Source organism: Hypanus sabinus, chromosome 6, assembly GCF_030144855.1.
Source record: "Hypanus sabinus isolate sHypSab1 chromosome 6, sHypSab1.hap1, whole genome shotgun sequence".
In the NCBI taxonomy this organism is placed as follows: Eukaryota; Metazoa; Chordata; class Chondrichthyes; order Myliobatiformes; family Dasyatidae; genus Hypanus; species Hypanus sabinus.
The window spans coordinates 44,707,727-44,779,815 of record NC_082711.1 but is presented as its reverse complement, the minus strand read 5'-3'; the positions used below and the strand labels follow the sequence as shown (position 1 = coordinate 44,779,815).

At 39.8% G+C, this 72,089-nt stretch overlaps 1 protein-coding gene across 2 annotated transcripts; it reads left to right on the top strand.

The window, feature by feature from the left end:
• Window positions 1-13,498: 13,498 nt before the first annotated feature.
• LOC132395430 (patched domain-containing protein 3-like) lies at window positions 13,499-43,451 on the top strand. Of its 2 annotated transcripts, XM_059972030.1 has the most exons (5): window positions 13,499-14,402; window positions 28,035-28,156; window positions 28,258-28,403; window positions 36,076-37,076; window positions 40,360-43,451. In XM_059972030.1, the coding sequence occupies exons 1-5, from the start codon at window positions 13,689-13,691 to the stop codon at window positions 40,378-40,380; spliced, it is 2,004 nt and encodes a 667-aa protein (XP_059828013.1). In that variant the 5' UTR covers window positions 13,499-13,688; the 3' UTR covers window positions 40,381-43,451. The 2 variants fall into 2 exon arrangements, with proteins under 2 accessions (XP_059828013.1, XP_059828012.1); XM_059972029.1 differs by having other exon boundaries at window positions 13,505-14,402; window positions 36,076-43,448.
• The last annotated feature ends 28,638 nt before the right edge of the window (window positions 43,452-72,089 follow it).

Below are 72,089 nucleotides of genomic sequence, written 5' to 3'. Positions count from 1 at the left end.
ATTGTCTATAACTCCTCTTTGAGTACTTGTGAATGAGAAAAGTGAATACCAGAATATGATATTATTCAAATTAAATATTAAGCACTGAATTATCACTTCTTGGAAAGGTTTGCGAACTCAAGTAATTGCATATGTTAGTTTGTCAAGTTACCATTGTTTGAATCAAATATTTCCTTACCTGCAGCAATAACTTAGTGAATGGCTATTGTGATTTATACTTCAGTGGTTTCTGGAAATCCTAGACTGGCACTGATCATTGGGGTTATGCAGGAATTTTTCTGGGAATTGTTTTATTTGGTGGAAGGACAAAAATCAAACGTGGGCTTCATTATATGGTCTGGTTGAAAGGTGAGTGAATTCCACATTGTATCCCCAGCAGTAAATGCAACTATGTGCATTGCTCTTCTGACACTGGATGCATCTTCCCTTTCCTATTCCACTTCCACCTCCCAATGCATTTTGCTGTATGTGCAACACGTAAGATGCGTACAAGTTAATGAAGAGACCAGAGCTGTTGCTGTCAAGTAAAGTGAGAACAAAGCTTTCTGCAAAATTTATTGGGGAAAGAACCAACAAAGTTCCCATAAAGGAAACTATTTACAAAGTCCCTCAAGCGCAGGATTAATTGCTTTAAACCAGGGATGGCCAACCTATGGCACATGAGCCAAAAGTGGTGCATTACACCCCAGTGATAATAATAAAAAAGTAAGCTTACTCATGCAAAGAGTATTAACCAAAAACTGATTTGTAGAAAAAAAATCTGTAACAGTAATTCAAGTACCTTAGTGCTAGAAATGGGTTTTACTGAAAAGAAATCCAAAACTTAGCAATTATTTTTTAGTGATTTTATTACTTCGTGCACATCTCTAAGTGAATGTTATCTTCTTTCACATTAATCTGTTTTCAATTTTTAAAAAGATGTTCAATGAGTCAAACTAGATAAGAAGGACTTCTGTTCCGCAGTCGTTCCATAACTGTTCAATACACGTTTGATACTTGTTTGATCCAGGCATCTGCGCCAGTGGTGTGTCGCAGGTTTTTGCCAGTCAGTTTACAATTGGCACTCATGTGCTATGGAGTTGTGCTTTGTTCGTCCTTTGTGAACATTTGCAGTTTTGTACTTCTTCGAAAATTACACTTTGTTTTTACATTCAGTTACCCATCACAGTGCAAAAGAAAATGAGCAAAAGAAAAGCAGAGTGATAGTAAGCATGAATTCAATGAACAGAGGGAAAATGAGTTCTTATTTATAGCGGGTCCATCAAGAAAACCATTGTACATGATTTGTGAAAACACTTTCTCACATAATAGAAGATATGATCTTATTGATTATTGATTGATGGCATGTGTTAGTCTCGCGAGACCATGGATCTGCACCTGGAAAGTCTTGTTTCAGTCTGTGTTGGTAGAGCAGTGTCTGTTGTGGCTGTAGAGGCCCACACGGGAGTGACAGTTTTCGGATGCAGCAACTGCACTTGAAGGCGCTGTCCTCCGGTGTTGGCTTGGTGCTGTTTTTTTCAGCCGAGAAAACAGGCAAGAAAAGCATGATCTTAATACTCACTATAAAACACAACAAGCAACTGAAATAGAAGGAAAACTGAAGCTAGTGCTTGGGGCTGAGTTAAGGAAAGAATATGTGATTAAGAAAAAGGAAGAAATCAAAAGAAGACAAAATATATTTGTTAAAAATCTCATTAAGGTAAGTAATGTTTATCTTGTTTTTATATTAAATTAATATATCATGTAAAAATGCTAAATATGTCTATATTAACATATCTTTACAAGAATTGAAAGGGGGTACAAGAGTTGTATGGCACATCTGAACTCGTGCGTGAAAAAATTGATGCATGGAACGTAAAAGGTTGTCCACCTCTGCTTTAGACAATCAAACTTTCAGCTCCAGATAATAACAATACTCAGTTCCTAGTATCATTGGCAGGTTTGAGGGAGCCCTGAAAATCAATGTTCCCACAGTTGAATTAAAAACCTGCAGCTGAACTCATTCTTTCTTAAATCAAAGCAAGAGGCTGAGAGTGAAGGACTAAAGACATCTCGGAGAGAAGCCTTTTTTACTGATCGGGGTAAAGAGGGTAGACTGCGCAGGCTTGTGACATAGTGTGCCAAAGGTTTAAAAAAAGACCGTCATATACAGCGGCCATCGTCGGAGTGGACTTAGTCAGAGTGGGACAGCTTTGGCTCAACAGGCTTTGGCGTGAACAGGCAGAGGCAAGGGTAGGTTCTGGTAAATTTTGTTTTGCTCATTTAGAGCAGAGAGAATGCCAGACAATATGTTGGACTGCTCCTCTAGCAGGATGTGGGAAGTCAGGGAAACCACTGGTGTCCCTGACAACGACACCTGCAAGAAGTGCATCCAGCTGCAGCTCCTAACTAACCACATTACAGAACTGGAGCAGGAGCTGGATGACCTCTGGATCATTCGGGAGAATGAGGAGTTTATAGATAGTAGCTTTGGGGAGGTAGTTACACCAAAGGAGCAGCGCACAAGTAATTGGGTCTTTTTTTTTTACAGCTGAAGTACTGATAAGTGGCACTTCTTTGGAATAAGAGATCTGAAAAGCCAGTTCCACCATTGAATCTTGGTTGAAATGAATAGTGACAAACTGACAAACCAACATGAAAAAAAATATATACTTCAGGGAAAAAGTTAGACAAATGGTGTCACAATGACCCTCCACAGTCATTAGCTGCAAATTACTTTACAGCACTAGTGATCAGTAATCAGTAATTTGACAATTGCTCTGCACGTGACAACAATTCCTGCTTCCATCTATAAAGAGTATGTTTGTTCTCCCATAATCGCGTGGGTTTCCTCACACATTCCAAAGATGTACATATTAGGATTAGTAAATCATGGGCATGTCATATTGGCAATGGAAGCATGTTGACACCTGAGGCTGCCCCCAGCACATCCTCAGACTGTGTTGACCATTGATGCAAAACAATGAATTTGACTGTATGATTGACTACTAAAGCCAACCTTTATCTTCAAATATAATCATGGCACTCAATTCAGGTATTGGTCTGTTGCTTACAAGGCTGGCATGATAATAGAGAAACTTCTACCAGCTCCATACCACCTTGGGGCTGAACGTGGGACATAGGTGCTCTACATTACAGCATTTGGGAAGTGAATGACCAATTGCATCATCCTGGTTGGTGATCATATTTGTTTGAAATAATGGATACTCTGGAAGTTGACAAACTGATTTTATAGTTAGCATCCTTAATACCATTTGGAGAATTCTGTCTTTTTCATTCTGACTCATACTGTTCACAGTTCATGAAGAATTCCAAAGAAACGTATTATTAAATTTTTAAAGTTGTGAACATTTTCTTCAGGAAGAGGTGCAGCACACATGCTTCTGGTATATTGACAGTGTCAATGTTGAGTGGGCTGAGAGCTCCAAGTTCCTAAAAATGAACATCTCCAATAGCCCGTCCTGGTCCAAGCATGTCGATGACACAGATAAGAAACCTCCCCAATGTCTCTACTTCCACAGGAAGCTAAAAGAATTTGGCGCGTCCCCTTTAACTCTAACCAATTTTTATTGATACACCTTAGAAAGCATTCTGTCGGGATGTATAACAGCTTGGTTTGACAATTGCTCTGTACATGACCACAAGAAACTGCAGAAAGTTGTGGACGAGCTTAGCACATCACAGGATTCTGTCTACACTTCTCACTGCCTCAGTAAAGCAGCCAGCATACTCAAAGCTTCACACACCCCAGACACGTCCTCATCTGAAGGAAGACAAATGCGATATCAGCATTCCTTTTAAGAGGACTAGAATATAAAAGCAAGGATGTAATGTCGAGGCTTTATGAAGCACTGGTGATGCCTCACTTGGAGTATTCTGAGCAGTTTTAGGCCCTTTATCTTAGAAAGGATGTGCTGACACTGGAGGGGGTTTAAAGGATGTTCACGCAAAAGATTCCATGATTGAATGGCTTGTCCCATGAAGAGTGTTTCAGGCTATGCCTGTGTTCACTAGAATTCAGAAGAATGAGCGGTGATTTAATTGAAACCTATCAAGTGTTGAAAGGCCTTCATAGAGTAGATCTGGAAAGGATGTTTCCTATTATAGGAAAGTCTAGGACCAGAGGACATAGCTTCAGAATAGAGATCCTTTTAGAACCAAGATGAAGAAGAATTTCTTTAGCTAATGAATCTGTGGAATTCGTTGCCACAGGCAGCTGTGGAGGCCAAGTCTTTACATATATTTAAGGCAGAGGCTGATACATTTTTGATTGGTTAGGGCATGAAGGAGGATATAGAAGCTGAGAGGGAAAATAGGATAGCTATGATAAAATGGCAGAGCCGATATGATTGGCCAAATGGCCTAATTCTGCTCCTATATCATATGGTCTTATATTATCTCCCCCTCTCAACAGGCAGAAGAAATTAAAGCCTGAAAGCACATAGCACCGAGTTCAAAGACAGCTTCTGTTTCCCTGTTATCAGACATCTTTAATGTGTCTTTTGTATGATTAGATGGATGCTTGGCCTCACTATCTACTTCATTATTAGTAATCACTTTATCATTTATCTACACAGCACTCTTTTGATAGCTTTTACACTTCATTCTGCATTGTTAATTTTTCACCTTATACAAGCTCAATGCTCTGTGTAATGATTTGATCTCTATAAACCATATGCAAGCCAATCTTTTCTCTGTATCGGTGCATGATACAATAATAAGTCAATAAACCATTAATTTCTGTGGGAATTGAGTTATGCAGCTAAAACAACATGAGGTCAGTGAGATGCAGCAGAGTTAGGAACTGAGAAAACAATGGTTGTCACCGCCACAGCAATTGGCAGCACGGTAGCCTAGTGGTTAGCACAATGTTTTACAGTATCAGAGACCTGGGTTCAATTCCCGGCATCGCCTGTAAACTCTCTGTAAAAAGTTTGTATGTTCTCCCCATGTCCACATTTGTTTCCTCCCACAGTCCAAAGATGCACCGGTTGGTAGGTTAGCAGGTCATTGTCAATTGCCCCATGATTAGGCTAGAATTAAATCAGGGGATTGCTGGGTGGTGGGGCTTGAAAGGCCAGGAGGGCCTTCTCCATGCTGTATTGTATTAAATAAATTAATTAAATTACAGTGGGGTTCAGGTTTGCGGACAAGAAGTATCCACCAGTTTTGGACTTTCGCTTTTTTTGTCTCTGCGAGATTAGATCATGGATGGAAATTTACAACAGGCTTGTAAACGTTCAGGTGCTAATCCAGAGCATCCATCATCAAGGAACCCCACCAACCAGACCATGATCTCTTCTCACTGCTGCCATCAAGAAGAAGCCTCAGGACCCACACCACAAGGTTCAGATGCAAACCAACAGATTCTTGAACCAAAGGGGATAATTTCACTCACCCCATCAATGAAACTGTACCCACAACCCATGGATTCACTTTCAAAGACTACTCATCTCATGTTTTTGATATTCATTACTTATTAATATGATATTATTTTTATTTTTTCTCTACTCAACCTGGCAAAACTAAAGGTACAGACATAGCTAAGCACACTCATTTCTCAATTGCTAGGAACTTTCGGACTATTCTGGTGGTGTTTAGCTTTCTCGAGGTAAACATAAATCTGGCTGATTAGACATAATTATTTAATGCTATCATGTAGTGACTTTGGGATGACATCAGTTGTTGATATTACTACTGGGACAATGTATATACCATGTTCATGTTCCATAGTCTTTCAATTTCCTCTTTTAATTTGGCATTTTTCTGGAGTTTTTCACTTACGGATTTTTGTATGAAATGTCTGTTTGGAATGACTATATCTATTAAGTAATTTGTTCTTACTTCCCAGCATGTAATGTTCCATCTTGACAGTTATTATTGACAGTCCTCTCTGTAATAATGGATCAGTCATAATATAATTTGTTGGACTCCAACTCTAAAACTGGATACTTTTATAATAAGATATCAAGTTTTTTAAGAGTTTGTATTTTAAAGCAAGATTTTGGTAAATAATGTTTGCCATTAGATTGTGCCTGTGTAAGTAATCAGATTGAGTTAAACTGCTGCAGGATCTTGAAATATGTTGGATTACTTCTGGTTTCCCGTGCCATTTTCTGCATCAATTGTCTTGAATTTGATGGTCTTTTATTATGTAATTTTGATATTTTTTGTGTGCTAACCACCTGGTCCTGTATTGCCAGAAGGAACCCTTCTGTTTTTTGGAAAAGTTCTCCAACTCTGAGCCAGGCATTCGATGCTTCTTTGTTGACGACCTAATCTGCTCAGACTGTGGGGATGTCTTCCATGGAGGGTCATGCTCTTTGATTAGTTTACTGTTTTCTTCTATAGTGATAATTTCTTAATTTTTCTTGGTTGTGTTTTCATTTAAGTTACTGATGTGTATTTCTTATTAGAATTGCAAATATTTGTGTGAAGTTCTGAATCCAGATTTCATTGATGTAAGTATATCCTAAGAAGTTTTATCTGACCGTTGTGTAAATTTTTTTATATCTGTTCTTCTTGTCCTTCTTCTGATCTAGATAATGTTAATTAAGTGTGTTCAAGTGTACATACTGTTCTTTTAAAATTTGTCATTTCAAATCTTTTTTTTTTTGTAAATTTTCCAGATTGGTTTCAGACCAAGATATTAAGCCAAAAGAATACATTAATATTGGTATAGCGAATGTGTTTATTGGCTTTTTAATATTTTTACAATTGAGATCTGTTTGGTAGATTTTCTTAAACTGTGAAGTAAGTTCAGTCAAAGTTTTCCTTTTATTGCACTATGATATATTTTCATTTGCTTGTTGATATACCAGATACTTAATATGTTTCAGATTCATCTATCGGTTGTATTGTATATCCTGCTGTTCTTTTTTGTATTCTGCTAGCTCTATTGTATCTGTCTTTATATTTAATATTCTGCATTTATCCCAGTTCAAAATTAATACTTACATCTTTTGAAAATAGTTCTACTATTTGAATTAATTGCTTTAACTTTACTGAATAAGGAGCATATAATTTCAAATCATCCACATTTAGAAAGTGTGTTCAGGTATATCTTGTTTGGCTGTTTCTGATTTGATACCCTATTTTAGTTCAATTCAGTAGAAAAATGTTTAGAGCAAGACAAAATCATAGTGGGCTTAAAGACCCACCCTGGAAAATGCCTCACTTTATTTTGATAACAATGTTTGTTCTTCTTTGGTTGTTAATAGATAGCGTGCTTAATATACTGTACACCAATGTTTCATCAGATGTAGGAATCTCAAATGTATTGGGTGTAGTTAATATATGTTAAGAACTTCTATTAACCACGTATGTGGGACAGAATCAAATGCTCTTGGTAGTCAATATAACAATATGAAAGGTTTCTGCTTTTCTGCCAGATTTGATTTAGAATTAGAGAATCTATAATCAGTTGTTTTTTACATGCTTTCATACCCTCACGGCATCCTTTCTGCTCTTCCATAAGTATATTGTAGTTATCTGAATGAGTGGTGATTAGTTGCAAGATGTTACAATTTTATATATAGTTTGTAAACAAGTAACAAAACAATGTTTTGATTGGTCATTCATGTTCCTCCCTAAGGCAAGAGATATATTTTAAAAATTTGGGCACATTTCAGGATTTTTAATAAAATTGTTGATATGTATTAATAGGTACAGTTGAAGGCAAATAACTTTTTATACTAAAAATTATGAATATTATCATTCCTGGTACTTCTCCAGTTGTAGGTATATTTTTATAACCACTTTTGCAATATCCATTCTAACTTCAAGCATTTACATGTGTTCAAATATATGAGTTATATTTCTTCCCTAATCTAGTTTGCTTCTTGATTGTGCATTATCCTATTTAACCAGATATTAAGAAAAGTTCATAATCTCTGTGTTTGTTGGTAGTTCTGTGCTAGGGATGGTGACATTTAGGTGTGTGGAATTTAGTTTCAATATTCTATATACACCACATTGTCCCAGAACTGATGATTCGGTTTTCTTCATCTGGCACATATCATATATCTATTTAGTCTGGCTTTATATTCACCAAGCTTTTGTCTTAATGTATCTATAAATTGTAAAATGTTTTTGTTAGGTTGATCATATCTTCTATTGGCCTTGTATTTCCTTGCTATTCCTTAGCTTCTCTCATAACTTTTTTGCTTGTGTTATCCATTTTATACTCCATCATGCAGGCTGCTTCTGCTCTTAAGGTTTCAATTTTGTTTCTTAATCTCTTCTTCCATTTCAGTGTTCTCATTTCACTGCTCAGTTTTGGATTCTATCAATGAGTGCCTCTATTTTATTGTGTGTAGTTCTTCAAATGTTTCAAGCTTTCCTAAATAATGTGGTAATATAATATTGTTGACAGTATTAACATTTTTTGTTCAAATTTTGGTCATGTTTTGCATTGGTATGCAGAGTCTTTTTGTGCCCATGTATTCTGACACTGGGATCTTAAATGTTGGGATAATTTGGTCTGTAAGTTCAGTTGTGGCATCAGTAATCTGTGGAGGCTCTAAAGTACATCTATGTTGCTGCTATTACTGTCAGGTTCTGGAGTAGATTTTGAAGTGATTCTGTTCTTATTAGCACTTTGGAGGGTGGCATTGTCCTTAGTTTATTGTATAGCATTGTTGTAGTTTTCAGGATGGTTTCTTTCTAGCTCTTGTGCAACTTCATATTTTATTTGGTTTAACATGTCTATAGGGATTACATTTTTTATTAATATTCATTTTTTTCTTTTTGTACTTGCACAGTTTGTTGTCTGCTCATTGGTTGTTTGTCCATCTTCTGTGCAGTTTTTCATTGATTTTATTGTGTTTCTTTCTATTTAGTGTGAATGTCTGCAAATTGAATCTCAAGGTTGTATCTGGTGATGTATACTGTAGGTACTTTGATAATAAATTTACTTTGAACTTTGAACAGTAGTGAGTCTAAGCTGCCATGTCAGAGGTGCAAAACCTTTCATGAATGCTCAAGATAATTATCTTCTTATGCTCAGCTGAATTTAAATGATAGTTTTGAAAAATATCAGGGAGATTTCCCAGTTTCCTGAATAAAACGTCCTTTGTCCATCACCAAATCATGTTTTGCATGAACAGCTTACAAGTAAGAATAATTAATTCATCCTGAGTATGTGAAAAAGGACTGAAATAAATATTTCTGGGCTACGCAAACAAGCAGAGAGGGAAGCAGCAGCTTTATCAAACAGATGATGATGACTGACGGTAATAATGGAAATTGTACCAGCTATCCGTACGTGCAGAAGTTGCTGCTGTTCCCACAGTGACCTGAACTCACTGTTACAGCCCTGATTCCTGACATCTTAGCCACAGCACCACAGACCTGCTCCAGCCTGGTTAAAACCATTGGTCAGGAGCAGAGTCTCCACAGAGGGTGATTCTTTGGCGGGGGAGCTCTTGCAGAGTGCAAGGATTGTCCTGGATTTTGGATACCCAAGATCTCAAAACCTCATCATATAGCCTCAAAAGATGTTTGTTTTAATACACATCTCTAGATGTGCAGACCAAGAATCCTATGGGGTAGTACTAAGTGTAATATAGTGCAAGTAAAATTAGGCACATTTCTGTAGAAATACTCACTTCTACTAACTTAGTAAAATATGTGTGAGCAAACACGAGGAAATCTGCAGATGCTGGAAATTCAAGCAACACACACAAAATGCTGGTGGAACACAGCAGGCTAGGCAGCATCTATAGGGAGAAGCAATGTCGACGTTTTGGGCAGAGACCCTTCGTCAGGGCTAACCGAAAGGAAAGATAGTAAGAGATTTGAAAGTAGAGGGGGGAGGGGGAAATGCGAAATGATAGGAGTAGACCGGAGGGGGTAGGATGAAGCTAAGAGCTGGAAAGGTGATTGGCAAAAGTGATACAGAGCTGGAGAAGGAAAAGGATCATGGGACGGGGGGCCTCAGGAGAAAGAAAGGGGGGGGGGGGGAAGCACCAGAGGGAGATGGAGAACAGGCAAACAACTAAATATGTCAGGGATGGGGTAAGAAGGGGAGGAGGGGCATTAACGGAAGTTAGAGAGTCAATATTCATGCCATCAGGTTGGAGGCTACCCAGCCGGTATATAAGGTGTTGTTCCTCCAACCTGAGTTTGGATTCATTTTGACAACAGAGGAGGCCATGGATAGACATATCAGAATGGGAATGGGACGTGGAACTAAAATGTGTGGCCACTGGGAGATCCTGCTTTTTCTGGCGCACCGAGCGGAGGTGTTCCACGAAACGGTCTCCCAGTCTTCGTCGGGTCTCGCCAATATATAAAAGGCCACACCGGGAGCACCGGCTCGCCAATATATAAAAGGCCACACTGGAAGTGTGAGTTAGGCTTTCAGGCTTTCCACAAGTCCCTTATTTTTTTAGAAATTACCATTTTTTTGGTAATCTCCTAATCTTTAGCCCCACTAACCCCTTAGCTTCTGATTTGCAAACTGGAAGGTCTAATATCCACAGATGAACTTTTAAAAACCTTTTTGGCCAAACAATCAACCCACTCATTCCCCTCAACACTTCTATTTGCAGAGACCTATAAGAAAGCCAATACTTTGAATATGAAATAAAGTTTGAAGAGCTTCCAGTAGCAAATCTGACCTATTGCAAAAATTACCCATTTTAAGATTAGTCAAAGCTGAAAAAGAATCTGAACAAATTATAGCTTTGCAAGGACAAATGAGCTCTGTCCACTGTAAGCCCAAAATGATGGCAACCAATTCTGCTGTATGTATAGTACTGATAAATGGTTAGTAAGATGTTTCTTTATTGTTTTCTATAACAGACAGACAGACAGACATACTTTATTGATCCCAAGGGAAATTGGGTTTTGTTACAGCTGCGCCAACCAAGTATAATGTAGAAATATAGCAATATCAAACCATAAATAATTAAATAATAATATCACGCCAAGCGGAAATAAGTCCAGGACCAGCCTATTGGCTCGGAGTGTCTGACACTCCGAGGGAGGAGTTGTAAAGTTTGATGGCCACAGGCAGGAATGACTTCCTATGACGCTCAGTGTTGCATCTCAGTGGAATGAGTCTCTGGCTGAATGTACTCCTGTGCCTAACCAGTACATTATGGAGTGGATGGGAGTCATTGTCCAAGATGGCATGCAACTTGGACAGCATCCTCTTTTCAGACACCACCATCAGAGAGTCCAGTTCCACCCCCACAACAACACTGGCCTTACGAATGAGTTTGTTGATTCTGTTGGTGTCTGCTACCCTCAGCCTGCTGCGCCAGCACACAACAGCAAACATGACAGCACTGGCCACCACAGACTCGTAGAACATCCTCAGCATCGTCCAGTAGATGTTAAAGGACCTCAGTCTCCTCAGGAAATAGAGAAGGCTCTGACTCTTCTTGTAGACAGCCTCAGTGTTCTTTGACCAGTCCAGTTTATTGTCAATTCGTATCCCCAGGTATTTGTAATCCTCCACCATGTCCACACTGACCCCTTGGATGGAATCAGGGGTCTTAGCCCTCCTCAGGTCCACCACCAGCTCCTTAGTCTTATTCACACTAAGCTGCAGATGATTCTGCTCACACCATGTGACAAAGTTTCCCACTGTAGCCCTGTACTCAGCCTCATCTCCCTTGCTGATGCATCCAACTATGGCAGAGTCATCAGAAAACTTCTGAAGATGGCAAGACTCTGTGTTGTAGTTGGTCGGAGGTGTAGATGGTGAAGAGAAAGGGAGACAGGACAGTCCCCTGTGGAGCCCCAGTGCTGCTGACCACTCTGTCTGACACACAGTGTTGCAAGCGCACGTACTGTGGTCTGCCAGTCAGGTAATCAATTATTAATCCAGGCACAGAAGCAGCCACACCAACATTCCCAGTTAAAATATCTTTTGATCCATCAGCAAAAATAGTTAACATATCACAATATTTTCCTTTAACATGACTTCAGACCTGTTGCTTTGACGTCGCACGTGATGAAGACCATGGAGCGGCTGATAATACGGAATCTGAGGCCACAAACCAGGCATGCCCAGGATCCTCTTCAGTTTGCGTATCAGGAGAAGGTGGGAGTGGAGGATGCTATCACGTACTTGCTGCACAAATCCCTCTCTCACCTAGACAGGGTCAGTGGTGCTGTGAGGATTACATTCCTGGACTTCTCTAGTGCCTTTAACACCATCCAGCCCAGGATCTTAAGGCACAAACTAACGGAGATGGGAGTAGACTCACACATGGTGGCTTGGATAACGGACTACTTGACAGACAGACCTCAGTATGTGCGGTTGGGAGACTGTAGGTCTGACATGGTGGTCAGCAGCACAGGAGCGCCGCAGGGGACCGTGCTCTCTCCGGTCCTGTTCACCCTGTACACATCAGACTTCCAATATAACTCGGAGTCCTGCCATGTGCAGAAGTTCGCTGATGACACGGCCATAGTGGGGTGTGTCAGGAATGGTCAGGAGGAAGAGTATAGGAAACTGATACAGGACTTTGTGATATGGTGCAACTCAAACTACCTGCGTCTCAATATCACCAAGACCAAGGAGATGGTGGTGGACTTTAGGAGACCTAGGCCTCATATGGAGCCAGTGATCATTAAAGGAGAATGTGTGGAGCAGGTTAAGACATACAAGTATCTGGGAGTGCAGTTAGACGAGAAGCTAGACTGGACTGCCAACACAGATGCCCTGTGCAGGAAAGCACAGAGTCGACTGTACTTCCTCAGAAGCCTGGCGTCATTCAATGTTTGTAGTGAGATGCTGAAGATGTTCTATCGGTCAGTTGTGGAGAGCGCCCTCTTCTTTGTGGTGGCGTGCTGGGGAGGCAGCATTAAGAAGAGGGACGCCTCACGTCTTAATAAGCTGGTAAGGAAGGCGGGCTCTGTCATGGGCACAGAACTGGAGAGTATGACATCAGTGTCAGAGAGGAGGGCGCTGAGTAGGCTACGGTTAATCATGGAAAACCCTGAACATCCTCTGCACAGCACCATCCAGAGACAGAGAAGCAGCTTCAGCGGCAGGTTGCTGTCAATGCAATGCTCCTCAGACAGGATGAAGAGATCATTACTCCCCAACGCCATTCGGCTCTACAATTCAACCACCAGGGGCAAGACATGTTAAGTGCCGGGGTTAGGACTGAGCTTAAGTTACCACTCAATGCACTTTAGTAAACTATTTAAGAACTTTTTAAAAGCTATTTATTAATGCTTTTTGGGAGGGTGATTTTAGATGCATATCATATTTATACTGAGTTAAATACTGTATGTAATTAGTTTTGCTACAATAAGTGTATGGGACACTGGAAAAATGTTGTATTTCCCCTGGGGGATGAATAAAGTATCTATCTATCTATCTATGGTGATAAACCAACAGCCTCAGCGCGCAGTGAGTCGAATCATTGTCTGACAAGACTCCACCCATCCCATCCAGCACGCATTCACGTACGGAAGTACGCACGCATAAACATAACCCCACACACACCCTACACTGCAGTAGAATCGGAATCGAAACTGTCTCCAAACCGGTTGACGGGAAGTCTGTTTTCGAATACGCCTCATTGCAGTCACCGATGGCGTTATTTTAATAGCCATGCGAATGAATACACATGCGCAGTGATCTCCAGATTGTTGCTTCTTCCTGATTTTGAACGCGACATTTTGAAGAGATAAAGGTTTTGCTGTTCTGTTGAACTTTCATCATGACCTGTTCTAAGACAGACTGTGTTGAGAAAGTTTTCAGCACAGCTTTTCAGAAGCTCGGGAAGATTGTTGGCACACATCCCTGGTGGTTCTTCACAATTCCTCTACTTATTTCTGCGGGACTGGGTGCAGGTTTTTATTTTTTACCGGTACTTGAGGCCAATGATTTGGAAGAGCAATTTACACCTATCGGAGGGCCAGCAAAGTCCGAGAGAGATTTTATTAAGCAACATTTTCCAACCAATGATTCTGAATCCTTCTCTGCACAGAGGCTGTACACAGAGGGGACGTTTGCTTCCTTTATTGCTGTATCGAAAGGTAAAAACATTCTTAACATAGATGCGTTTAAAGAGATCATATCACTTGATGAAAAGGTGAAGCAGTTTAGTATCTCTGATAATGACCATACCATGAGAAACTATTCTTCTCTTTGTGCATTGAGATCAGGCTCTTGCTTTTCAAATGCTATTTTAAACTACAGTCCGGGGAGCACCCAGTTTACTTATCCAACAATGAAGAGAATTTTTATTGGTTCAACAATTGGAGGTGTAAAATTAAAACCAAAAAGCAGTATCATAGAAACAGCAAAAGCAATTAAAATTGACTATTATTTACAAGAAGATAGAGAAGAAATGAAAGAGAGAAGTTTGCTGTGGTTGCAAAATTTCCTTTTTGCTTTTCCTAAGGAACTGATGAACCTGACGGAAATTGAGGTTAGTATTTATTGTTTACATTTTTGTAAGTGCTGGATAAATGGAAACGTGCCACTTATGAGAAACTGTTGCGGTGGATGTTTGCAGTTTATACTGAACTTTGATAATGAACAGAGCATCTTTCACTCGTACCAACTTATTTATATCTGTACGTGATTACACAAGAGGAAATCTCTTTCTGTAACCTGGCTATTTTTGGGGGGTTTTTAGTAATCTGCCAGATCATGATTGAGCAGGTGAACACCAACAATAATTCACAGATCATTGAGTTCTTTGCCACTCCTGCAATTTTCACTTTCTTTCTAAGAGCAGAAATAATTGTCGAATTGGGTAGGATATTGGATAATTGTGCCTTTCTGTTGCCCTATATTGAAAAACTGTTTGGAGTTAGATGTTCTTCACTTTGAGGAATATGGAAACATAAAAAATGCCACACATCCTCTTGAGTTCATTCTGTATTTAGTTCGTTCAACTTCAACAGCTTGGGATTCTGCAGTGTTTTAAACTCAGTTAAATGTCCAAAAGGACTGCATACTGTCACCAAAGTGGCAAAAAAAATGACATAAACTACAGGAAGAGATAGCAGAGGGGGGAAACATTTTAAGGAATATTTTACAGAGAGGTAAGAAAATAGATAAGCGGTAAGTCACAGGCATCTGAATGTTGCTGTGATTAAAACAAATGAATATGTAGTATTTACAGAGCATAGAGATCTGGCTTTGATATTGAAGGAGACAAAGGGACGACCATAGTGTGATTTGAATGTAAGTCGGAGAATTTTAATTGGAGACACTTGCTTTTTTGCAGTTCTCAGACCATTCATTCATATCCCTAAAAATTAAACAATTGTCACCAGGGAGTCTGCAATTATATTATTTTCCTTAGGTACCTAGCTTTTCACCATTTAGAATGCAATCTGTTCAGCTCTTGTTGATCCAAATTTGTAAACCTCACAACTGGCCTGAACAATTTTGGTCATAGATAATATTGCTTTAGTTTCAGCCCAATATGAAACAGTCACTTATTAATACACTCTTGCAATGCTGGCTTGCATTTTTGCCACCATCTGGTTGAATGGGCCCTAGACTTGTCTTTTCTAATCCTGACAACACTGTTATAGCTAAAGAATGGTTTCTTGTTCTTCCCTCAGAATACTGGGAACTTTGCCTTCCTTCAAATATGCGTGCTCAGTGATATTTAATATGAACAAAGTGTTTTGTTTTACATCCACCAGTTGACATCTAGAAGATGCATCACTTCGTGTCTCTCTTGCCCTCTTTGTTTCCTTTAGTTTGTCATTATTTCTGTCTAACTTAAACCTAATCCTTGATGAGCACAAGTTTCCTCCAATTCATGTCATGCTAAAAATTCTGTTTGCTATTTCTTTTTATTCAGAATCAGATTTATTATCACCGGCATGTGACGTGACATTTGTTAACTTAGGGTTAGGTGCAGCAGCAGTACAATGCAATACGTAATATAGAAGAAGAAAATAATAAATAAAATAAAATAAATAATAAATAAATCAATTACTGTAAACATATATTGAATAGATTTTAAAAACGTGTTTTTTTTAAAAAAACAAAAAAACCAAATACTGCATATTTTAAAAAAGTGAGGTGGTGTCCAAGGGTTTAAGAATCACTGAGTGTGTGCCTTCAGGCTTCTGTACCTCCTACATGATGATAACAGTGAGAAAAGGGAATGCCCTGGGCGTTGGAGGTCCTTAATAATGGACGTTGCCTTTCTGAGACACTACTCCCTGAAGATGTCCTGGGTACTTTGTAGGCTATTGCCCAAGATGGAGCTGACTAGATTTACAACCCTCTGCAGCTTCTTTCGCTCCTGTGCAGTAGCAACCCCCCCCCCCCCCTTTACCAGACAGTGATGCAGCTTGTCAGAATGCTCTCCATTGTACGTCTATAGAAATTTTTGAGTGTATTTGTTGACATACTAAATCTCTTCCAACTCCTAAAAAAGTATAGCTGCCTTGCCTTCTTTATAACTACATTAATATGTTGGGACCATGTTAGATCCCCAGAGATCTAGACACCCAGGAACTTGAAACTGCTCACAATCTCTACTTCAGATCCCTCTGAGGATTGGTATGTGTTCATTTGTCTTGCCCTTCCTGAAGTCTACAATCAGCTCTTTCATCTACTGGCATTGTGCCAGGTTGTTGCTGTGGCACTACTCTCCTAGTTGGTATATCTCACTCCTGTATGCCTTCTCCTCACCAACTGAGATTCTTTTTTTTTTTTGCCCCGCCCCACCGAGATTCTACCAACAATGGTTATATTGTCAGCAAATTTATAAATGGTATTTGAGCTCTGCTTAGCCACACAGTCAAGGGTATAGAGAGAGTAGAGCAGTGGGCTAAGCACACATCCCTGAGTTGTGACAGTGTTGACTGTAAGTGAGGAGGTTATGTTATCACCAATCTGCACTGATTGTGGTCTTCCAGTTAGGAAGTCAAGCCTCCAATTACAGAGGGAGGTACAGAGGCCCAGGTTCTGCAACTTCTCAATCGGGATTGTGGGAGTGATGGTATTAAATGCTGAGCTGTAGTCGATGAACAGCATCCTGACATAGGTGTTGGTGTTGTCCAGGTGCTCTAAAGCCATGTGGAGAGTCATTGAGATTGCATCTGCTTTGACCTATTGTGGTGATAGGCAAATTACAATGGGTCCAGGTCCTTGCTGAGGCAGGAGTTCAGTCTAGTCATGACCAACTTATCAAAGCATTTCATCACTCTCGATGGGAGTGCTACTGGGCGATAATCATTAAGGTAGCTCATTCTTCTTGGGTGCTGGTACAATTGTTGCCTTTTTGAGGCAACAATTACTCCGTCCCAGTATATAATAAATTGATACTTAACATTGGTTATAATAACATTTTATTCTCAGTGAACATGCAACTACATGGTTGTCAACAATACCGTTGATGTTAATAACAAAATAGCCGGCTGGTGGTGTAGTGGCATCAGCATTGGAATTCGAGGCAACTGGTCCTAGGTTTGTACCCAGCTGACTCCCAAGCTTTCTATCCATGTTGGGTTGAGCGTCAAGCTAGCAACTCAGCCTCGTAAAAAAACAGACAAAATGGTAAAGAAACGGCAAGGTTGCCACCCTATGAGTCACAAGGCTTGGAGAGGAATAACAATTTATGAATAACATTGCAACACACATAAAATGCTGGAGGAACTCAGCAGGTCTCCACTGAGTCACTTGGATTTCCAGCATCTGCAGGCTTTTTCTTGTTTGTGATGTTAATACCATTGCCTGACTACCACAGGATCAGGTCATCCTATGCAGTTTGTACTCCTGTAAACTTAAGCTTATGTGAATCTGTTACCTGCAGCCTTAGTCAAGCATGATCTCTCTCAAGAATCATCACCTTACATGCTAACCAACTTTCGTTCCAGCTCTGACAATTTTAAAGGTTATATCCCTATTTGCAAATGTGCCCATGGTTTTGTTTCTGCACAACCCACACAAATACCAGAGTAACTCAACAGATCAGGCTGTATCTATAGCAGGACTAGTTTCTCTAGTATTTTGTGTGTGTCGCTTGGATTTCCAGCATCTGCAGATCTTCTCTTGTTTGTGGATGGCTTTGTTTCTTTCTACTTTTGTTTTTTTTTGAGCCCAATGACCTTCTGCAGTCTACCCCAATTCAAACCTTTTGCTCACTTACTGTTTTAGTCCCTCAACTTGGATGGCTGGGCTATCTCATAAAAGCTGGAATGCCTTTGTATTCTTTTTTTCCCTCTCTCTTCCTGCCTACCTCCTCCCCAACCCCATGAGGCATGTGACCTGTGGAAAATTGGCTGCATGGATCTGGAATTGGCTAGCTCGTGGAATACAGTGGGTGGTAGCAGATGGAATATATTCTTCAAGATTGTTTAAGGTGATTTTCAGTACACAAGGGTGAATGAATGGATTCAAGGCATCACAAAAAAACATAGAAAACCTACAGCACAATACAGGCCCTTTGGCCCACAAAGTTGTGCCAAACATGTCCCTACCCTAGAAATTACTAGGCTTACCTATAGCCCTCTATTTTACTCATCTCCATCTAAAAGTCTCTTAAAAGGCCCTATCGTATCCGCTTACACCACGGTTGCTGGCAGCCCATTCCACGAACTCACCACTCTCTGAGTTAAAAATAAACTTAACTGTGACATCTTCTCTGTACCTACTCCCCAGCACCTTAAACCTGTGTCCTCTTCTGGCAACCATTTCAGTCCTGGGAAAAAGCCTCTGACTATTCGCATGATCAATGCCTCTCATCTTCTTCTACACCTCTATCAGATCACCTCTCATCCTCCATTGCTCCAGGGAGAAAAGGCTGAGTTCTCATAAGGCATGCTCCCCAATCCAGGCAACATCCTTGTATCAATAAAATCAATAAAATAAAGAACACAATAAAAGAAGTATAAATAAAAACACATAAGATAGCTTATATACTTGTTCATTGAAGTACTGCGCAGATGCAGCAGATGAGTTCCCGTGCAGCTCCGACAAAGATCTTTTATAAAGCCGGTTTCTAGAAAAGAGAGGTACTGCCTAGCGGAGCGCTCATCGTGGGAGCAATTGTCATCGGAGTAGACTTGAATCAGGGTAGTAAGGCTTTGTCTCAACAAGGATTCGGTTAGAACAGGTGGAGGCTAGGTAAGTCCATTCCTTATTTCCTATTCAACTCTAGAGAGAATCGGGGTGTGTCTGCAGAGCCAGTGTTCTGTTCTGGTTGTCAGATGTCGGATTTCCAGGAGATTCTCAGCCTCTCCAATGGCCACATTTGTGCCAGGTGCATCGAGATGCAGCTCCTTAGAGACATTTTTAGGGAACTGGGGTTACAGCTGGATGACCTTTGGCTAATTAGGGTAAGTGACGGAGTGATGGGCAGCAGCTACAGGGAGGTAGTCACCTCGAGGTGAAAGGAGACAGATAAATGAGTGCCAAGAGAGGAAAATAGAATGTCAGATACTGGAGAGCTTCCCTGTTGTCATCCCCTTCAAAAATAAGTACTCCATTTTGAGTACTGTTGTGGCGTAACAACCCAACTTGGGGAAGCTACTCTGGCACTGAGTCTGGCCCTGTGGCTCAGACGAGTAGGGAACTGAAAAGGGTGGCAGCAGTAATAGGGGACTCTTTTGTCAGGGGACAGATAGGCGATTATCTGGACATGAAAAGAAACACAGGTGTTAGTTTGCTTCCCAGGTACCAGGGTCCGAGATGTATCTGGATACGTCCACAATATCCTGAAAAGGGAGCATGAGCAGCTAGAAGTCATGGTACATATTGCTACCAATGACATGGGTAGAGAAAGGGAGGAGGTCCTGAAAATAGAATACAGGGAGTTAGGAAGGAAGCTGAGAAGCAGGATCTAAAACATAGTAATCTCGGGATTTGTGTCTGTGCCATGCAACAGTGAGGGTAGGAATAGAATAAGGTGGCAGATAAATGTGTAGCTGGAGCTGGACGCAGGGATTCAGATTTCTGGATAATTGGGACCTCTTTTGAGGAGTGTTTGGCTCTCAGCCTGTATTCGCTGGAGTTTAGAAAAATGGTGGGGGGGGATCTTAATGAAATCTTTGGAATGTTGAAAATCCTTGATAGAGTCAGTGTGGAGTTGTTTCCTATTGTGAGGGAGTATAGGTCTGGAGGGCACAGTCTCAGAATAGAGGGATGTCCATTCAGAACAGAAATGAAGAGCAATTACTTGAGCCAGAGGTTGGTGAATCTGTGGAATTCTTTGCCACAAGCGACTGTGGACACCAGTTCATTGGGTATATTTAAGGTGGAGATTGATAGGTCCTTGATTAGTCAGGGTGTTAAAGGTTACAGGGAGAAGGCACAAGATGGGGTTGAGAGGGATAATATGCCATCAAAGAATGGCAGAGCAGACTCAATGGCCTAACTCTGTTACTATGTCTCATGGTTTTATGATCTCATGGACTTTGAGCATTGTTAAAATAAATGATGTTTCAATGTATGGATCCTTGTCTTTTGTTATAAGGCTAGAGAGCTTTGCAAAAGCTGCTTTAGATTGTTCCAAAATTGCAGAAAGTATCAGTAAGAGTGTTCAAGGAAACAGGTGATGAATGAGCTGCTAGTTTTAGTAGAATCACTTTGCCTAAATTTGAGATTGTGTAATGTCAGAGAACAGCTCCATTTCTAACTAAGGGAAATCCATTCAATAATAGACAATAGACAGTAGGTGCAGGAGTAGGCCGTTCAGTCCTTCTAGCCAGCACCGCCATTCACTATGATCATGGCTGATCATACACTATCAGTACCCCATTCCTGCCCTCTCCCCATATTCCTTGACCCTGCTATCTATAAGAGTTCTATCGAACTCTCTCTTGAAAGCATCCAGAGACTTGGCCTCCACTGCCTTCTGGGTCAGAGAATTCCACATATCCACCACTCTCTGGGTGAAAAAGTTTTTCCGCATCTCTGTTCTAAATGGCCTACCCCTTATTCTTAAACTGTGGTCTCTGGTTCTGGACTCACCCATCAGCGGGAACATGCTTCCTGCCTCGAGCATGGCCAATCCTTTAACAATCTTATATGTTTCAATCAGATCCCCTCTCATCCTTCTAAATTCCAGTGTATACAAGCCCAGTCGCTCCAATCTTTCAACATATGACAGTCCCACCATTCCAGGAATTAACCTTGTGAACCTACAATGCACTCCCTCAATAGCAAGAATATCCTTCCGCAAATTTGGAGACCAAAACTGCACACAATACTCCAGGGTGGGGTCTCACCAGGGCCCTGTACAGCTGCAGAAGGACCTCTTTGCTCCTATACTCAACTCCCCTTGTTATGAAGGCCAGCATGCCATTAGCTTTCTTCTCTGTCTGCTGTACCTGCATGCTTACTTTCCATGACTGATGAATAAGGACACCCAGCTCTCGTTGTACTTCCCCTTTTCCTAACTTGACACCATTCTGCATCTGCCCAGTCACCCAACCTGTCCAAGTCACCCTGCATTCTCATAACATCCTCCTGACATTTCACACTGCCACCCAGCTTTGTGTCATTGGCAAATTTGCTAATGTTACTTTTAATCCCATCATCTAAATCATTAATGTATATTGTAAACAGCTACCATCCCAGCACCGAACCTTGCGGTACCCCACTGGTCACAGCCTGCCATTCTGAAAGGGACCCATTAATCATTACTCTTTGTTTCCTGTCAGCCAGCCAATGTTCAATCCATGTCAGTACTCTGCCCCCAATACTAAATCCATGCTGACTTGGACTGATCCTCCTACTGCTATCCAAATGTGAAGTAATTTCCTCTTTTATAATTGACTCCAGCATCTTTCCCACCACTGACGTCAAGCTAACCAGTCTATAATTCCGTTTTCTCTCTTCCTCCTTTCTTGAAAAGTGGAACAACATTAGTCACTCTCCGTTTCGCAGAACTCTTCCTGAATCTATAGAACATTGGAAAATGATTAGCAATGTGTCCACGATTTCTAGAGCCACCTCTTTAAGTACCCTGGGATGCAGACTATCAGGTCCCGGGGACTTATCAGCCTTCAGACTCAACAGTCTATCCAACACCGTTTCTTGCCTAATATAAATTTCCTTCAGTTCATCCATTATCCTAGTTCCTTTGGCCACTATTGCATCTGGGAGATTGTTTGTGTCTTCCCTAGTGAAGACAGATCCAAAGTACCTGTTCAACTCATCTGCCATTTCCTTGTTCCCCATAATAAATTCACCCATTTCTGTCTTCAATGACCCAATTTTAGTCTTAACTATTTTTTTTGCTATTCACATACCTAAAGAAGCTTTTACTATCCTCCTTTATATTCTTGGCTAGTTTACCTTCATACCTCATTTTTTCTTGGTGTATTGCCTTTTTTGTTACCTTCTGTTGCTCTTTAAAAGCTTCCCAGTTCTCTGGTTTCCTGCTCATCTTTGCTATGTTATACTTCTCTTTTATTTTTATACTGTCCTTTACTTCGCTCATCAGCCACCGCCTCCCCTTACTCCCCTTAGGATCTTTCTTCCTCTTTGGAATGAACCGATCCTGCACCTTCTGCATTATTCCCAGAAATACCTGCCATTGTTGTTCCACTGTCTTCCCTGCTAGGGTATTGTTCCATTGAACTTTGGCCAGCTCCTCCCTCATAGCTCCATAGTTCCCTTTGTTCAACTGTAATACTGACACATCCGATTTTTCCCTTCTCCTACTCAAATTGTAGATTAAAACAGATCATATTATGGTTAAATCACATCAATGGATTACTGATGGATGGATGTTGGATGCTGTGAAGAATGCCTTAGGGCTGACATAATTTTTCTCCAAGAATCACAAACACTGGTAAAATGAGGTATCCAGCAACAGAGAATTTTCCTCTGTTCAGATTTATTCCTTAAATTGTAATATTTATTTGTGATTCCTTGTTGCTGAGGGCAATCATTCCAGTCTCAGCATTGGAGACTGTTTATTTTTGGACCAAGAAGTAATGAGGTGCATTAGCAAGTTTTTTTTTTGGTAGAAGCCAAAGTAACCATTGTGGAGCAGATTATTGATGAGTAAGGGTAATTTGCCATTTGCTTCTTCATTGTGTGTGTTTATTTGAGATTGGGCTTGGATATGTTGTCCTTTTTTTTTGAAGAGACCACACCTTAGTTAAAATTATTGGGTACATGCCACTGTTTTCTATGCATCATAACAGCTTGGCTAGAGGCAGGACTAAATGTGAGAAAATAAGATAACAAGAAGCCTTCCTCACAAGTCACAGCATTGTTCTCATTACTTTCATGAACACCTTAGAGAGCCAAAATAGACATCAAGGATTCAGATTCAAATGATAATTCATTTTATGGGATGTGGGTGTTACTCTTAAGCCCTGTATTTAGATTAGATTAGATTCAACTTTATTGTCATTGTGCTGAGTACAGATACAAAGCCAAAGAAATGCAGTTAGCATCTAACCAGAGTAAAAGAATAGAGTTGTTTACAAAATAACTGTGAATAGCCATTATTACCCTTTTCTCATTGTCCATGAGAATGGTGAGTCTGAACTGCTATAGTCCTTCCCACAGAACTGCTGGATAGGGAATTAAAGCATTTAGATCAAATAACAGTGAAGAAACAACCATATATTTCCAGCAGGAGATGATGTGTCCGTGTGTTTGCTGCATATGCTTCAAGATTGTCAAGGTGATGGGTTGGGAGGTATTGCTGGAGACATCTACTTATTCACAGGTAGTTCTTCAAGATTGAGATTCATTTGTTTCCACTCCAGTTCGATGGGTTCTGAGCTAGCTGATGAGATGCTACCAATTTAGGATAGGAGATACTTGATAGGAATGGGAAATCAGGACAAAGTGCACTCCTTCACGGTTCCTGTGTGCTCTAATTGAATAGACAAGGTTTTTAATATCATTCAGATATTTTTTTTCCATTTTAGAGATCATGGGGCAGGGACTCATGAGTCATATGGTGGGGATATCACCTTCAAGGAGATTTCATGAACATGCTTGAATTGTTTTCTCACTCCATCTAGTAATCACTTCCAATGGAGCACAGAATAGAGTGCTTTTTTAAGAAACTGTTATCAGGCATAGCTGAGTTGTCTATGAATGAATGGCCCAGGTTTATGTTAAGGAAAAAAAGTTTAGAGGACTTCAGAACAAAAATGTAGATGGGTTAATTAGTGGATGAAAATGTATATGGGTTGTAAGTTTGCAGGTCACTGAAATTGTTTGAGTTATGGACAATAAAGGTAATTAGAAGATACAGATCAGTTATAGTTGTGGATGGAGAAGTGGCAAGTAAAGATTAATATGGTCAAGTGTAAGGTGTTGCACTTTAGGAGGTCAGATCTAAGGGGAAAATATACAGTTAACGAGACCTTTAACAGCATTGATGCACAGAGGGATCTTGGGGTCGAAATCCATACCTCCCTGGAAGTGGTAACACAAGTACATAGAGTAGTAAAGAAGGCATGTGGAAAGCTTGTCTTAATTATTAGGGACTAAGAATACAAGAGTAAGGAAGTCATTTAAGCAGCTGTATAAAGCCTTGGTTAAGTTGCACCTAGAGCATTCCATACAGTCTGGTTACCCCATTGCAAGAAGGAGAGGGTGCAGAAGAGGTAATCAGGATGCTGTCCAGATTAGAGTGTATTGGCTATAAGGAGAAGCTGGAAAAACAAACTTGTGGGTTTTTTCCTGCACTATCAGAGGCAGAGGGGAAACCTGATAGAAGTTTATAAAATTAAGAATAGCATAGATAGGGCAGGCAGGCAGAATAATTTTCCCATTATATAAATATTGAATACTTGAGAATGTAGCTTTAGGGTGTGAGAGGGCAAGTCTAAAGGAGATTGTGCAAGGCAGATTTATTTTACGCAGAGTGGTGGGTGCTTTGAACGAGCTTTCAGGGTTGGTAGTGGGGATGAAGGTGCTGTTTGATAGACAACTAAACATGCAGAGTATGGAGGGATATGGATCATGTGCAGTGGGAAGGGATTAGTTTAATTTGGCATCATATTCAGAGCCACATCATGAGCCAAAGAGCTTAATCTGTATTGTCCAATGTACCATGAGGAAGAATTTTCTCACCAAGAAGGAACTCAGTGCCTGACTGGGTGGTAGAGGCATGTGCTCCCACAATATTTGGTGAATTTATTATGGGGAACAAGGCAGATGAGTTGAACAGGTAATTTGGATCTGTCTTTACTAGGGAAGACACAAACAATCTCCCAGATGTAATAGTGGCCAGAGGACCTAGGGTAATGGAGGAACTGAAGGAAATTCACATTAGGCAGAAAATGGTGTTGGGTAGACTGATGGGACTGAAGGCTGATAAATCCCCAGGGCGTGATGGAGTTGAGACAAAACTTTTTCACCCAGAGAATTGTGGATCTGTGGATTGCTCTGCCGCAGAAGGCAGTGGAGGCCAATTCTTTGGATGCTCTCAAGAAAGAGTTAGATGAATCTCTTAAATATAGCAGAGTCAAGGGATATGGGGAGAAGACAGGAATGGGGTACTGATTGTGGATGATCAGCCATGACCACAGTGAATAGTGGTGCTGGCTTGAAGGGCCAAATGGCCTACTCCTGCACCTATTGTCTATTTAAGTACCTAGAAGAACACTTGAATTGGTACAAAAAAATATTGTGGGCCATGGACCAAGTGCGGGTAAATGTAGCACTTTATTCTGTATTCTGTTACTGCTTTTCCCTTTTACTACCTCAATGTACTGATATGATGTAATGATCTGTATGGGTGGATGCCAAAAATAGATTATTTTTCACTCTACTTTGCTACACATTCCACAATAAACCAATAACCGAAATAGAATTAGCATAGAGAAGTTCTTGGTGGTCATCATAGACATGATGGACTGATACTGTTACTCTACAACTGTGTTATTACAGCTTCATTGATGTATATGTTGACCTGGAACTGAAGATATAAAAACATTAGAGGTGGTGATTGTGGTATCTCTGGAGCGCCTTGAGGAGAAGTTATAGTTGTCCCTTCATTTTTGTCTGCATGCTTGCACTTCCTGCTGCCTCAGTAATGCAGCCAAAGACTCAAAGACCCCTGTCACCCAAAGTATTCTCTCTTCTCCATGCTCCTGTTGGGCAGAAGAAACAAAAGCCTGAAAGCTCACACCACCAGTTTCAGGAACAGCATCTATCTTGCTGTTGAATGGATCTGTTGCATGTTAAGATAGACTCTTAATCTGACAAGGTGCCAATTCATAGGCTTGCACCTTACTAACCACTTACGCTGTACTTTCTCTGTACACGTAACATTACATGGTGCTTTTCTCTTGGGCTGTCTCAATGTACTCGATTAATGAAGTGATCTGTATGGATGGCAAAGCTTTTCACTATACCTAGGTACCTGTGACAGTAATAAACCAAATTAGCAAATTATTTCCATGCTTCTGAGACATAAGGAGGAAAGGAATCATTGTGACACAGTAGTCTACACTTAGTGCCACATTTGTTGTCTTGGTCTTTTTACCACATGGTTGAATGCTATGTTAATACATTGAAAGTGAAGATAAATTTTATAATCAGTCTGCCTCCAACATTGCATATATAAAATTAAAAGAATTGATGATGTGAGACAGGAGATGTAGTAGGGAAATGTGTGGAAAATGGGACGGATACGGTTTCCCTGTTGGGAACCCAATGGGCTAAATGGCTTCTTTTACATTGTAAGAAATAAATTAAGCTTGTCCTGCTCAGAGCAAAGAATTTTGTGAGGACATTTTAAGAACAAACTGTTTCCCTCTTTCTCAGTTCTAATGAAGAAGCCAGACCTGAAAAAGCTAATTCTTTCCCTTTTCTCAAATGCAATCTGACCCGTTGAGTTTTTCCAACATTTTATGCTATTATTCAAGATATCCGGCATCTGCAAGTTTTTGTTTTTCATGGGTTCCAATTCATTGTTGATTCATTCACTGAAGCAAAGATAGAATGGGCCTTTGCTTAATATGCACTAAACAAAGCTCTTCTACTGATCAGACCCTGCTGTGCAACACTGTCCTGCATTTAATGGAAATATAAACCAATTCTTAGAACTTGTTGACATCTTATCAATAAATGATGGATGAAATACACCATTGCCTTAACTACATCAGCAGAGCCTTTAGTTACCTAAAGATCGAGATCTCAACCTAGCATGAAATATGTGGCCTACCAGGCAGCAGTAATGCCTGCCCTCCTGTAGCTTGTTGGATATCTTGCCAACATAAGCAGTTCATTTTACAGCAGGTGCTCACTAAAATAGGGTCAATGGTGCCAGAGAGAGTGAATGTATAGAGTGATAGATAAGATGCCAAGTAATTAAACAGCTTTATCCCAGATACTGTCCCATTACTTGAGTGATGTTGGATTTGCATTCCTCAAAGAAAATAGAGAGAAATGCAACACATGCTTGGATTTCACCTTGCAGATAATGGAAGGTCTTTGGAGGTAGGTCTGTTTCTACAGATTCCTCAGACTCCAGTTCTTGTTTCCCCCTTGTTACTGTCACAGCTCCTCATGAATATCCCTGGGAATCCCTTGGCAATCCCTGGGAATTTCAGAAGAGTTCAAATGGAATTCAGCAAAATGTTGCTTAGCATACCCAAAAACATAAAATCTTAACCCAAATGGAGTGAAACTATCGGTCTATATTGTGCTGCTTGTCAAAATAACATCTCTTTTTTCTGAACTTCAAACTAGAGTAATACACTACTGAATGCTGACATCAAATTCTATTCGGTAGTTACTGATTGATAACTTGCACGATTTCACTTTGTGTTTCTGTAACTGGTTAAACTAAAATGTAAAGATGTTATTCTTCAACAGTAATCTTATGCATATGAATATCAGAGGTTCAATTCAACAAAAAAGGCCATTAGTTTTCCTTGTGAATGGTCAATATTTGCTTTAATGTTTTTAACATGCTTTTAAAGCAGTTTGTTCTTAAATACGAATTAAGCCTCTCATTAGTTGCAACTGCTTGATACACGTTTAATAACTAATTGTTTTCATGACAAAGTGGTAAATCCTTTTGGAGGTTCGTTGAAATTTGCTTGAGAATAATTTGGCGATACTTTATAATTATATAACATTTGTCTCTAACTTATAGGTGTCTTATTTCACATCAATATCAAGGCAAGAAGAATTTGAGGAAAATGCTGAAAAAATTGTTCCTTTGTTCTCGGTCACTTATTTTCTTTCAATCTTTTTTTCCATCACATCTTGCATGAGGTAAGATGGGCTACTGTCATATTTATTTTTGATACATTTTCATTGAACATATAAAATAAAACATATGTTGTCTTATGGAAGATTACCGAATTTATTTTCAGGTTTGACTGTGTGAGGACTAAAATCTGGGTGGCTGCTCTGGGAGTTGTGTCAGCTGGATTTGCGGTACTATCAGGATTTGGATTGTTGCTGTTTTGTGGGATGAAATTTGCCATCAATACGGCCAATGCACCATTCCTCATTCTAGGCAAGTTGCATTTACCTCAATACTATAAGCATGATTAGAATATAGCCCAGGTGTGGCCTAACCAAGCTTTTATGTGGCTGCAAAGTGATCTGCAAATTTTTATCACAGACAAGAGAAAAGCTACAGATGCTGAAAATCCAAGCAACACGTGCAAAATGCTGGAGGAACTCAGCAGGCCAGGCAGCATCTTTGGAAAAGAGTACAGTCGATGTTTTGAGCTGAGACCCTTCATCAGTCCCGCCAACCTTTATAATCCATACCCTGATCAAGGAAGGCAAGCACACTGCACACCTTCCATATCATTCTATTGACTTGTGTTGCCACTTACAGCAAGGTATGAACTTCTAGATCTCGCAGTATATCAGTGCTCATATGAGTCCTGTCAATTCCCATTTACGTTCTTCTTGTTTCTATAAATTTATTTAGAGATGCAGCACAGAAAAGGTACTTCCAGCCCAAGGAGCTGTACTGCTCAGCAACCCCCAATTTAACCCCGGCCTTTTCACAGGACCGTTTACAATGACCAGTTAGCCTACTGACCATATGTCTTTGGAATGTGGGAGGAAATCAGAGCACCCAGAAAAGACCAACACAGTTTAAGGGGAGAACACACAAACTCTTTTACAAACAGCAGTGGGAATTGAACTCTGAATTTTGATGCCCAGAGCTGTAATGATGTTGCCTTAACTGCTGCACTACTGTGGCAACCATTTCCATTGTCTCTTTGTCATTCTTCTTTGCTCTAGCTTTAACTTCTGACTTGCCTTCCTGCCCCTGCCCCACCATTTGTAATGCCATTGTGTTGCCTTTATGGAAGTTATTTAGTTTATACTATTTTCGCTTAGTAATTCATTTGTTAGTATTTTCTAGTTAGAATTAGAATTGCTTAAAGTATAATCATTGCCTGTAAAATATATCGGCATGCGATGACGTCACATCCGGTTTTGCCGCGTCTTGTGGGAAAATACCGGTTTGGGATCAACGCAAGGGCAAGGGCTCGCACGAGGCAGACCCGAGCAAGAAGTTGTTCGTAAGCATTAGAAATCACAGTGAGAGCAACGCTGTAAGTTAATAAATAATCGATATGTTGAATTAAAATGTTAACGCCGATCCTGTTAAAAGTAACGATGGTCGATAATGTTTATGTTTTCGTTAGTTAAAGAGTTGCGGATAGTTTGCATTGAAGTGTATTTAAAGCAGTCAATGGCGTAGGTAAATTCTGACTATATGCTGCACTTTAATGTAATGTAGTTGTAGTTTACTTTTACAAGTATTTACAACGTAAATGTGATATCAAGAAGGGAACAAATACTGTATCAATCTTGTATTGTTTTATCATCAGTTTTCACCATATGTTAATGTGAAGAGTGAACAGTAAATGGTTAATCTTACTGCGATCTTGTTCTCATTGACGGCGGTTTATCTCGGCGTTTAATTTGGCGTTTTCATTACACCCGAGCGAGAATGCTACAGCCATCTTCCCTTGCCAAAATCCAGATCAGCACCTCAATGCTGGCTAATTAGTCATTGCTGAAATAAATAGCAAAATCTGGTACAGTTTGGAAGACTAGCAGCACCTGTGAAGATTAAATGTTCCATCAATCCCTTGGGTTGGAGTAGTTGATGTCCGATCATCATAGGCATTTCTACTTAAGCTAGGACCAGCTTCATTCACAATTACACCATTCGGTAACGTAGATGTTTTGGGAGTTTAACATACTTATCACATCATCTCTTATTTGTCCAGATTAAATTCCATCTGTCAATTCTCTGAAAAAATTTCCAACTGATTCTGCTAAATCCTGTGACAACTTTCCTCATTGTGACAGTTTTTGTTTCATCTGCATGCTGAATCATCAGACCATCTGCATTTTGATCAAAATTATTAACCTATTTTACAAACAACCAAGTTCCCAGCATTATTCCTTGTGGATCACCACTGTTTACAGGTCTTCAACCAGAAAAATATCCCTCCTCTGTCTTCTGATAACCAAGCAATTTTTGGATCCAGTTTACTGATTAACTGTGGATCCCATGTGAACCTAATCTTTTAGACCAGTTTACCAAAAGGTATATTTTAATGCTTTATTAAAGCCCACATGCACAATATTCACTACCCTCACCTCATCAATGAATTCCCAGATTCACCACTCTCTGGCTGAAGAAATTCCCCATCCCCATTCTAAAAGGACAACTCTCTATTCTGAGACTGTGTCCTCTGGTCCTAGACTCTCCCACCATAGAAGACATCCTCTCTATTTTCTCTATTGCCTCAGCAATCTTGTTCCTTACATTTTTCAGTATCCACTTTCATGTTTTTCAAGGCATTCCTCATTCTGAATGTCAATATGTCTGAGAATATCAATATATCCTCTCCTAATCTTGCCACTGTCTATGTCTTTAATGTGTATGAAAGTTAAGACAGAAATTAGGAAGAAGGCAAAGAGGGTCCACAAAATATTAATGGCAGACAAGATTAAGAAAAATAACAAAGCATTTTGTAAGTATAGACATACAGGCAAAGAGGATACCCCGGGAAAGAGTAGGGACCGAGGGGAAAACTATGTGATGCCAGGGATTATGGGTTGATCTTGTCATCTGTAATCACTAGAGAAGAATATTGTATTTGAAGATTTCAGGGGATATTGTAGAGAATATGAACATACAATATAAAGGAAAAGGTTTTAGGTGCTTTGGTGCATACAAGGTGAAAACATCCCCAAGAATTGTTGGCAGCTAATTCCACTACAATAGATAACACCTTTTGTGCAATAAAGATGCCTCTTAAGTTCCAACTAAATCTTACCCCTCTCACTTAAACCTATCCCTTCTAATCAGTTTAACTGGGGTTCATGGAACCCTAAGTTAATGGTAGGAGTCCACGGCATAAAAAAAGATTGGGAACCCCTGCTCTAGAACTTGATTTCCCAATCCAAAGAAAATGACAGCACATTCACTCAGTCTATGTCCCACAATAAAATCACCTCATGGTCTCCTATGCTCTAAGGAATAAGGTCCTAGCTTGTCTAACCTCTTCCCCCTAACTCTGTTTCTTAAGTTCTGGCAGCATCTTTGTAATCTTTTTCTGTACTCTCTCTAGTAAACAACATCATCTTTACAGCAGGGTGGTCAAAACTGAACACAATTCACCAAGAGTGGCCCCACCAATAAATAAGTATATGGGATAAAGTTAGACACCTCTCCAATATTTCTCTAAGCCAGGGCAAATCCAAAACATATGAATAAGGAAAGCCTCGCCCCCTTTACACTTGTTGCAACAGGGACTAATGTCTGGATAGATGCGCAATAATTTAGTTTTAGACGTATGAGCCCTTTGTACGGCCTTAAACTAACTGGCATGGGCGAGCACATAAAGAAGTTAAATTAACTGACATGAGAATTGAATCCCGTACATCATCGGACAAAGGAAAATTTTAATCTTGCTCCCGGGCAGTTTTAATTTTGTAAAGGGGGGCTCGCCTCAAAGTCACTAACTTATCTTGCATAGTAGATATTAAACCTTTACACAATGGATTCATGTGAAGAAACAAGTCAACAACATTTTTATTGGGTACCTTAGGGAAGTTTAATATTAAAGGGTTGATAAAATGTCTAATTTGGAGATATCTAAAGAAGTGAGTGAACTTTACAGACAGTTGTTCAAAAGTTGCAAAGTGATTGTCTATAAAATGATCTTCAAAGCACCTAATGCCCTTTCTGTGCCAGACTTGAAATGCTAAATTGTGCATGGAAGGCTGAAAGAGATGACTAAAGAGAGAGAGGGTAAAACCACTAAGACCATTATACTTTCTGAACTGAACCCATATTCTCAGAGTGTGCCTGATTAACAGGATTAACAATTGGCTTCGGCAGATGGCAAGGAAGTGCAGATCCAAGAAGTGTGGAGATAGAGAGATTCTTATCAGAGTTCAACTCCATTGCCACCCATATTGGGCAGTCCGACTGATTATAAAGGTAAGACCAAAAAATAGGACAGTGTATGTTGGCTGCCCAGTAATATAAACAAAAATTGAGAAAGGCCATATCACCTACCCTTTTAGGTTTTTGAAGGTGAGCTTTATTTAATTGGGGATGTTTGCCCTTCCATATTGTTACGTCCGTGGCCCCCTCCTTTTTGAGAATTGCAAGATCACTATTAAGTCAGTTCAGGAGATCCAGGAAATGAAAGAAAGACATGCAGAATCCACAAAGGGTTTGGAATGTGTCCTGGCCTCCGAAAGGCGGAACCATTGATAACGGCTGTTGTCTCTTGGAGACAGAATTGTGTATTGAATACTGTACGATGCATTGAAGCCCCCAGGCAATGAACCGAGTCGGGGTTGGTGGAGGAATTGCATCATCCCAACCTGATTGACATCTGAGACCCTGTGAGTCAGGATAATAGAGGGTCTGGGGAACAGCCCCTTCAGACACACCAGAAGAAATGCTAGAACTCCTGTAACAGCATAATAGCGAAAGCTGGTGGAAAAGCCCACGTGCGTCCTTTTCCATTTGCCTCGGAATCGGTGGGTCTTTACCACAGAAGCACGGCTTTAGCTAACCACAAAGGGGAAATCAGTCCCCCAATGACTCTCGAAGGATTGACATCATAAAAGGAATGGGCAAGTTAAACCTCCGTCTTTCTCTCCAACCAAAAAGCTGCAGCTTGAATGAACTTGAGTGACTTTTATATTTCCATCGGACAATACATTATCCCCTAGACAAGGATAGAGCTATTTCTTATTGATTATTATTATACCCGCGCTATTAGATTTAGTATTGATGATGTATAATATCTGTATGTTTGCATTGATATTATTTTTGTGTATTTTTATCAATAAATACTGTTAAAAATAGTACCATCAGACTTCAACAGACCTCTCTGTCTTTGCTGGTAAGTGACCCAGTTATGGGGTATGTAACAATATATAGGATGAAATAATTGAGTCTAATGAGTCAAAGAAAGCTTTAGAAATAAGAATTGGTAAAGATTGAAATGTATAAAAATTTAGGAAGGATAAACATTTTAATGACATTGATTTGATCCATCAGGGACCACTGCCAAATATTTAAGACTTCTCCCACAGTTCCATACACAGGCAACCATATTAATCAAGGGACCATTTCCCTCCCTAGTTAACCACTTGCTTTCAATATATTCTTATAGAATCTTTTGTAATTCTCCTGTAAGTTATCTCATGTTCCTTTAAACTCCCATACCCCTTAAACTGCTCAAAGATTTCATTTGATCACATCTGCCAAACCCTGTCATACAGTGCCTATAAAAAGTATTCACCCTACCCACCCACCCAGAAGTTTTCATGTTTTGTTATACAACACTGAATTACAGTGGATTTAGTTTGCCTTTTTTGACACTGATCAACAGAAAAAGACTTTCATTTACAAGTGAAAACAGGTTAATGAATTACTAATATAAAACACAAAATAATTGATGTATAAATATTCACCCTCTTTAATATGACACCAAATCATCACTTGTGCAACCAATTGGTTTAAGAAGTCACATAATTACTGAAGTTGAGATCACCTGTGTGCAGTCAAGGTGTTTCAATTGATTGCAGTAGAAATACACCTGTATTAGGAAGGTCTAGCAGCTGATGAGTATCCTGGCAATGTGTTGTTAAGTGCCTTGCTCAAGGACACCAAGGCTCAAACCAGTGACCTTCAGATCACTAGACTGAGGCCTTATCCACTAGGCCACGCACCAACACTGGAAAGATATGGTGCAGCCTAGAACAGTCCATCCTTTAAAATTGAGTGACCGTGCAAGAAGGGAATTAGTGAGGGAGTGCATGAAGAGACCTATGACAACTCTGGAGGAGTTTCAAGCTTCAGTGGCTGAGATGGGATAGACTGCGCTAACGACAACTGGTGCCCCAGTACTTCACCAGTCACAGCTTTATAGGAGAGTAGGAAAGAGAAAGCCACTGTTTGGGGGAAAAACCCTCACATGAAATCTGGGCTAGAGTTTGCCAGAAGGCATGTGGGAGATGTTGAAGTTAGCTGGAAGGTTCTATGGTCTAATGAAACCAAAAACTGAGCTTTTTGGCCATCAGACTGAACGCTCAATTTGATGTAAACTAAACACTGCACATCATCCCTACCATGAAGCATGGTGCTAGCTGCATCATGCTGTGGAGATGTTTCAGTGCTAGAGGCCCTGGAAGGCTTGTGAAGGGTAAAATGAATGCAACAAAATACAGAGAAATCCTGCAAGACAACTTGAACCAGTCTGCAAGAGCACTGAGACTTGGGGGATTTGTTTTCCAGCAAGACAATGACCCCAAGCATAAAGCCAAAGCTACACAGGAATGGGTTAAAAACAAGGAAGTTAATGTCCTTGCCTGGCCAAGTCAGAGTCCAGACCTCAATTCACATTGAGAATTTGTGGCTGGATTTGAAAAGTGCTGTTCACTCATGATTCCCCCTGCAATCAGATAGAGCTTGAGCAGTTTTGTGAAGAATAGGGAAAAATTATATTCTGATGTGCAAACCTGATAGAGATGTATCCACACAGACTCAAGGCAGTAATTGCTGCCAAAGGTACATCTACTAAATACTGACTTGAAGGGGAGTGAGTAATTATGCAATCAATTATTTTGTGTTTAATTATTGTAATGAATTTAGACCAATTTATAGAAATTTCTTTTCACTTTGATACGAGTCTTTTCTGTTTATCAGTGTCAAAAACGGAAATTAAAGCCATTGTGATCAATGTTGTTAAACATGAAAACTTCTAAGGGGTGAATTCCTTATATATCTTCTCCTTTCTCCTCTTCAGATCCCTTTCAGTATCCCTCGTTATCCCTGTTAACCTTTTTCTTCACTCTTAACAGGAACACGTCCATAAGACTCGGGAGCAGCTGAAGAAATTCCTCCTCGTCTCTGTTCTAAAGGGATATCCTTGTATTCTGAGGCTCTGCCCTCCAGACCTAGACTCACCCACTGTAGGAAATATCCTCTCCACACCCACTTTATCTAGGCCTTTCAATAATTCATATGTTTCAATGAGATCCCTCCCTTATTCTTCTGAACTCCAGCCCAGAGCCATCAAACGCTCTTCATACATTAACCACTCGTATGTTGGCACGGACTTCCCCGTCGCACTTTTAAAAGCCTCTCACTTGCAATATGTCCTACACTAGCAAATACTGTTTTCCAATCAACTTTTGAAAGTTCCTGTATAACATTATCAAAATTATCCCTGCTGCAGTTGAGGACTTGTAGATAAGTGCTATCCATAACCCAGTTAGAACAGATAGGTACTTGACAGTCAGCAGACACACAGTGAGCCAAAGATCCTGTTTTTGTAGTGTCTGGCTGTATGGCCTACAATGGTTCCTTCAATATATTACTTTCTGATTAAATGCAGCAGCATGTTTGCTTACCAGGAAAATATTGCAGAGTAATCCTGTGGCCTGGAAGAAGTTTAGTAAGTGCACTTGGTAGTATCTTGTCTGCATCTTGTTACAATAATATGGTTTCTAATTTCTATTGTATGCTTGTAATGTATTTGACAAGCTTTATCAACAAATATTACATGTTATTCCAGTAACAATGACAATACAATGTGCAATTTTATTCACTTTAATTTGAGGTATTTCACTGGTATTAAGTGTCAAACTAATTCATCATATTTTCACATCTCCAGGTATCGGTGTGGACGACATGTTTGTTATGCTTTCAAGCTGGCAAAAGACAAAAGTTAAAGATAAAGTTGAAAAACGTTTGGCAGACACGTATGCTGATGCAGCTGTTTCCATCACAATCACCACATTAACTGATGTTTTAGCCTTTTATATTGGCATCATGACACCTTTTCGATCTGTGCAATCATTTTGTGTTTACACTGGTACAACAGTTCTGTTCTGTTTTATTTATAACATTACATTTTTTGGAGCTGTTCTTGCACTGAACGGGAGAAGAGAAGCCAGTAACAGGCACTGGCTGACATTCAGAAAGGTTGACAAGACTCCTAAACCAGGAGGATCTACACTGACCACCATGTGTTGTGTAGGTGGGGCTTATGATCCGAAAACAGGTACCGAATCAGAGCATCCAATCTACTACTTCATGAAGGAATATTACGGTCCATTCCTCACCAACGGATGGACCAAGGCAGCTGTGGTTTTCCTATATTTAGGATATTTAGCTGCCAGTATTTATGGCTGTTTGCAGATCAAGGAAGGAATTGATCTCAGAAATCTGGCCGTTGATGATTCATACGTGATTCCGTTCTATGATGCACAAAGAGATTTTTTCTCAGAGTATGGACCACGAGTCATGGTCACTGTCACTGAATCTGTAGAGTATTGGAATCCCACTGTGCGGAGTGATATTGAAACCTGTATGAAGAGATTTGAAAACCTCTCATATGTAGATCGTAAACTGTCAGAGTCCTGGCTTCATGTCTACGTTAAAGCAAGTAATGGTATAGATATAAACAAGCAAAGTACATTCATGACAAACTTAGCAACATTCCTTCAGTATGCCCCTGCATTCAAACAAGATATTGACATTTCAGAAAATGAACTGAGCATTAGTGCTTCACGTTTTTTCATTCAAACCATGAATGTCAATAGCTCAGTTGCTGAAAAAAACGTACTGACTGAATTAAGAAATCTGGCAAAGAAATGTAGAATTCCCTTGCTGGTATATCACTCTGCATTTATCTATTTTGATCAATATCTTGTTATAGTATCCAACACAACACAGAATGTAGTTGTGGCTGCTCTTGCTATGCTTCTCATTGCTTTATTGTTAATACCTAATCCAGTCTGTTCTCTGTGGGTCACACTTGCAACGGCATCGGTTTTGGTGGGTGTAACTGGGTTCATGGCTTTTTGGGGTGTCAATTTAGATTCCATATCGATGATTAATCTGGTCATCTGCATTGGCTTTTCAGTGGATTTTTCAGCTCACATTTCCTATGCATTTGTTTCAAGTGGCAAAAGCAGTTACAATGAACGAGCTATCGATGCATTGTATGCTCTTGGGTATCCCATTATCCAGGGAGCAGTTTCAACCATTCTGGGTGTGGTTGTGCTGGCTGCTGCAGGAAGTTACATCTTCAGGACATTTTTTAAAATCATGCTTCTTGTCATATCTTATGGGGCAGTTCATGGTCTTGTATTCCTGCCCGTGTTTCTAACTTTCTGTGGAAATTATGCAAAGACAGACAAGGACATAAGTGCATTCCTAGCAAAGCCAAATAAACAGACAATCAATCTGCATCCAAATCCAAAAGAAAACATTCCCAAAATAGAAGGCAACTCTTCAGGAACATTTCATTTAGTCAGTGAAAGTATGGAGCCCAGTGAAATAACACTTCTATAAATACATTGCATGGACTGTCCATGATGGTGTATTTTAATTTATTTTTTAGTTTTGTTCATTACTTGAACAGATTTAGGTTTTTTTTGTTTCTCTGCTTGAAGAAGTGAAGGAAAACAGACTATTTTCATTTATTAGTCCAACAGTGGATTCCGGTTAAATGGGCCATCAGTTAATCAGGGAGCAGCTGCTTATTTGGGACAACTCTTAAAGAACAAAAAGAAATTGAGAAAATAACCAGGATTTGTTTTGTTTATTTGGGATACTATGCAGCTTGATTGAGGCAGGAGATTGTTCCTGAACATTTTCTAACTAGCGTCAGTTGCGTGCTCATTTTATGGCTAATAGACATCACACCCTGCTTAGAGTGAAGCTTTTAAATAGCATCAGTTTCTTGTTTGTGTTCAAAAGGCAGTAATTTTTGTCACTGGTAGTTGTCAAGTAATAAAGGGTAGGACTGGTTTGCCCACTGGTTTCAAGCATTCAGGCTTGAAGATAGCAGAAATGGCTGGGCGTGAAAATGAAGCAAATTCACTACTTCAAGTTAGGAACAACAAAGAATATAAAGACATAAACAATCATCTTGAATGTTACAATGAAATATAATATTTGCAGGATGCAATTGTTGAGTGTACTGTCTGCACTAGGTATTTGTTTGATTTTGTTCATTAGATTTGTTTTTATAAGACTGTTTAATGTCTTTTTCACAGTTAATGGATAAATATGATATCTCTAATACACATTTTTTCAGGTATTTACAGGTTAAGTATTTTTTACGTGATTTTTTACCAAATTACCCCTTGGCCTGCTCTTTAAATTTGGCTTATGTTATTTTTCAGTTTAAACCTTTTCAAAAATGATTAATAGCTATCATTTATAAACAGTTAATGAATGCTCATATGTCACCTAATGATAGGGTTCAACGCACCTGGGAAGTAGAACTTCAACATTCACTCTTAGATAACCAATGGAGTAAAATTTATTATTTAGTCAATAATTCATCTATCTGCACACACCATATTTTAATTCAGTTTAAGATAGTACACGGGGCCCATATGTCCAAAGATAAATTGGCGCATATTTTTCCTAATATAAGCCCTATTTGTGATAGATTTAATGCAAAAGTGGCTACTCTAACCCATATGTTTTGGTCATGTGTAAGTTTAAATAATTTTTGGAGGGATGTGTTTGGAATATTATCTAAAGTTATAGATATGGATGTTCAACCTAACCCACTTACAGCAATTTTTGGGATCTTTCCAGAGGAAGCAAGCAAAGTGTCTGCTTCCGCCCAACATGTGATGGCTTTTTCAACTTTACTGGCTAGGAGAGCTATTTTGTTACACTGGAAAGAATCTAACCTACCTACTGTTTTCTATTGGCTCTCTTCCATTATGTCATGTCTAAGTTTGGAGAAAATTAGAAACCAGACATTTGATACATCCATTGATTTTGAACGTCTGGTGACCCTTTATTCAATATTTTCACATGATTTAATTTATCTTTATTTATTTATTTTTCTTTATTCTCTTTGGGGAAAATCCTTATCCCTGAAGGTTCAGAGATGACTGGAAGGATGTATTTTTTTTCTCTCTTTTAAAATTTTATCCACAATTAGTCTGCCTAATCTTTCTTTTTCATTCCTTTCTCTTTTTTTTTGTTTCAGTTTAGTGAGTGGGTTTTTTTCTTTATCAATAAAATTTCCAGTTTTTTTATGATTGCTATGAGGAATTATAGTGTATTTTTGACCATTGTGTATATATAACAGCATAATATATTACCTATTTGATTTTGACATTATATACTTTCTGTTTTTACTAATGCTGTTTATATGTCTTTTATATTATCCACTTGTAAAACTCCTCTTTCGATTTATATATTCTTTATTTGAAAATCATTAAAAAAGATTGAAAAATGATTTTGTTCATTTACAGTCAACCTAAAGAGCATGTCAGTGTACAATGAATTAATTATTCCATCGATAACTATTAGAAACTAATACAGAATTTTATAGTGCTGGTTTATGTTTGTTTTAATATTTTGTTTTATATGCTAATTTTATAGCATTGATAGTGTTCTCATTTGTTCTGTATTTCATTTAAGTACATAATTTGTTACTCAGTTAAATAGGAGTTTGTCTTTTTATATCCTTTTAACTACTGTATTGGTCTAATTGGGGGAGCTGCTTAATTAGACTATTCCCAATTAATGTCCCAATTAATTGAAATGCACTGTACTTCTTTTCAGTTGAGAAGTAGGGCATGCACAGTGATAAGAGCTGGTGTTCAGCCAGAGAAATGGAAAATGTCCAGGATCAAGTAGTTACAGACTGAAAAGCTCACTTGCATAGTGCCACATCAAAGGCTGGTGCATAAATTATACTTTCGAGTTACTGGAAAAAGTGTGTTGGCATGAATTAAAAATAGGCTGTTACATGTTAAGCAAAGAGAATCAGAAGCAGGTTTAATATCACTAGTATATTAAATTTGTGAATTACAGTAAATATAAATGTGCAAATATATATATATATTAGTCAAATAGGTAAAAGTAGTGAGGTCCTGCTGAATGGTCTCAGCCTGAAATGTCAACTTCTCTTTTCCAGAGGTGCTGCCTGGCCGACTGAGTTCCTCCAGCATTTTGTGTGTTACTGAGGAAGTGTTCATGAGTTCAATGTCCATTCAGATTAAATGTGTGCCTTCATGCTCTTATGTACCTCCTCCTTGATGGCAATGAAAAGAGGCCATGTCCTGGGTGATCGGGATTCATAATGATGGATACCTCCTTTTTGAGGCATCGATACTTGAAGATGTCCTGGATGCTACAGAGACCACTGCCCATGCTGCCCAGAGACTTGACTGAGTTCATAAATTGCTGCAGCTGCTTTATCCCATGCAATAGCCACTCCCCCTCCCCCACCAGACATTGATACCGCTAGTTACAATGCTCTCCATGGTACATCTGTAGTAATCTACAAGTGTCTGTGACATACCAAATCACCTCAAAAACCTAATGGAATATAGCTACTATTGTACCACCTTTTATCTGCATTTGATATGTTGGGCCCAGGATGTTAGCACCCAAAGACGTAGAACAGTACGGCAAAAGGAAGAGGCCCTTCAGCCCATTATGTTGTGTTAAGGAGATTATCTCTCACTGCTTTCTGTAGTCAGAAGTTCCCACCTGCTTCAAAAGGGCAACTATCATACCAGTGTCCAGGAAGAGCAGGATGAGTTGCCTCAACAACTACCACCCAGTGGCACTCAAGTTTACTGTGATGAAGTTCTTTGAGAGGTTCGTCATGGCTAGAATCAACTCCTGCCTAAGCAAGAAACTGGACCTACTGCAAATTGTCTATCACAGAATAGGTCTAAAGCAGATGCAATCTCACAGGTTCTCCGCTTGGCCTTGGGTCACCTGGACAATAGTAACACCTATGTCAGGCTGCTATTTGACTACAGCTCAGTGTTCAACACCATCATGCCCTCAATTCTACTCAACAAGCTCCAAAATCAGCCTCTGCAACAAGATCCTTGACTTCTCACAGGGAGACTACAGTCTATGTGAATCTGGAATAACATATCCTTCTCGCTAACCATCTGATGCATCATAATGCATGCTTAGCCCACTGCTCTACTCTCCCTACACCCATGATTGTGTAGCTAAGTACAGTTCAAATGCCATCTATAAATTTGCTGATGACACTATTGTTGGCAGATATTCAGATGGTGATGAGGTGGTGTACAGGAGCGAGGTAGATGAGTGGTTGAGTGGTATTGAAGCAATAACATTGCACTCAGTGTCAGTAGGACCAAAGATCTGATGGTGGACTCTTAGGAAGGTAAAGTCAAGGGAATACACATCAGTCCTCATCAAGGGATCTAAATTTGAAAGGGTGAGCAGTTGCAAGTTCCTGGGTGTCAACATTTATGAAGATCTATCCTGATGGAATGGATATTGATAGAACTACAAAGAGAGCATGGCAGTGTCTATATTTCATAATGAGTTTGGGGAGATTTGGTATGTCACCCAAGACATTCACAAATTCCTACAGATATATTGTGGAAGCATTCTAACTGATTGCACCACCACACCGACCTTTCTACCCACATAAATGGTTCCCTTTTTTCTATATTGGACTGGTATCCTTCTATGGTTTCTCTACTTGTCTAAGTGTCTCTTAAATTTAAGTACTGTATCTGCTTCCACCACATCCTCAAGGAGTTCCAGTTATCAACCATAAGTTGTTGGCAAGACTACATTTGGAATATTGTGTACACCTAACAAAGGGAAGATGTCATTAAGCTGGAAAGGGGTCATGGTTCATGAAGAGGTTTCTGGAACTGGAGGGCTCAGTTATATGGATAGACTAGGACCCTTCTTCTTGGAGTACAGGAGTTGAGGAATTACATTACAGAGATGTGAAATCATGAAGGGAGTAGATGATGATGGTCATATTCTTTTTTCCCCACAGTAGGGAAAGTTAAAACCAAAGGAGAGGACAGTAATTTAAGGTGAGGTGGGTAAGATTATAAGGAAACCTGCAAAAAAACTTTGCACGCAGCGGGTTGAAGGAGCTACCAGAGGAAGCTGCCAAGGTGGGTATAACTATTGATCGATGCTAGAAAACGTTTAGAGCAGGGTTCCCAATCTAGTGTCCATAGGTCCCTTCCTTAACGTCCATGGCATAAAAAAAAGATGGAAGCCCCTGGTTTAAAGGGTTATGAACCAAACATAGATGGGAGTAACCTGGGTTGACATCTTGGTCAGCATGAGTTGTGTTGAAGAGACTGTTTCCATACTGTATATTTCTATGAATATTTGTAAATTTGCTGATGATAGGACAATTAAAAAAAGCATGTTGTGTCAAAGATGTGGTCATTCTATTGTAATTGACATTCTGATTATATCCCATTGAAATGATATAGGTTAAAAACAATAGGTAAATGTTCCTGTTAGTTCCCCCAGCTGAATTTAAATCTGCTGAGTTCTTCCAGCGTGTTGTACGTGTTGCTTTGACCCCAGCATCTGCAGTGTACTTAGTGTTTAATGTTCCTGTTACTAGCACATTGTTACAGAAACCTGATGCATAGTTCATGACATCTGCTTTATCCCTTAATCTTCCAGTTAGTTGTATATTCATGGAGCCATCCTTCAACACTGTAACAAAACAGGTATATTTTGGGTGCCTGGAGTTTGTGCTAAGGTTTTTGGAATGGACACCAGTATTAAATATTCAAATTGGGATCTGCTAGTTAAGTAGGTGATTATAGTAAATGAAACTGTACTTAATTGTTAATTATCTTTGTTACCTTTGTGCTGTTGACTTTGAGTGAGATTTGTCTGGATTGTCCCTCCTGGAGATTTGCTGTGTGAATACAGAGTTTTATATTTGCAGGTACAACTTCTGAGTGGCTCAGTTTTAGTTACAAAATCATAAATAATGAGGGTCTCAGTATGGATCCCTACAGTACTTTCACCACTCACTATTGGAATTGGCTTTACCCTAATAGTGTTCTTTCTTCTATAATGTTGTATAATTTAAAGTATTTTCTTGTGAATATTGTGACATATGCTATGAATTGTAATGTGCTAAGTTTATCATTGCACCTGTGCATACATGTATATGGAAATAAACTGAATTTTAACTTTGGCCAGAGTTCCAATCAGAAAACTATCCTTTCATCATCATCTACCTCCTAATACCAAACCAATTTTGGATCTAATTAGACAGCTCACCTTGAATCTTTAACTTTGTGCATCCTAACATGCCATATCTATTTTTTTTGAAGAGGTAACATAGAGAATAGATCCCTTTTGTCAGTATGGACTTTCTCAAGACCTTTGACAAGATCCTGTGTAGCAGGTGAGTTTGGATGGTTAGAGCACAAGGAGTCCAAAGCTAGCTAACTGGATTTATAATTGGATTTATAATTTATAATGATAAGAAGCAGAGAGATGGTGAATTCTCAAACTTCCAGTAATGCCTCCCCCCACCCACCACTTCACCATTTCCCATCCTCTTTTCCCTCTCTAAGTTTATCTCCTTGACCTCTCCCTCTCGTGCTCCTCTTTCCCCCGTCCCCCTTTTTCTTTCTTGGCCTTGTGTTTCCGTCACCAATCAACTTCCTAGCTCTTTGCTTCATCCCTCCCCCTCCAAGTTTCACCTATCGCCTGTTTTGTCTCTCCCCTCCCCCAGCTTTCAAATCTACTCCTCAGCTTTTTTTCTCCAGTCCTGCCAAAGGGTTTCAGCTTGAAACGTCAACTGTTTTTTTTTCCATATATACTGCCTGGCCTGCTGAGTTCCTCCAGCATTTTCTGTGTTGCTAGGATTGCCAGCATCTTCAGATGTTCTTTTGTTTGAGATGGTGGATTGTTGTTTCTCAGACTAGAGGCCTGTGATTAACGGAATAAGTGGATTGTTGATTATTTATTAAATACTCTGGTTCCGTCAGCTGTCTAAGTCTAGGGAAGACCATCTCCAGCCCCAGCCAAACATGAGATTGAGGCGTGAGCCCACCCCAGAACCCCCTGTTTGTGTGGATGCTGCGTGATTTGTTGCCTTGTTACAAATTAAGTACCACAGTACACCACATACAATTAAAAGATTTAGCTTTATAATTCTTAATTTGACCAAAGGTTAGTAAAGAAAGAATTTTTTAAAAAATGAGAGTAAAGGGCCCATTTTAATGGAACAGTCTAATGTGCATAAATTGAAGCTCTCAGTTTCCCAATTGCCGATCCTCATCTTATCTCACCCTGGGCTTCGTCAAATCATGGCCCTGCTCCAGGTCAAATCCTATGACCTCTCCATCTCTTTTTGAACAAAAGCCTCAAGCTCAACCTTAGTGTCCCTTACCAGAGAAACATCCCCTTAATCCAGCCATTTTCATTCAATAGGACACAATTTTCCTATCTCTTATCTTCAACAGTAACCCAAACAAGCAGCTTGCACAGAGCAGCATAATAGTAACAAATTTGAACCAGGGCATTACACTTTTATTTACTCCCCCCCCCCCCCCCAAAAATAGTCTTCATGACTGTGAAATAATTTGTCATCTGGTCATTAATAACACTGTATTCAAAGCAATTTTATGATGTCAGAACCTCCAATCCATTTGTAAAGGGTAGTGCCAGATCTCACTGGGGAATAGCCATAGCACTCTGTTCCCCTGAGGTTACATAAACCAGCCTATCTGGGGGGTCTCCTGATTCTCAGACCTCCTTCATCTACTACTTCAGATTCCGACACTCCTTGGGATATGATGAGACCTCACTCGTGCCCTCCTGCAACTTGGATGCCTCCGCCACTTGACTGAGCCCTGCATCATCCCCTTCACAGTCCCTCTGAAACCCAGCCTGTCCACAGACAGTCCCTCCAATTTCACCTACCACAACGTGAGAAAGGCTGGGAATCTCTTCCTCAATCAATGGGAAGTTGGTAAAATGCAGTACATAACACACCCCCATTTTATCATTCTCTGAATCTGTATCCTATTCAGGGGCGGGGTCAGGTCTAATCTTTTCTGCTGTTGGCCCTTCAGTCTCTCTGCATTGCTGTAGAGTCCTCTTATTAGGTGTAGTATCTAGGTCGGACTCTAGGTCATCTTGCACCTCTTGTCCCAGAGGTAAAACCTGGTTCAGAAGGAGAAACTCAGCAGGTCCATTCCCATCCTCTGGTTTCACCCAGAAAACTGGTACGTTTGGTATCTAACTCTCCACTACATAGGGCGTAGCCGCCCAGCGCTTCCCAGGTAGCACAAATCCCTTATGAGGACTCGATCTCCCGGCTTAAGTTATGAGAACGTAATCTTTTGATCATAGCTCCTCTTATTTCCCTGATTCTGCTTGGCAGGTGTGTTCTCAGCCAATTCATAAGCCTTTTTCAGGTCCCTTCTCATATCAGACATATACTTTAGATAAGTCCTCGGTGGTGGATCTTCCTCACCAGACTCAAAACAAAGGTTGATGAGCATCCTCGCCTCGTCCCTCAAAACATCAGATAATATGGTGAGTACCCATTAGCTTCATTTTGTAGACAGCTGTAGCAGTGGACCAGACGTCCAGTATATCGACTCCACTTGTTCTTCTTGCTGATTTTCAAGGTTCTGAGCATATCTGGCAAATTCTGATAAAACCTCTGTGGATGATAAGGCATAGTCCTCGACTTCTCGACTCCAAGCTTGCCCAGTAACTCATGTATGAGCCTACACTTGAATCCTATCCTTCATCACTATGTATTCGCCTGGGGAGGCCATAATAAATGAAATACTTCTCCCCTAACACTTTGACCAACAAGGAACACTATTTGATCGTTGTAGCGGCCATTGTCGGAATGGACTGAGGCAGAGTGGATTGGCTTTGGCTCAATCAGGCTTCGGCGAGAACAGGCAGAGGTGAGGTTTGAACGGGGCACGACTGCGCAAGCGAGTGAAAGTCAGCCTGTGAGGCAGCGGGAGAATTTAAAAAGCGAGCAGATGCTGAGTACGAGCTTCACTCCAGCTGAGGTAATGCCTGGTAAACTCCTTTAATTAATCTAATTAGATTAGGATTAGGTAATAGAGGCAGCAGTTAAGGCAGTTGAATGCTCCGTTTGCAGTATGTGGGAAGTCAGGGCGAGCACAGCTGTCCCTGATGACTACACCTGCAAAAGGCGCATCCAGCTGCAGCTCCTGAAAAACTGTTAGGGAGCTGGAGCTGGATGAACTTCAGATCATTCGGGAGGCAGAGGCAGAAATAGACAGGAGTTTCAGGGAGATAGTCACCCCTAGGAGTCAGGAGACAGGTAGTTGGGTGACTGTCAGGAGAGGGAAGGAGAGTAGACAAGAAGAGCAGAGCACCCCTGTGGCCATTCCCATCAACAATAAGTATACCGTGTTGGATACTGTTGATGGGGACTACCTACCAGTGACAAGTAGCAGTGGTTGCGTCTCTGGCACCGAGACTGGACCCTCAGCTCAGAAGAGAAGGAGGGAAAAGAGGAGATCAATAGTGATAGGGGATTCAATAGTTAGGGGGACAGATAGGAGGTTCTGTGGAAGAGATCGAGAATCCCGGATGATCTGTTACCTCCCTGGTGCCAGGGTCCACGATATCTCGGATTGAGTTCACAGCATTCTCGAAAGGGAGGGTGAGCAGCCAGATGTCATGGTCAATGTAAGGACCAATGACGTGGGTAAGAAGAGTGAGGAGGTCCTGAAAGGTGAGTTTAGGGAGCTAGGTGCCAAGTTAAAGGACAGGACCTCCAGGATAACAATCTCAGGATTGCTACCAGTGCCACGTGCAGGTGGGTTTAGAAATAGTAAGATAGTGTAGATCAGCACGTGGCTGAAGACATGGTGCAGGAGGGAGGGCTTCAGATTTATAGATAATTAGGCAGTTTTCTACGGAAGGTGTGACCTGTTCTGGCAGGACAGTTTACATCTGAACTGGAGGGGGACAAATATTCTTGCAGGTAGGTTTGCTAGAGAGGCTCCAGTGGACTTAAACTAGATATGAGGGGACAGGGGAACCAGAGTGTAGGAACAGATGTATGGGAGAAGGAAGAAAAAGAAGACAGTAATTTTTTTTGTACTGTTAGAGATAAACAGAGAGGAAGAGGTAAAGAGTTTCTTAAATGCATTTATTTTAATGCTAGGAGCATTGTAAGAAAGGTGGATGAGTTTAGAGCATGGATTGATACCTGGAAATATGATGTTGTAGCTATTAGTGAAACATGGTTGCAGGAGGGGTGTGATTGGCAACTAAATATTCCTGGATTTCATTTCTTCAGGTGTGATAGAATTGGAGGGACAAGACAGGGAGGTGTTGCGTTGCTTGTCAGAGAAAATATTACAGCGGTGCTCTGGCAGGATAGATTAGAGGGCTCGTCTAGGGAAGCTATTTGGGTGGAATTGAGGAATGGGAAAGATTAGGATTAGGTAACACTTATAGGGGTGTATTATAGACCACCTAATCGGAAGGGAGAATTGGAGGAGCAAATTTGCAAGGAGATAGCAGATATTTGTAGTAAGCACAGGGTTGTGATTGTGGGAGATTTTAATTTTCCACACATAGACTGGGAAGCCCATACCTTAAAAGGGATGGATGGTTTGGAGTTTGTAACATGTGTGCAGGATAGTTTTTTGCAGGAATACATAGAGGTACCGACTAGAGAAGGGGCAGTGTTGGATCTTCTGTTAGGGAATGAAATAGGTCAGGTGACAGAGGTATGAGCACTTTGGGTCCAGTGATCACAATGCCATTAGCTTCGAAATCATTATGGAGAAGGATAAGACTGAACCCAGGGTTGAGATTTTTGGTTGGAGAAAGGCTAACTTTGAGGAAATTCGAAAGGATTTAAAAGGAGTGGATTGGGACAATTTGTTTTATGGGAAGTATGTAATAGAGAAATGGACGTCATTTAAAGGTGAAATTTTGAGGGTACAGAATCTTTATTCCTGTTAGGTTGAAAGGAAAGGTTAAAAGTTTGAGGGAGCCATGGTTTTCAAGGGATATTGGAAACTTGGTTAATTAAAAGAGAGATATCTACAATAAGTATAGGCAGCATGGAGTAAATGAGGTGCTCGAGGAATATAAAGAATGTAAGAAGAATCTTAAGAAAGAAATTAGAAAAGCTAAAAGAAGATACGAGGTTGCTTTGGCAAGTAAGGTAAAAATAAATCTGAAGGGCTTCTACAGTTATATTAATAGCAAAAGGACAGTGAGGGATAAAACTGGTCTCTTAGAGAATCAGAGTGGACAGCTATGTGTGGAGCCAGAAGAGATGGGGGAGATTTTGAACAATTTCTTTTCTTCGGTATTCACTAAGGAGAAGAATATTGAATTGTGTAAGATAAGGGAAACCAGCAGAGAAGTTATGGAAACTATGACAATTAAAGAGGAGGAAGTACTGGTGATTTTAAGGAATATAAAGGTGGAGAAATCTCCAGGTCCTGACAGGATATTCCCTGGGACCTTGTGGGAGATTAGTGTAGAAATAGCAGGGACTCTGGCAAGAAAATTTCAAATGTCATTAGAAATGGGGATGGTGCCGGAGGATTGGCATATTGCTCATGTGGTTCCATTGTTTAAAAAGGGTTCTAAGAGTAAACCTAGCAATTATAGGCCTGTCGGTTTGACGTCAGTGGTGGGTAAATTAATGGAAAGTATTCTTAGAGATGATATATATAATTATCTGGATAGACAGGGTCTGATTAGGAACAGTCAACATGGATTTGTGCATAGAAGGTCATGTTTGACAAATCTTAGTGAATTTTTTGAACAGCTTACTAGGAAAGTTGATGAGGGTAAAGCAGTGGATGTTGTCTATATGGACTTCAGTAAGGCCTTTGACAAGGTTCCGCATGGAAGGTTAGTTAGGAAGGTTCAATCGTTAGGAATTAATATTAAAGTAGTAAAATGGATTCAACAGTGGTTGGATGGGAGATGCCAAAGAGTAGTGGAGGATAACTGGTTGTCAGGTTGGAGTCCAGTGACTAGTGGTGTGCCTCAAAGATCTGTACTGTGTCCAATGTTGTTTGTCATATACATTAATAATCTGGATGATGGGTTGGTAAATTGGATTAGTAAGTATGCAGATGATACTAAGGTAGGTGGTGTTGTGAATAATGAAGTAGGTTTTCAAAGTTTGCAGAGAGATTTAGGCCAGTTAGAAGAATGGGCTAAACGATGGCAGATGGATTTTAAAGCTGATAAGTGTGAGGTGCTACATTTTGGTAGGAATAATCCAAATACGACATACATGGTAAATGGTAGGACATTGAAGAATGCAGTAGAACAGAGTGATCCAGGAATAATGGTGCATAGTTCCCTGAAGGTGGAATCTCATGTGGATAGGGTGGTGAAGAAAGCTTTTGGTATGTTGGCCTTCATAAATCAGACCATTGAGTATAGGAGTTGGGATGTAATGTTAAAATTGTACAAGACATTGGTAAGGCCGAATTTGGAGTATTGTGTACAGTTCTGGTCACCGAATTATAGGAAAGATATCAACAAAATAGAGATAGTACAGAGAAGATTTACTAGAACGTTACCTGGGTTTCAGCACCTAAGTTACAGGGAAAGGTTAAGCAAGTTAGGTCTTTATTCTTTGGAGCGTAGAAGGCTGAGGGGGGACTTGATAGAGGTATTTAAAATTATGAGGGGGATAGAGTTGACGTGGATGAGCTTTTTCCATTGAGGGTAGGGGAGATTCAAACAAGAGGACATGAGTTGAGAGTTAGGGAGCAAAAGTTTAAAGGTAACACAAGGGGGAATTTCTGTCGAATTTCTGTACTCAGAGAGTGGTAGCTGTGTGGAATGAGCTTCCAGTATAAGTGGTAGAGGCAGGTTTGGTGTTGTCATTTAAAGTAAAATTGAATAGGTGTATGGACAGGAAAGGAATGGAGGGTTATGGGTTGAGTGCGGGTCAGTGGGACTAGGTGAGAGTAAGCGTTCGGCACGGACTTAGAAGGGCCGAGATGGCCTGTTTCCATGCTGTATTTGTTATATGGTTATATGGACGCCCTCTAATCCTCGGTAGGGAAAGCTTGTGCATATCTGGTGTTGTGTTCCATCATGCCTAAGGCATTTGCCATGTTTCTGGCATCTGGCTCTATTGACAGATGCCCAGATCATCTCACTGAGCATCTGCCACTTCCCCAGGACTCCATTCTGGCAACAGGTTTGTCTTCAGAGCAGTCAGGTTACAGTAAACTTGTGGAATGACACCATCAGAAGCTCCCAATTGATCCACTGCTTGATCCTGCCCTTGCCTTCCCTGTGCCTTCACCGTGATGGCAAACTGGCACATGGCTTTCACTCCTGCGGCAGGAACGCTCTCCCACTCTTCGTCCCTGTCCAGCCCTTCATGCACATGTCGGGACAAAGCATCACCATCAATGTTCCTACTTTCCAGCCAGTACATCAGGCTGAATCACAGGCAGAAAACGCCACCAACTACTGATGTCCTGTGGCCTTCAATTTCGTCAAGGTCAGGATATGAGTTGGGGGATTGTTGTCCGTCCTCAACTCAAACTTGGCACCATAGAGACAGGACCTCAACTTATCCACCACAGCCCATTTCAATGCCAGGAACTCCAACTTGTGCGTGGGATAGTTTTTCTCAGAGAGTGACAGACTCCGGCTGACAAACGCAACAGTTCTCAATCCTATGCCCTGATACTGATACAGAAGACCCCCTAAGCCCTCTGTTGGCATCCATATGCAATACATACGGCAACTGGGGGACTGCAAAAGCCAGCACAGGCACCTGTGTCAGCAACTCCTTTAGTGACTGAAAGGCCTCTTCCACCTCACATCCCATCTCACTCTGAAGGGCTAAGAAAATATTTACCCTTCTCTCCCTTTGTCCTCCTCCCTTTCTTCCCTAAGGGAGGGTAACCATAAAGAAGCTGATTTAAAGGGTGACTCATTTTCACGTAGTTCTTCATGAGCCTCTGATAGTACCCACAGAATCCAAGGAAGAAGTGCAAAGTGCCCCCCAGTCTGGGAACTTGCCCAGGTGGTCACTGCCTCTATCTTAGACTGATCTGTAGCTACTCCATAATAGGAAACTACGTGCCCAACATAGCTGACAGATGTCTTGCAGAACTGGCACTTGACCAGAGAAAGTTTTAACTCTTCTGCTTTCAGGTGGCCCTGTACCTTCAGTAGCCTCACTTCATGTTTCTCCAAGGTGGACCCAAACACTGAGGTCATCCAGATACACCAAAATCTCAACCAAGTTCATATCCCCCACTGTCTTCTCCATGACATGCTGGAAGGTGGCAGGGGCTCCCGATATATCTTGGGGCATTCTTTTGAACTGGAAGAATCTCTGTGGACATGTAATTGGTAACTTCTCCTTGTCAGCTTCACTCATAGGATCTGGTAATATCCACTCCTCCAGTCCAGCACACTGAATCACTTTGCACAATTCAGACAGGCCAGTACATCTTCAATCCTTGGGACCCTATACTGGATAGGGATGATACAACTGTTCAGAGTCCTATAGTCCACACACATCTGTTCCTTCCCATTCTTCTTCCTGGTCACTACTATTGGAGATGCATAGGGACTTCTGGACTCATTGATGATCTCAGCTTTCTTCAACTTACACAAATGCTGCCAAACATCTTCCAACTCTGAAGGGGCCAGTCACCACAAACAGGGTTTCCTTGGTCACCTGGATTGTGCTCTTCGAATAACCCACATCAAACTCATCAATAGAAAAGACACCTTTCAGTTTCAACATCTCTATCAACTTGCTCTTCCAACCTGCAAGTACCAGGGAGTCCCCAAATTTGAACGTCTCAGCAGTCAACTTTCCCCTTTTAGCAGAGTGTTTCACCCCAGCTTGTCTCACAGGAACACTAGACATTACTGTCACTGGGAAGAAATGTGCCAGGGGCATCTCCCGCTTGAAGATTACCTCCCTTTTCCTACTGTTCCTGACAATCACTGCCGTCCTGTTCACCTGTACAACCAATGACTTCTGCAGTTTGGGCCTCACCAAGTCCCCAGCAGGTAAGCCCGACCACTCTTCATGGTCTTCTGGAGCATCCACCAAGGGGGCCTCAGCCTCACGCGTTCCGGGAATTCTGGGATTTCCCATTAATCTTGTTACTTCCGCAGGCCATAACATAATTGGCTTTGACTGGGTAAACCACACAGTCCTTTGTCTAAGCTCATTATCCGACCCAGTATGGCCATGCACTTCTTCGAAGCAGCTCAAAATACTGTGTCAATGGACAATATCTTCAGAAAGCTTTCTCCAGCTCTCTCTTTGCAGGCTCGCATTAGCTTCACAAAAGGGGTATTTGTCCCCACAAGGACTGAAACTCTACCTTTCTCAGTGGGGTCCCAGCACTACTGTATCAAGGACCTCAGCCACTCCCACATCTGCCTCTGAAAACTCCAGCTTCACTGACATATAACCATCATATGGATAATCACCCGCACTAAGACCCAGATTTCTAGTGCACTGAGTGGTGTCAATGGTAAATGCACCAAATACTGGTTGTAAATTGAATGGTACAGCAAAGTGACTTGTGACCTTACATCAAGTATGGCTCTAGCATAGATACCCTCTATCTGTAGCGATACTCTGGAGCTTGCCTCCACTAAGCCTTCAGGAATAGGGGTTTTTGCTTTGGAGTGTTCCTTGATATATTGCTGGCAATGTGTTCCCCTGAGACACCAGGCTGTGCCCTCACTGGGTCTCTTCTAAGTTTTCCCAGCATTTCTCTCTGCTTAGGCACTTGTGGGCTCCAAGGGGTTCCCTGTCTTTCACACTCCCACCTGAAGTGTCCCTCTTCACTACAATTATAACAGATAATACCAGCCGCTCCCTTTCTCATGGGACCCTGGGCACTAGCAGCTCTATGTGTAGTCCATCCCCTATCAGCTCTGTTGTATGTGGAGGCACACCCGCTAATAACAACCAGGACATCTCAGTTCTCAACTCTGCCACCATCTCCTTTACCACTCTCTGGGATGGGCTACCCGTGGTTACTTCAGCACAGGGGGCTACTACTGAGGACTGTACCCTATTGACAGAGCCCCCCCTCCCCCTGTACCTCCAACGCATTCTCCTCCTTTCATACTTCTCTGATCAGCTCAACAGATGGAGGGGGGCGTGTTTTACGAGTCAGTTAGCGACCCCAAGCGATCGGGTCCAGGAACTGGGCGCCTTTCGCTATTTATGGTCCATTCTTAACTGATCCACCTCAGCCGCAAGCAATTTGCAGCCTATCCAGCCTTATCCTGACACATGTTCTGAGCTCCATTGGGCTTCCTTTCATGTCAAACACTTTTTCTAGTGCTTGCATGTAAGCCGCAGAAGTGGAAAAGGGCTTCTGTGCCTTTACAGCTCTCATTACATCAGTAGCCCAGCTTCTCAAACTTTCAACCAATCACTGTCTTTTTACATCATCAGTGCACTGCCACTCACCTAACAACTGAGAGGTCTGCTCTGCCCATGTCTCATACTCCTTTTCCCCTTTAGGGATGGGCTTTGTTCCTTAGAGTGCTGAACCTATGATATCTCGGGCATTTTCCCATGTATTTGCCAGGGAGGTAAGGGCCGCTAGCAAGTCAGAATGCTCAGTCCTTGCTGGAGGACTCATTAGACCCTCTACATCAGACCACTCCTTCCCCTAGCTCCACAGAAATGAGAGCAACTTGTCTTTAAAGTCTCCGCCCCCAGCTACGGGAAACTGCTTCCATTTTGGCACACTCGCCTTCACTCCCCTCCTCCCAGGAAGTATGAATAGCCCACGGTCCCCCCCCCCCCCAAGGCCCCCAACAGTATCAGGCAGTTCCACTGCCATTATGTCAGCCCTAGTCTGGACTAAAACAAAATCTTTCCCCGCCATTTTATCAAACTTCCACTCCACAATTGCAGCTTCTGAAGTTGCAGCTCACGGTTTCCCTGTTGCCAATCCTTCTTGGATCTCACCCCAGGTTTTGTCGAATCATGGCCCAGCTCTAGGTCAAATCCTACAACATCTTCCTTCCTGCGTTTTCTCTCTTCATCTCCTCTCAACCAAAAGCCCCAAGCCCAACCTTAGTGTCCCTCACCAGAGAAACCTCCCCTTAAACTGACCATCCAAATTGAATGGTACACGTTTCTCCTATCTCTTATCTTCACCAGTAACCAAGCAAGCAGCTTGCACAGAACATCATAACAGTAAAAAATATGAACCTGGTCATTACATTTATATGAGTGATTTGGATGAGAATGTACATTTAGTATGTCTGTGGATGATGTTGAAATGGGTGGTATCATAGAAAAGAAAATCAACAAAATTACCAAAAATTACTGGGGGATCTTCTTCAGCTATGCAAATCGGCCAAGAAATGGCAAATTGCATCCAATCCGGAGACTCTGCCTCCTGGTTTTGGACATGTAAGACTAGTCGCTTCTTGTCTGTCTTTAATCTCTCCCTTTTCCAATTTAAACTTTGAAATTTCAACTTTATTCAGTAGGATCAGATATAATTATGGCCACTCTCAAAAGCTCCAAAAGAAATCCAGACCAGAGCAAAGGGAAACTCAAGAAAACCAATGAATTCTCAGAGGAACCCCCCTGGGTAAAGAGACTAGAATCTCAAATCAATAATATCAGCATTGAGATAACTCAAATAAAAGAGAAATTCAAAGGAAAAGTCGACTCTTTGAGCCTTGATCTTAAAGAAGTTAGTCGAAGTACTGCAGACCTTTCTTCACGTTTGGAAAAGCCCAACAATGGATCATTGATCTCAAAGCTCAATCACGTTGGAACAATATTTGAATTGTTGGATTAAGAGAGAAATCAGAATCGGCCGACACACCGGATTATTTTGCAAAAATGTTTTAGTCTTTATTTCCGGAAGTTTGTTTACAGCCTTCAGATATCAAAATGGCTCCCAGAATCGGCACTTTAAAATTTTTGGATCAAGGTAAAAACAGACATATTGTTGTGCGTTTTCTCTGTTTCAGGGATAAAGACCATATTATTAAGCTTGCGAGAAAAAAAAACTTTCAATATCAGAATTCAGACATTAGTTTCTATGAAGATTTACTATGCAAAATTGTTAAAAAGTGTGCTGGATTTGCAAATGTTATGAAATCAGTGTACAAAAAAAAGCTTTTTCCATTGCTTCAATATCCAGCGAAATTGAGACTTTTTGTTAAAAAGTCTGGTTTTCATTTTTTTGATGATCCACTGAATGCATTGAATTTTATTAATCTTTTTATCTGACGCATCCAATGATGAATCTGAAGCTTGAATGATTTATAATGGTTTGATTGTCTCATGGTGGAAAGAGTGATGAGACTGAAAGATCTCAGCGTATAATCCTCCGTAACTTCCGCCATCTCCTACGTGATCCCACCACTAGCCACGTCTTCCCCTCCCCCCCCCCACTCTCGGCTTTCCACAGGGATTGCTCCCTACGCGACTCCCTTGTCCATTCATCCCCCCCCCCCATCCCTCCCCACCGACTTCCCTCCAGGCACTCATCCCTGCAAATGGAAGAAGTGCTACACCTGCCCCCACACTTCTTCCCTCACCACCATCCCAGGCCCCAGACAATCCTTTCAGGTGAGGCACCACTTCACCTGCGAGTCAACTGGGGTGATATACTGTATCCGGTGCTCCCGATGTGGCCATTTATGCATTGGGGGGACCCGCCGCAGACTGGGAGACTGTTTCGCCGAATACCGGCGCTCAGTCCTCCAGCAGTGGCGGGATCTCCCTGTGGCCACACACTTCAATTCCACAGACCATTCTCACTTCGACTTGTCTGTCCATGGCCTCCTCTACCGTCAAGATGAGGCCACACGCAGGTCGATGGAGCAATACCTTATATCCCGCCTCAGTAGCCTCCTACCTGCCAGCATGAACTTTCAACTCACAGACCTCCGTTGACACCCCTGCCCCCCCCCCACCCCCATCCCTATCTATTATTTTAATCTGGTTCTCTTTCTCTCTCTTTTTCCCCCCTTACTATAATCTCCCCCCCCCCCAGCCCTACCTTTCTATCTCTTTTATTTCCTAATTCTCCACCTTCCGCCTAGCCCATTTCCCTCCAGCCTATCACTTCCTAGCTCTCTACTTTATCCCTCAACCCACTTCTTATCCCCCCCCCCCCCCAACCATCCCACATTACTTCTCTCCTGATGAAGGGTTTCGGCCTGAAACGTCATCGCTACCTCCTCCCATAGATGCTGTCTGGCCTGCTGAGTTCTGCCAGCATTTTGTGCTTTTATTTATTTCCAGCATCTGCAGATTCACTCGTGTTGCCCGTTAGATTGAAAGATCTGATGGTTACAGAAGTCTTTACCTTAAAATACATTTTTATCTCTGAAAAAGACTGGTTTGGATGGCTTCAATTTCAGAAGACATACAGGGAGAACTGTTGATAGTCTGTAATAAGTTTGAACCATTTAGAATTTTTTTTCTGCAGCATTTAAATAAATTGTTTTTTTTTTGTTTTGTATGCTTTTGTAAAGATTTTTTTAAGTAATTATTTGGATTTCTTTATGTTTTAAAGATAGACCAGACAATTTAAAGATGGCAATTGTTTTTCTTTTGTGCAAATATTTCAAGAATTGTTTTGGATGTGTTTTTCTTCCCTTATCTAATGTTATGAAGGTTACTTTCAATTGAAGATCGTTTTGTTATACAAGAAAAACACTTCCCTTCCAAGTTAATTATATTGAGATATATGTCGGCTGTAATGAGTTTTATGTTCGGTAGACAGAGACAGAGATTTTTTCTTTTTTTTTTCTTTACTTAGGTAGGCGGAGTTTGTATTTGCATTTGCGTCCATGCTTTTCTTGGGGCTTGCGTCGATTGATATCGACTTGGTTCTGGGCTTTGTAGTTGTTCATCTCCACCATTTTCAACTATCCTATCCTGACATGCATCTAACTATTGTTTTTAGACAAAAAGTTCCATGATGATATCTAAACAGCTAAATGTTTTAACTTGGACTGTTCGAGGTTGGAATCATCCTATTAAGCATAAGAAAACATTTAAAGTTATTAACTGTCTCCAGTCTGATATAATCGTTGCTCAAGAGACGCATATCAGGTTATGTGATAAAAATCGATTTTTTATATTTTAGAAGGGTCCTCAGTTTCACGTAAATTCCCAGAGTAAAACTAGAGGTGTTTCTATTTTTATTGATTCCAATATTCCTTTTAATTAGAAGGATGTTATAACTGATATCAATGGTAGATTTTTATTGTTAAAGGAACAATTTGTAATAGAAAAATGGTTTTGGTTAATATTTATGGACCAAATGTTGATGATCCCTCATTTTTAAACCGTTTTTGCATTATTACCTGATTTAAATGAATATATGTTATTAATGGGTGGTGATCTTAATACTTCTCTAAATCCTTGAGTGGATGTCATCATCCAAATATCAACTCCTAATTGTTCTGCATCACTTATTAATTCCTTTTTAATTGATTACGGTTTAATTGTGATCTGGAGGCATATGCACCCTAGTGATAGAGAATGCTCTTTTTTTCTCACATGTTCATAATAAATATTCGAGAATCGACTATTTTATAGTTGATCCTTGACTTTTATTCAATATTCAGAAATGTGAGTATGATGCAATTTCTATTTCTGATCATGCTCCTTTAAACTTAATATTTGAACTGAAAGATGTTGTTTCTAACTGACCATTTTGGCATTTTCCAGAACATTTATTACAAAGTTCAGAATTTGTTAAGTTTATTGAAGCTCAGCTAAAAGAGTTTTTTTCTCTTTAATAATATAGGAAACGTCTCTAAGTTAGTAATTTGGGACACATTAAAAGCTTATTTACGCGATCAAATTATTCCGTATATAGCTAAACTGAAGAAACAAACAAGAATGGGATTAGATAAAATCTCTAAACAAATTAAAGAATTAGATAACATTAATGCAATCTTTCCAAATGCTGCTTCATTTAAAAGAAGAGTAGAATTACAATCACAGTATAATTTATTACTAACATATCCTATTGAAGGATATTTGCTTAAATTGAAAAGTCAATTTTATATCTTTGGGGATAAAAATAATAAGCATTTAGCTTCTCAATTAAGAGCAACTAGAGTTAAAAGACAAATCTTAAAGATTCGTAAAAATAATGGAAGTATTATAAGTAACCATGAGGACATCAATAATATTTTTCATGATTTTTACTCTGATCTTTATAGATCTCAATTTCCTGGAGATTCCTCTAAAATTAAGGCTTTTTTATGATAAGGTTAAATTTCCATAAATTTCTTTTGAAGATCAACAGATGCTTGATGGTCCAATTACCGAGCATGAAATTCAGAAAGCTATTTTATCAATGCAGGTAAAGCTCTTGGCAACACGAGTGAATCTGCAGATGCTGGAAATAAATAAAAAAACACAAAATGCTGGCAGAACTCAGCAGGCCAGACAGCATCTATAGGAGGAGGTAATAATGACATTTTGGGCCGAAACCCTTGGGCCAAAACATTGTTATTACCTCCTCCCATAGATGTTGTCTGGCCTGCTGAGTTCTGCCAGCATTTTGTGTTTTTTTAAAACTCCTGGACTTGATGGTTATTCAGTGCAATTTTACAAAAAATTTGAAAGGTTACTTTCTCTGTGTCTTTTGGAAATATTTCATGAATCCTTTGACAAGGGTAATTTACCCTTTTTTATGAAGCATCTATTTTCTTAATTCTTAAAAAAGATAAAGATCTTGTTGAATGTTCATCATATAGACCTATTCTGCTATTAAATGTAGATGCAAAAATTCTCTCTAAAATATTGGCTAATTGCTTGGAAAATTTATAACTAAGATCATTTCAATGGATCAAATGGGTTTTATTAAACACCATTAATCTTTCTCTAATGTTCGGAGATTGATGAACATTATATATTCACCATTATCTAAGCAACCTCAATGTGTTATCTCTCTCGATGCAGAAAAGGCATTTGACAGTGTTGAGTGGCCATATTTGTTTAAAGTATTTGAAAAATTTGGTTTTGGTAATAATTTCAATAGTTGGATTCAAATGATTTATAAGAATCCTATTGCCACGGCCATTACTAATAACTGTCAGTCTTATTTCTCACTCTATCATTGCACGAGACATGGATGTCCATTAAGTCCTTTATTATTTAATCTTGTACTGGAGCCTTCAGCTATAACATTACGTGAAACTAAAAATATTCATGGTGTCTCTATGAATGGAACCATACATAAGATTTCTCTTTATGCAGATGATCTTTTGGCTTTTATTTCAAATCTTGAGGAATCAATTCCTGATCTTTTGGAAACACTAAGATTTTGGTAAATTTTCAGGATATTAATTTAACTTGAATAAAAGTGAATTGTTTCCATTAAATGTTCATGTTAGTACATATAATGATATTCCTTTTAGAATTGTTAATACATTTAGGTATTTAAGTATTATAAATACTAAAAAAGTATAAAGATCTCTATAAAGTGAATATAGTTCCTTTAATGGACCATGAAACAATTATTTTTTAGATGGAATCCATTTACTTTTTCTTTAATAGGTCATATTCATGCTGTGAAAATGATGATTTTACCTAGATTTTTATATATTTTCTAAAATATACTTATCTTTTTAACTAAAAAAATTTCGATCAAATTGACTCTCTTATTTCTTCTTTTATTTGGAACAATAAGAGACCTAGAATTAATAAGTATCATTTACAAAAATTTAAAAAAGGTGGTGGACTTGCACTTCCTAATTTAAGACTGCACTAATGGGCTGTGAATATTAGACAATTATGTTTTTGGTTTTATCGGCTTGATAAGAGCCAAAAACCATTATGGGTTGATTTGGAATTAAAAACTGTTAAACAATTTCATTTAACTTCAATTTTAGAGCTCCAGTACCTTTACAGTTCTCTAAAATTCCAAATTTAAATGCTATCCGGTTATTGAACAATCCCTGCGGATTTGGGTTCAGTTCTGTTATTCTTAAACAATTTAAGTTATCTAGTTTTTTATATCGAAACTTTTAATTTAAACCTTCAACAACTGACCCCATTTTTCTTTGATGCAAAAATAAAGCAATTCATTCTTTTACAGATTTATTTTGTGATGGTCGATTGATGACTTTTGAGGAGTTAATTAATAAATTTTCTCTCTCTCATACACATTTTTTGCAATATTTTCAGGTTGGATATTTTTACAACAATATTTACCTAAGTTTCCAAGAATCTGATTTGTTGGATACCATTTTGAAATTGAATCCCTTAGTGAAAGGTTCCATTAGCAGAATCTATAATTTACTTTTGTTACAAAAAGAGAACCTATCACTAAAGATTAAACAAGATTGGGAGAGAGAGAACTTAATATGACCTTTGTTAATGAAGATTGGCTTCGAGTTTTGAAAAATGTAAGTTCTTCTTCTGTATGTGCCAACCATTGTTTAATTCAATTTAAAATTGTACACCATTATTACTTAACAAAGGAGAGACTATCTAAAATATTTCCTAGTATAAATAACTATTGCGATAGATGTAAAACTGAAGTAGCTACTTTGTCACATATGCTCTGGTCATGTTCTTCATTAAAATTGTTTTGGAAATCTTTATTTTCTACAATTTCTAAATCATTGTTAATTAATTTACAACCTAATAGATTGACTGTTCTATTTGGAATAATTCCGCATCACATTCAGGGTATCTCATCTTCAGATCAACATGTAATTGTATTGTTACACTGTATGCAAGAAGAGCCATTTTATTAAAATGGAAAGATATTTCTTCCCCTACATTAATTGACTGGTTTTCTCAAGTGATGTTATGTCTTAGTTTGGAAAAAATTAGAAGTAGATCCTCAATTTGATTTTGAGAGAAGATGGGGTTCTTTTGCCAAATATTATTATTTAATTTGAATTAAGTTATATGGTTTCCTTCCAATTTTTTTTATAAATATGAAATAACTGTTGATGACTTTTTTATATAGTTAGGTGATGGTCAAACGTATTGCTCCAGGGGGGTTAATTCCTAATGGTTTTCTTTTTATCATTAGTGGGTTTTATTTTCTTAGTTAGATGGGGTTATTTTCCTTTTTTCTATATACATATATTTTTTTCCATTTTTATATTTCAAGATCAGTTGTTTTTCTCTTCAGCTTTATTAAGTGTATATGTATTAATCTGTTAAAGATTTGTATCATTTTATAGCTGTTGATGATTATGTACCAATAAAAAGATTCTGAAAATAAAGTCATTGGTTAAATGCACCATAATCTTCCCTTGGCATTTTTAGTAGCCAATTTCTTTATGCTTAAGTCAAATTGCTGGCTTCCTTCCATGCATATTTTTATGTGTGCTGAATAAACCAGATGGAAATAGGGTCTAGAGCTAACCCACCCCCCGGGGAACTATGCTGCTAATGAGAGAGAGAGATGAAGAACAGAGGTAGAGGCATCTGCCACAGATAAGAGAGAGAGAGGGAGTCAGATGATTTAAGTATTATGGCTTTTTCACTGATGGAAAGGTAAACGATCTTTTGCTACAAGGACACTTCTTTGCTTGTTAACATTCTTGCTGAGACAGCAGGGAGTGGCCTAGTCTGACAGACATGGACATTTTGTGTTGTTGGATGGCTGATACCCCGTCAGTGAGGATAAAAGACGGGTGTGTGGAGACAGACTTAGCCAAACCAGTGGACACTGAAAGAGTGTTTTGCACTCACAGGAAGGTGGGGGCCTGGAGCATCGGTTCAGGAGAATCGATCCGGAGCACAGTTGGTGAAGGCAGACCAGTGGGGACTTGTGTGTGTGTCCACCCTTGCCTGGGTGATGAGTCCACCACAGAAGAGTGTTCTAGCCTGCAACAGAAGGGTCATAACCGATGACCCCAACAGTACAACAAAACAAGAAGACTCTCTCCCTCTCCCTCCCCCTCTCCCCCTCTCCCCCTCTCCCCCTCTCCCCCTCTCCCCCTCTCCCCCTCTCCCCCTCTCCCCCTCTCCCCCTCTCCCCCTCTCCCCCTCTCCCCCTCTCCCCCTCTCCCCCTCTCCCCCTCCCTCAGCACGAACTGAACTCTATATTCCCTTATGACTATTCATTTACCCCTAGACTTTGATAGAGCTTGCTTTTGATTCTTATTCTTGCACATCTGTATTTATCACTGCTAACCTGTTTTAGATGTATATTGGCATTTTTGATACTGTATTGCCTAGTTTACTAATAAACATTTTTAGATACAGTACCAGCAGACTCCAACGTATTATTCCATTTCTGCTAGTCTGTTAACCCAGTTACAGGGTACATAACAATATTAATCTGTTAAAGTTCTGTATCATTTTATATCTGTTGATGGGTACGTACCAATAAAAAGATTCTAAAAATGAAAACAAATTGCATTTACTCCAGTTAAGTATGAGACATTGTATTTTGAGAAGTCAAACCAGGGAAGGACTTACTCAGTGAATTGTAGCACATTGGGGAGCGTCGTGAAACAGATGGGCCTAAGCGTGCAGAAAGGAGCATCACAGGGTGGTGAACAAGGCATTTGGCATGCTGACCTTAGACAGGACACTGAGTAAGATATTATGTTGCAGCTATACAAGGTGTTGCTAAAGCTGCAATTGGAGTATTGTGCACAGTTTTGCTCTCTGTTATAAAATAGATATTATTAACATGGGAAGAGTAGAAAGATTTATGTGAATGTTGTCAGGGCTCAAGGGCCTGAGTTGCAGGTAGAAATTGGACAGATTAAGATTTTATTCCTTGGATTGAGGGGTAACTTTATTGAGGTTTGTAAATTCATGAGCGGTATAGAGAGAGCAAATGTACAAAGCCTTGGAACAAAAGAAAGGAACCCAACACTAGAGTGTTTAAGGTCATCAGCCAGATTTAAAAGGGTCTTAACGGGCAGCTTTTTCATATAGAGAGTGGTGGGTCAAGATACAGAGAAAGTTGTTGACGCAGGTACAATAGCAGCACTTAAAGGTATTTTTGACAAATATATTGATGGGAAGGGATTCAGAGAGACATAGGCCAAATAAAGTCAAATAGAATTAACTTAGGTTGGTATCTTGGTCAGAATGAACAAGTAGGACTGAAGGGCCTGATTTTCTGCTGTATGACTCTCTTAAAATGCTTTGTTAAAGTCTATATAGACAACATCTATCACCTGCCTTCATCAATTTTCTTAGTTATCTCCTTGAACAAAAAGAATTAATGAGACAGGATTTTCCCACATACAAAGAAAGCCATGCTCACTGTCTCTAATCAGCCCCTGCCCTACATTAACCCTGTCCTTTCGGGCTCTCACCAATCATTTACATAGAACTGAAGCAGCCCTCTCACCAAGGCTCATGTACAAGTTTGGCTTGTTAGCCAACTCTGCGAACAACCCGGTGACTCAGTGGTGAGAAGGCCACCTTTCATCAGCAATATACACCTAGGGTCAGTATGATTTGGGGTTCAACCAAACGGGAAAGTTGGGATGTTCTGAATTAAGCAACATCGGTTGTAGTGAATGTTGTATAAATACTGCTCACACACAATGATCTATTGCCAAGAAATGGCAGATGTACACCAGCATAAAGAAAGCAGAATTACCTATTTTTCAACTTTATCAGTCAACAGAAAAGATGAAAGGGCCCGTTACAGTTAAACCAGTCTAAATGCGCACATAAATGTTGGAGCTAGCTGCATGGATTGCTTTAGTCACAGCACTGAATTCCTGGTGCCTTTCTCTCCACATCTGCCAAAAGACCCAAACCTGAGTACTGTCCTTCAGAACTATCATCTGACCCAGCTCTATCAAATGTTCCATGGTATTCCACTGGGCAGAAAGTTACAACATGTACCAGCGCAAAGCACAGAAACAAATATCACTGCGATGATTGTACGCTCTAGTATCAATTGTTTGGTGACAATAAAGTAAAGGCAATCCAGATTGACTGACACAATATTCCTAAGTTAGACAACATGGCTCCTTATCCTTAGCTGAAGCCAAAACACACTTACTACCAGTACACACTGTTTTTGCAGAAAATTGCTTTGCTTTTTCAATCTTTTTATTAAAATTCAAATTAATAAACATATCAATATTAATAATGGTACATAGATTAGGTTTACATTATTAATGGTTAACATGTAAAAAACACGCTCATGTAATAAATAGTTTAGCCTCCTAATCTCTTAGTAATTAATCATGAACAAGATATTTATAAAACAGAAAAAAAACCCTAAACTAAAAAAACTAAACTAAAAAAAACACAAAGATTGGGCTGTCACATTTCCTCGGTTAAAATTATAATTCGTCATTAACTCCACTCCTCTATAAGTAAACAAAAAAATTACTAAAAAAAGTATTCAGAAAGGGTCAACTAGGCAAATTATATTTATTAGATAATTGTTCAAAAGACATAAAACAATTATCCAAAAATAAATCAGAAAATCGTAGTAGACCTTTAGTCTTCCAAGCTGAATAAGCTTGGTCCATAATAGAAGGATGAAAAAGGAAATTGGATACAATAGGAATTACTAAAACAAACTGATTCAACCCAAAACATTTCCGAAATTGAAAACATATACGTAAAGTGTGTTTAACTATTGGATTGTCAATTCTTTTATGCAATTTAGAAAGAGCAAAGGGAAGAGAAGTCCCTAAAATAGAACCCAATGAAAATCCTTGTACAGATTTATTTTCCAGATTTACCCAATGAGGGCTAGGAGATAAATCCAAATCCCTTAACCAACAATTAAAATATCGAATATTAATTGCCCAATAATAAAATTATCTAATAAATATAATTTGCCTAGATCTCATTTTTTGAGATATTTACAGATTAGGAATTTTTTAAACATTATACTTCCTACCTTTCCAAATCTTGTTTCTTTGAGTATTTTGGAGAAATTGTTAGAACTAAATCCTTTTCAGAAAGGTGCAATATCAAATGTTTACAATATAATTATGAAAATATGTTCAGAGGCCTTTTATAAGATTAAAAATGATTGGGAAAGAGAACTTAACCTTACTATCCCTATTGAGAATTGGGATAAAATTCTTCAATTAGTTAATTTATCCTAAACATTAATTGATCCAGTTTAAAGTAGTGCACAGGGCTCATATGTCCAATGATAAATTGGCTTGTTTTTATTCCCATATAAATCCTGTATGTGACAGATAGCTTCTGAGATAGCATATGTTTTGGTCATGTCCGCTTTTGAAAAAATATTGGAAAGACACTTTCGATATTATTTCCATGGAATTGAACATTGATTTACAACCTCATCCTATTATTGCAATCTTTGGTTTGCCAATGATAGAGTCAATTCATTTATCTTCTTCTGTTTGTCCAATGATTGCATTCCTTACATTAATGGCTAGAAGATCTATTTTGTCGAATTGGAAAGAAATTAAACACCCTACCATATTTCATTGGTTTTCTCAAACTATGGTATGTCTAAATTAGGAAAAAAATTATAAGTGTCATATATGACCCTTCTATTAAATTTGAAAAGACTTGGAGGCCATTTATTCAATATTTTCACATGATGTAATTTGACTCTGTTCCAATCCTATTTGTTTTTCTGGTTTTGATTATATATATGTTGAGGGGATTGGAGTTAGGGACACTGATGATTCTTTGTCTTTTTATAGATACTATAAACAGACCATTTTTTCCCTTCCATTTTTTTCCTTTTTTTTTTCATTATCAGTTAGTGGTTAGTTTGTTAGATTAGTGTTTCTTAGGGCAATAACATTTTTTTCACTTTTTCTCTTTTCTGTTTTTTTCAACATGATATACCTAGTTTTTTTTTTGTTTCATTTATATGATAGTTGTATCATTCATGATTTGGGAAGACAACTATATTGTACTTATTGCTTGTGTATCCTTTTATGTTCATTTTAATTCTGTAATTTTGTAATCCCAATAACTATGTATTAATCTTATCATGTTGATATTAATAAAAAGATTGAAAAAGAAAAAACAGGAAGGGTCAACTTACATCATATGAAAATCTTGAATAAATGGCCTCCAAGTTTCTTCAAATTTAACTGAAGGGTCCAGATTACCACTTCTAATTTTTTCTAAGTTTAAACATGCTATCGTTTGGGGAAGCCATTGAAATGTTGTAGGGGGATTGGAATGTTTCCATTTAAGTAAAATTGACCTTCTGGCTATTAAGATCACAAATGCAATTAAACGACAAGCTGATGAGGATAAATGAATGGAGTCTATCATTGGTAGTCCAAAAATTGCAGTAATAGGATGTTGTAAATTAACATGCAGAACTATTTAAATAATATCAAAAATATCTTTCCAATATTTTTCTAGAAGTGGACAAGACCAAAACAAGGAAGCTACTTCAGAAGTACATCTATCACAAACAGGATTTATATGATGGTAAAAACAAGCTAACTTATCCTTGGACATATGAGCCCTGTGTTGCCTTTAAGGTATTTGTTTACTTTATAATATTTTTGCTTTAGTAATTCGTTTGTTAGCATTTTCTCGTTAAAGTTAAGATTGTTGAAAGTAAATTCATTGTCTGTGATATATCGCGGCATGCGATGACGTCACACCCGGTTTCGCCGCTTCTTGTGGGAAAATACCGGTTTGGAGAAATGGGAAGGAGGGGGCTCACATGTGCAGGATCAGCGTGAGAAAAGTTTTCTTTCTACGCACTAGAAACATCAGAGAAGCAATGCCGTAAGTTCATGAGATAATCGATGTGTTGAATTAAAAATGTGAACGCTGATTCTGTTAAAAGTAATGACGGTTGATAAGGTTTATGTTTTCGTTAGTTAAAGAGTTGCAGATAGTTTGTTGTTGAAGTGTATTTAAAGCCAGTTGATGGCGCAGGTAGATTCTGACTGTGTGTTGCAGTTTAATGTAATGTAGTTGTTGTAGTTTTACTTTTGCAAGTAATTACGATGTAAATGTGATATCAAGAAGGAAACAAATACTGTATACATTTTGTATTGTTTTATCAACAGTTTTCACCATACGTTAATGTGAAAGAGTAAACAATAAATGGTTAATCTTACTGCGATCCTGTATTCATTGACTACGGTTTACCTCGGTGTTTAGTTCAGAGTTCCGTTACACCTGAGCGAGAACACTACAGTGAAAAGGCGGCATTGTCAGGTGTTTCAAGTGCTGCGATGACAACTCGATCCAGCATCAAGTCGTTGCCATCCAGTGACAGGGGCAGTAGGGCATCATCAAGTAAGGATGCCCATGCAAGAGCTATGGCAGAAGCCGCCAAGGTGCGAGCGTTCTATGCCGAACAAGAAGCAAAATTGAAAAAGGAAGCGGCTGCCAGAGAAGCCGAAAACCAGTTGGAAAGGGTAAGGATAGCGTCAGAGTTAGAAGTGCTGACGCTACACCGAGAAGCAGAAGCTGCCAGGGTGGAAGCAGAGATAATAGAAAATGCTGAAGAAATGCATGTTCTGGGTAACGTAAAATCTACTTCCGAAAAGATCAGATTGGAACGCACAAGCGACTATGTCCAATCACAAATACACCTGAAGATTCGTTCTTCCTCTCCATACTTATACGATAACACCCCACTTCATGAGGAGCCTCAGAGAGGCCCAATTGCATCACATCCATCCGAGGAAGACAATTTACCCTTGCAACTCCGCGATGAATTCAAGAATGAAAGGGCTGATGACAAATACTTCTCGACACCAAACTTACCAGATTTGGCAAGAAGAGAGGCAAAGGCTGAATTCAGAACAGCAAATTCCATAACAGAGGTACGCCCTCAGTCATACACCCACTGACATATTCCCCCAGGCTGCATGCCACTTGCAGTTGAACCCATGGCACAGTATTTAGCACGACGAGATCTCGTCACTTCAGGACTGTACCAGTTTGACGATAAACCTGAAAATTAACATGCCTGGTACTCCACATTCACCAACGCTATCCATGGAGTCCAGCTCAGAGCAACCCAAGAGTTGGACCTTATGGCGAAATGGCTGGGAAAAGAATCATGCGAACAAGTGAGACGCATACGTTCAGTGTACATCAACAACCCCAAGGAACCTTACGCAAAGCATAGGAGAGACTTCGGGAGAGCTATGCGGCCCCTGAAATTATTGAAGCGGCACTATTCCAATGTCTGGAAAATTTTCCTAAGGTGTCAGCCATGGACCACACTAAGTTAAGAGAGCTCAGAGATTTACTCTTGGAGATTGAAGGCGCCAAAGAAGATGGCTACTCAACTGGTCTATTATACCTAGATACTCCATACGGGATTAGACAAATCGTCTACAAACTTCCATTTGGGCTGCAGGAAAGGTGGGTGTCCGTTGGCGCAGAATACAAGGAAGAGAACGATGGTCGATTTCCTACCTGAGTATTTCACTAGGATTATGTGCAACGAGGCGAAGAAGTGAAACAACCCTAGCCTCATGGGTCCAGGTAGCAGTACAATTTACACCAAGCCAGATAAATCCACTTCGAATAATTTCAACATTAATAAACCTGTCTCAGTGCTTAAGACTGAAGTCCTTACAACTAACCATGACCCTAGCAAGAATTGTCCATTGCATAACAAACCCCACCCCCTCAAAAATGCAGAACATTTAGGCAAAAACCCCTTGAAGAGAGGATGGCCCTTCTCAAGGAGAAAAAAATGTTTTAAATGCTGTTCCTCTACCTCTCACCTTGCTTGAGAGTGTACGATCGCCGTGAAGTGCCCGGAATGTGATAGCACTAATCACGATGGGGCCATGCATCCCGGCCCGTTACCGCAAACCGACAAAGCTCCTTCACCCCCACAACAGGACAGTGGGGAGGGAAAGGCTCACTCCAGGACAACTGTTGTCAGCTCGAGCTGCACAGAAGTTTGCGGTCAAGCTCAGTCAAGCCGTTCTTGTTCAAAGATCTGCCTCACTAAGGTGTACCCTAAGCGAGCTAAAGACAAGGCCATCAAAGCCTATGTAAATCTGGACGATCAGAGCAATCGCCCACTAGTCAGACCAGAGTTCTGTGACTTGTTCAACATTGAGAGTAATCAGTTCCCATACTACCTTAGAACTTGCTCAGGCAGCGTGGAAACTTATGGAAGGAAGGCAGAAGGCTTCCAGCTCGAGTCCCTGGATGGTAAAGTTGTCATCTGTCTCCCTCCACTCTTAGAGTGCAATGAAATTTTGAATAACCGCACTGAGATCCTGACACCAAGCGCAGTGCTACACCAGCCACATCTCCACCACATCGCCAAACACATCCCAGAACTGGATCCAAAAGCAGAAATACTCCTGCTATTAGGAAGAGATGTTCTCCGGGTGCACAAGGTTAGGCAGCAGGTCAATGGACCACACGACGCCCCCTTTGCCAAACGCCTGGATCTGGGCTGGGTGGAATAGGAGAGGTGTACCTTGGCAATGTACACAAACCGACGGTTAGCACACTCAAGACCAATGTGCTAGAGAGTGGCCACCATTCAATTTTTCAACCCCGCACAAGTTTCATGTGTATCAAGGAGAACACAAAAGGCAAAAACAAGAAAAAGAAGAAGAAAGGCAAAAGTGCAAAATGTGATAGTGAAATTTCTGGTGAGTGTACCATAGATCTAAGCACACAAGAGAACTTGGGTAATGCTTTTCATAATGAGTTCCATCACGAGAAAACCAAAGAGAGTTGCAACTCATTAGAGAAAGGTGGTCAACAGCCAGTATGGGTAACACAAATTCTGTCAGAAAATCATTTTTCACAGTCTTCACAAATTCTGCCAGACTGTGGAAGAGGAACAAAAACCCTGAAAAGGAAACCTGAGATGCAGCAACACACCCAACTGACCCTCGAGGTACTGTGCACACTAATGGCAGAGGTCACAGCCATTATAAATGCACGACTACTCCTACCTGTGTCTTCTGACCTGGAAAACCCCTTCATACTCTCGGCATCAATGCTCCTTACACAGAAGACAGGAGCCCCCCCCCCCTCCACCAGGGGACTTCTCTGATAAGGATTTGTACACAAAGCAATGGAGACAGGTCCAGGCTCTGGCAAATCAGTTCTGGTCTCGTTGGAGACAGGAATATCTACCTTTGTTGCAACACAGACAAAAGTGGACAGAACCCTGCAGGAATCTTCAAGTTGGAGAGTTAGTCCTGCTCAGGGACAAGCAGATCGCCTGCAACAGCTGGCCAATGGCCAGAATCACTGCGCATTCCCTAGTAGGGATGGACATGTCAGGACTTGGAGAAATTAAAATAGACGAAAACATTGCTGATGGAATAGTGTTAGGAAATGTATGATAATGCATTTTGGTAAAAGGAACAATAGTGCCAAGTATTAACTAATTATTCTCTAGTGGGGGTATCCAGAACTAGAGGGCACAGCCTCAAAATTGTGGAGCAACCCTTTAGAACAGAGGTAAGGAGGATTTTGTTTGCCAGAGAGGATTAAATCTGTGGAATGTCCTGCCATAGAATACAGTGGAGGTCAAGTCCTTGCGTATATTTAATCATTTCCTGCTGTCAGGGCAATGAAGGACATGGCGAGATGGCAGGTGTATGGGATTGAGTGGGATCTGGGATCAGCCATGATGGAATGGCAGAGCAGACTTGATAGGCTGAATAGCTTAATTCTGCTCCTATGTCTTCTGGCCCTGGAATGAAAAACAGTGAGTCCTTCAGAGGGTCGGCTCCTTTTACGACGCAAAATCTCTTTGGGACCCAATAGGATGGGTGATAGAGTCGGCAAAGATCAGACTTTCAGAAAACCCCCTGAAGGAGAGGACTGTGGAAGAAAATTAAGCCTGAGGACTAAGGGTTTCATTTTGAAATCTTTTTTATTCATTATTATTGAAGATTAACAAAGAGAGATACATTAAGTCAATGTCATTATGTACAATAAGGAATTAAATTAGCAAATAACTGATTACCAAAGCTAAGCAATGTATCAATAATAATAGAAGAAAATAAAGTGTTAAGAATATTTAAGAAGCAAAAAAACAAGCCCTACTAACTGAAAAAAACATTGGGAGTACAACCCTGGAGTTATACATCATACAAGCTTCCATTAAAAAAAAAATCAATCCGCTAACTCAAATCCTCTTAAAGGAAATATCGGAGGAAACCATATTAATTAACTCAAATCAGATAGTAGTGGGTGAATGAACCCCACCTTTTCTCAAAATCAAATCAAGGATCAAAAGTTTGAATTCTGATTTTCTCCAAATAAAGACATAACATCACCAGAGAAAACCATTGTATCAAAGTAGGAGCAGAAGAATCTTTCCATTTCAACAAAATAGCCCATCTGGCCAATAATGTAACAAATGCAATTACATGTTGGTCCGATGGTGAAATACCATAAATCTATTGAGTGATTATACCAAATAAAACTGTCAATTTATTAGGTTGTAAATTAATTTTTTAAATTTTAGAAATTGTAGAGAAAATAGACTTCCAAAATGTTTCAGTACAGAACACCACCAAAACATATGTCAATGTGGCTCTCTCAGTTTCACATCTGTCACACAGACTATCAACATTAGGAAATATTTTAGACAGTCTCTCCTTTGTCAAATAGTAACGATGTAGAATTTTAAATTGAATTTAAGAGTGATTGGCACAAGTTGAAGAAGAGTTAACCAATCTTCTGTTATTAGGGTTATGTTAAACTCTCTCTCCTAATCTTGCTTAATCTTAAGTAAAGGGTAATTGTGCTGCTGTAACAACAAATTATAAATTTCCCCAGTAAAACCCTTCATTAAAGGATTCATTTTTTAAAATAATATCTAACAGGTCAGAACCTTGTATATATGCAAAAAGCATTTAAGTATTTTTGTAAGAAGTGTCTGACCTGTGACCTGTGAAACGTGAGAATCCTCACCATTCATCAATACCGTTTATCTCCTGAAG

Coding starts and splice junctions, on each gene's coding strand:
- LOC132395430 (XM_059972029.1), top strand. CDS start 13,689: ATGACCTGTTCTAAGACAGACTGTGTTGAGAAAGTTTTCAGCACAGCT. Junction 14,403..28,034: donor TGAACCTGACGGAAATTGAG/GTTAGTATTTAT, acceptor TCTAACTTATAG/GTGTCTTATTTCACATCAAT. Junction 28,157..28,257: donor TCCATCACATCTTGCATGAG/GTAAGATGGGCT, acceptor ATTTATTTTCAG/GTTTGACTGTGTGAGGACTA.